We start from the raw sequence: 68,598 nt of genomic DNA, 5'->3' as shown, positions 1-68,598 counted from the left end.
CTCCACTGGGCTTCTGTCTCCCAAAATATACTGTCTGAATCCCGTGAGAACTCAAGGGGAACTCAGGCAGCAGGATACGCCCTATTCCCAGCAGGAATAATCTTAAACCTTAAACCTGGAACCTAAACTGGGAACGCCCTAAACACGATTATGTTGAACCGGGAACACCCTAATCCGCCCTGGTCCTTGAGCAAGGTCAACTACATTCAATGTCACTGCAAAATGTCAGCAACATGGGGTACGCTGGCAAGGAAATTGTCATACCTACTTGGCTAATGGCTCCCAGCACTTGTTCCTGGATGAGCCCACAACTGGTTTAGACTGGAACACAGCATATAAGGTCATTAAACTCCTGAAAAGGTAAATGCTATGGCAACGTTGTTTTTTAATTTATTTACTATCTGTTCACCTGGTATTCTTGGTGCAGAGGATTCAGAATCTAAAAAAGTGCTCCTCTTGGTTAGTGGAATACAGTCAATAAACAAGAAGTGGTTCAAGAAAGATGAAACAAGAGCAAAGGGAAGGAAGTTCATGTAAAGTTGGGAAGCTTTTAAAATAGCAGAAAGGTCAGGTAAGACCACAAGCATGTGACACATGAGCTGAGAGAGAGAGAGAGAGAGAGAGAGAGAGAGAGAGAGAGAGATGTACTGTAAATTCAGAAGAGAGTTCTGGTTGTAAGAAGTAGTGGCCCTGAGGCAGGTCATATCTGGTGTGTGGACATCAGAGAGGCCAGAGGGACAGACCCATGGACTAAAGGTAGTAGAGGTTGGCTGGGGGCTTAACAAAAAAATTTAATTTTCTTATGGCTCTGGAAGTAGAAATTTGAGATCAATGCATCCTCAGGGTTGTTTCTTCCTTAGCCTCTCTCCTTGGCTTGTAGATGGCCATCAACTTCATTGTGTGTCTTTGTCCTAATTTGCTCCTAATTGGAAAGGCAGATGAGGGACTTTTGAAGACCACATTTAACTTTAATAACATCTTCAAAGGTGCTGTGTCCAATGTGGCCACATTTTGTGGCACTAGGGGATATGGCTTCAACACCTGAGTTTGGGGAGGACCCAGTTCAGACCATCACAGGTGGATTAGGATATGAGGTGGAGTTGGGCTCTTGGCAGATTGCATAGATCTCATAGGCCATCTCAGATGTGTGCTTTTCCTGTCCCTAGGGGACATGGGGATGGTTTGAGAGTTTTAGAGCAGCGCAATGACTGTGGAGAATACTGTGCAGTTGGGCAAGGGTGAGGGAGGACCCCATGAAGGAGTTGCTGAAGGAGGATGGAGCTTTGACTACGATAATCATGGTGAGAATTGGGCAGTTTCTGGGTCTGTTTTCAAGGGACTCAACAGGATCAGATCAGGATTAGACTTGGGATGGGAGGATGGAGACAAACTGCTGAGATTTGGGGCTTGAAGATGTGGAAGAATGAGATGAAAGAAATGACTTTCCTCTTACAAGAAAGAAAAATATGAGGGATCACCTGTAAGAAAATTTTCAATAGCTAAGATTTAGACATCATCTTTAAAAATATAGAAAAATATTTCATACTGACAGAAAGGATGCAAATATAATACAGATGAAATCCTGCTTTTCTCACCTGGATTCCTCACTGTCATACTTCACTGCGTCTATAGCCCCTCCTGCTCTCTCTGGTGCTCCCTACATAGTTTTTTTTCTGCCATCATGCCCTTCCACTGAAAATACTACCTACTCCAGATTCCAATGAGGGAGGCCACACCACTGTCTGCACTCCCCAGGCAATAAGCATGGCTTGCCAGGATTCAATCCAGGGCTATTCAGATTTCACCGCTTCTCCATACCGTCTATTTACACTCAGCACTCATTGAATGACATGGCTCCCAAGCAATCCCATTTCCATCTTCCAGACATTTCCCAACTCATTATGGTCTTTAAAGTTGCAGTTTCTAAGTGAAGGGTTCATCATGAGTTTGTTTTGCTCCTCACTTTAGTTATCTTTTTCACCCAACACAACACCAAGACAAGCACACACATAAGCACTGCTTATTGTGTGACACAGAACTGCTTCTGGTACTTTCAGAATAGACCTGTTCACTTTACTCTTTGTTCACCTTGTTCTTTAACCGTGAGTATCTCTTTTCTTAACTCACTCCTGTTAGTGCTTTCAATATTCTACTTATATTATTTTAAGACTGGGTTGTAACCCTCTGTTTGTTTACAAGGAACCATTAGCTACTTCTAATCATCATATTGAAATTACAGATTCCTATCTTGTGTTTCTCATTGAATCAGAACATTCTTGGATACATTGCTAGATGCACAAGGTGCTTATCAAATTTTTAAATTAAAATGATTCTTCTCTTAAAATAATTTAAATAACTGTTTTGAATAGTGACTGTGGCCTTTGTTTCTTCTACCCATAAGTAATAACTTCTATAAAAGATAGTTTAGCAGTGTTCCTAGCTTAGCATTAGTTCAGAGCTCAGATCCCAAACTTGCCCCTTAGTAACTGTGAGTCCCTTTTCAGTTGCTTGACCTTTAAGCCTTATCTGTAAAATGGAGGGAAATGATAATATTAGAACTGCCTTATAACAACATTTTGTAAATGGAAATGAGTTTAACTCTAAAGCATTTAGTGAAGATATTCTGAGTGCTTAGTAATAATATATCATGAGGATAGAAGTGAAAACCAATTCCTAATGAGCCAGAATAGTTAAATGATCAATGAGAATTCGTTATATGATATTCTTTTAATCATTGGTCCATAACTACTCCTCAAAATGAGATTATCTGTGATGCTTATTAATAATACAGATTTCCTATACATAACTCCAGATATTGTAATTCACTGTCTGGGAAGACTATATAGGAACCTGCATTTTCACTAAAATTCTAGCCAATTCTAGACTGTTGATGCATCAAATTTTAAGAATCTTTATCTTCTTTAAAAAAGATTAAATTTAGGTTCCCCGGTTTCCAAGTATGAGATATGGAATATGACAAACCCTAAAATAGTATGGCTTGGACAGAGGATGTAAAAAGAAAATTAGCACATTAAGGGCATTGATCCTTTCCCAGTTCATTCTTCCCAGTGACAGAACAATCCCTAGAAAGGAAGCCAAAGCATTAATCCTTCCCCAAATAAACCCTTTCCCAGTGACAGTACAGTAGGACCCTGAAGGGAAAGAGACAAGCACTGTACGCTGACCCCAGACCCTCCATTCTTCCCCAAGTAAAAATATTTCCCAGTAAAAACAAATTTTCAAATTCTCACAAACCTATTTCCTGAGTGCCCAAACTGACCACTGACCCTAGATCTCTCCCATTTCACCCAGTATGTCATACCCCAAATTCCTAAGTGCCCCAAACTAATAAGATCATTAATTAAGTCACCTCTCAGTATAGCTTATATAAGCCCAGAAGCCTCCTTTGTCCAGGGGCTCAATTTCCACCAGAAGAGTGGGTCCATTCCTGTGAATGTAATCCCCTTCTGGAATAAAAGGCTGAAATGATCCATGAAGTTTGCACCCAGCCTTGTCCTTTTGTGCTAACACCAAGTATATAATATGAATTGAAATGAGAAGTTTGTGGGACGAGATCAAGTTGAACTGAGAGAAAATGCTCTACTGACACGAATAAAGTATTTTTTTGAAGTTTAATAATTCATTATTTTCCCTTTTTCACTTAGCCTTTCAGAGCAGGGACGAACAATCATCTTCTCTATTTATCAGCCTCAGTATTCCATCGTCCAGCTATTTGACAGCCTCACCATATTGGCCTCAGGAAAACTAATGTACCATGGTCCTGCTAAGATGGCTTTGGAGTACTTCAAATCAGCAGGTGTAGTTGACCTTTTCATGCATGATCCTTCATTCATAGACTCCTGGGGAGAGCAGAGGGGGTAGCAACAGTGCTGCTTGGTCTTTGCATAGACCTAACTGGATTTTCACCACCCTAAAGCATTTTTGATCAGTTTGGTGCCAGAGTGTTCCCTCATTTTGCAGCACTTGCTTATTGTTCAGGGCTCTCTCTTTCTCTTCTCCTATGTGAGTATGCATAGTGTGTGTGGGGGGGTGGCGGGGGAATACACGTGTATTTCTCATGGGCAATTCATTGCCTGTTCTATTCCCAGTTGTGGTGACCTTTCCCTTACAGTTAAGTAATTAACATGTTGGATTTACAGCTAGTTATTTTGTCGGTTGAACATTTTTTAAAAGTCCCGAATCATTGCCTTTTGGACCATGTAACAGATTGTTGTTGTCCAGTATTTCCCCTGACACATGATCTTGCTCTGCCTTCCTGAGGGTTCATGAGGTGCTGCTGCATTTTCTAGTAACTCTAGTTTGAAGATGTAGGTCTTAAGTGATGTGGTCTTGCGTGGAATGGCTGGCCCTGAATCTGACATTAATGGACCAAACATTCCAGGCTGCTTGGTTCTATTTCAGATTAAATATTATGATTTCTTTAATGGCTTATCCATCTTCTTCTTTTTAGAAGTTTTTGGGTATTATTATAGATGTTTCTCCATGACCCTAAATCAAATTGTTGATATTATCTTTCTCAATTTGTTTTTATTAAATCTTTGTTGTTTAAAAATAATCAAACACATGTGAATCTGGGGAATCCAGGGAAGATGAACTAAAGAGTCAAGCATAGGTCAAGTTTAGATGATTGTGCCACAGGAAGTTGAGGTGAGAGCTCAGGTGTGCTGTGCTGGTCACATTCTGTTGATAAAGCTTCTATGGGAATTTCTTGTCTATCTAGGATTATGGCAGCTTGAGAGGTGATTTTTTGGATCTCTGGATTTAGTAGGTAGCCAAGCAGTCCTTGCTGATATGCATATTGCTGTTTCAGCATTCTTTACATGAACTAAAAGTTCACAAGAAACAATATTTTTTCTTGGACCTATATTTAGATTTTTGAAGAAGTGCTAATAAGCACTAAGACATATTGAAAGCTACTTGGGGTTCAAAGATTTATGAGAAGTAAGGATTAATATAAGATGGTCTATAGATTTCAAAAATGTTTTGGAATATTTCTTTTTAACTTGGGGACAGAGTGTATGAAATATTGTAGGACTAAATGTATAAGAGGAAAGGATAAATCAGTGAGACGAAAAGAGAGCAAGGAGAAAGAAGTTATTGAGTCAGTCTTCCCTAGCCTTACCTCCATCAGACTTACTGAGTCTGCTCTATTTTCCAAGACCTATGTGGCGTTCTTGCTGGTATCTTTTCTAGGTTACAGCTGTGAGCACTATGCCAATCCTGCTGAAGTCTTCTTTGATGTCATTAATGGTATAATAAAGCAAAAGTCAGAAGGTATGTGAATCTCTAATATTTCCATATTTTTGCCAAATTAAGTTGGTTAAGGATTAGCAATGCAGTAGCTCATTAAAACACAGCCTAGTGAATTTACATATTAATGTGGTGACCAAATAAATTTAGTTGTCAGTGAATACTGTGAGTATTTTTATCTAATTTACAAGTGATTATGTTGGGTTTTTTGTACTCAAGTTTCAGAATTTAGGAGTTATACAAATAAGAGTTCACAGAAAACCTGGTAAAACTGGTAGTAATCTGTTACTAATGAGGTAGTAATCTGAGGCCTGTTATCCATTTTTATTCCAGCCAACAACACTGAAATGCCTTCAACGAATGAAAAGTCAGTCATAGAAGCATTTTATGAAAAATCCCCCATCTGTGGAGAAACAAAATCTGAACTAGAACGACTCTCAAATGATCAGAACAAGAAGAGCTTATTCAGGGAGGAGATCACCTATGTTACCTCTTTTGGTCATCAGCTCATAGGCATCACCTGGCGTTCATTCCAAAACTTGGTGGGTCGTCCCCAGCCCTGGATAAAACAGGTAACTGACAGATTCTTCTAATTATGCTGTGAAATAATCATGTGAGAGCTATTTGGTTCTGATATGAACTGCTCCAGGATTATTTTATCTTCTACCCATCCTCCCATTTATTTGTCATTCCTATTCTATCTGAGATATAGAAAGAGTCAATTGAACCAGTGTAATAGTTTGGAAATGATGTAAGTCTTCCCCCAAAGACTCATGTATTGAAGGCATAGTCCCCATAGAGCAGTATTCAGAGGTGAGGCTCTTGGAAAGTGGTTGGATCATCTGACCTCATCAAAGGATGGAGGGATTCATAGTTTGGTGGCAGTATTGGGAGGTTGGGAAAGTAGGAGGTGAGGCCTAATTGAAATAAGTGGTCTCTGGGGTGGTGGGGGGTTGCCCTGGAAGGGACTATCTTGTCTGTGGTTCCTCCTTTGCTCTCTGCTTCCTGGCTGCCGTGAGGTAAGCAGCTTTTCTTCATCATGCCCTCCTGCCATGATGTTCTGCCTCACCTCAGGCCCAAAACAATCTAGCTAATAGACCATGGACTGAAACCTCTGAAACTGTGAACCAAAATAAATCTTATCTCCTGTCAGTGTCCTTTTTTCTGTGACCAAAATAGCAGAAAACAACTTCCGGAGGAAAAGGTAATTTGAGTCTCATGGTTTCAGAAAGTCTCAGTTCATAGAGGACTGACTCCATTGTTCTGGGCCCAAGGGGAGGTAGCACTTATACAAATAAGTGTAAATGCTCAGAAGCAGAGAGTGAGAGTGAGAAGGGGCCTCAGGAAGAACAATACTTTCTGGGCATGCTCCCCAGTGACCCACCTCCTCCCACCACACCCCATGTGTCTGCAGTTACTACTCAGACATTCCATAGTAATGGATGGACAGGTCAGATTACAGCTGTCACAATTCAACCATTCCACCTCTGAATATTGCTGCATTATCAAATAAGTTTTCAGGGGACACCTCATATGAAAGTTATAATATCTCCTTTAAGTTGATTTTCTTAGGTATTTTTTTCACAATGATAAAAAGCTGAATAACACATCAGGTAAGACACAATTACATTTCTACCTTTGCAATGCTTTTTAAAGTGTTTTCCTGGACTATATAACTCAAAATTTTGATGATGTAGACAAATTTTAATGGAAAATCTTCAACAAAATTTTATTTTTTAAAAAGTGTCAAGAAAAGAAAATATCAACTAAATATAGTATTTTCTAGTAGTTGTCCACAATCATTTATTGATTCATTTGAAAAGTTCAACTCAAGAGTATGTATTCCATTTTGATACTCTACTGGTGAATGAAATGGGTAAAAATTAAAACCTCTACTGGCATAGATTTTATTTTCTTATGAGGACAGAGACATGATATCTGAAAACAGAAAATTCATGGTGTGCCATATGGTAGAAGAGACTATGACGAGGTTTTAAAGAGAAAGAAAATACAAAAGGGGAAGGGAGAAGATAGATGGACTATGGTTGGTTTGCTCTTATATTTATTTATTTTTTTTTAATTTTCGGTGGACATAACATCTTTGTTTGTATGTGGTGCTGAGGATCAAACCTGGGCTGCACACATGCCAGGCAAGCGTGCTACCACTTGAGCCACATCCCCAGCCCCGGTTGGTTTGCTCTTGATATCAGATGTTGAAGGAACCTAGTCTTATTGACTATTCCTGATGGTAGTTTGTTCTGTGCACTGTCTGAGGGAAGAGACTGTAGGCAGAATGCTGTTCCTTATAATTGACCCTCCTCGTTAAGAGATTCTAATCCTGGTAAAGCCATAGATGTCTCAAAGAATGTGCAGTTTATGCACAGGAAATAACCAGACTAAACAAGGCTATTCATGTCTGCTTAACTCCTTTATATAAGACGTGATGGTGTTCTTTTTTTTCCTTTTACTGGCTCTGTAGTAGTTGTTTCACTTCTAAGGTTTTTTTTTTTTTTTCTCCCCACCGCAGTGCTAGGACTGAATTTAGAGCCTCATACATGCTAAACAATTGCTGTATCCCTGAGCTATAAAGCCAGCCAATTTTTTTATTTATTCATGGCCCTATGTCACACAAAAAACTAGTTCTCCTCAGGTAGTTTATAAGAAAATCAATTTAGCTTGTTGTGGTGGGGTATTATTTTTATTATCAATCATTGAGTTTCTGTGGAATATTTAGATGTGGCTTGGTTTTGGCTCCAAATAACTGACTTCCCTGCACAAGCACCATACTTTTCATTTTTAAGTATTATTGATTTGCAAGTGTGCCTGAGAGCCAGCATCTCCTTCTCAATCATGCTTTCCATCCTGCAAACGTTTTTGATCCTGTGCTTTGGCATATCTCTCAGAATACAGGCATTTTAGTGTCTTGTCAACCAAAAGTTACATTTTATTCTTCATAATAGATGTTATTTCATTTGGAAAATTGTCAGGTGAGTTACATCATGGAACCTTAGTTGCCCATTGTTCAGTAGTGAGATGATGTAGTGATTTGATTCTTTAGAGTAATTTATGCATTAGGTCTTTCTTTTTTGCCTCTATAACTGGTATGTCTTGTCCAATACATATATGGTAGTTACGGGCAGGCATTATTAGAACACACCTATCTGTAAAATACCAGGATTGTGCATGATTTGGGTCTAGGCTTCCTTAAGGTGCAGACAACAGGTTGCACATTCAGCCTACTTGCCTCATCAGCAAACTCAGTTCCACAGAAGGAATTCCAACAGTGTTCAGAAAAGATGCAGTCTCTAAAATAAGGGTAGAACCTTGTAGCTCCCTGAGTTTAGCAGGACAACTATTGTTCCCGTTTGTAAATGCTGGAATATTAGCTCAGGAGCAGGCAAATACTCTTTGATAAAGGCCCAGATAGTAAATATTTTGGACTTTGAGAGCTATAGATGGCCTTTGTCTGGAGTAGTCAACCCTGCCGCTTCAGCATCAAAGTAGCCACAGCTAATACATATGCTATTCATGGACACTGAATTTTGAATTCTTTAGATGTTCCATATTGCAGGAAATATTATTCTTGATTTGTTTCTCCCAATTAATGGGAAAAAATCTAACCATTTTTAGCTTATATGCTTAAGAAAAATAGGAGGCTATTGATCTGTGTGTTGTAGTTTACTGACCCTTGCACAGGGTTCTTATTCTCACATTATTTTTATTTCTCTAAGTTTGTAAAAATGGAGTTGTTAAAAAGTTTTATGACTCCTGCTGATAATTCTGTATTTATTGTCTTATTGTTGTACTTTGTTCTGGACTTTTTGACATGATTCAGACTTGACATCTAACCAGATAAAATACTGAGAAGATCTAGGAATGAATAGATTATTGGAAAAAGAAGATTTAATGTTCTTTTAATGTGCCAAGTTTTCTGAACAAATCAACTTGGACGACATTATCACTAATCACCTGGAAGTTCATTGTTTATATTCACATAAAAAACAAACATTTGACTATGGATCCTCCTCATCCTCCTTCTACTTCTTTTTTAAGAGAAAGCTACAAACATCACTCAAAACACACCTTGAGAAATGAAATGTTGTTTAAATACATCTGAACAAAAGCAGAGTAAGATGGTTGGAAAATTTCTTTTTTTTATGTCTTTTGAAAGAGACTAGTGGACAGATGCACAAATCTCATAGATAGTGTCATTTGCTCTGTTGTGAGAGTTTCAGTTTGCTCAAAGGCTTTCTTTTTCTTTATGGCAGAAGAAATACCACATATAAACCTTGTGAAAGCATGGTATGATCCAGGATTCATCATTTTGTCAATATGTTTGAAAACTGAAAATATCTAGGAAACATCCTAATGGTAATATTCAGTCAGTGTAAGATGTCAAGTTTGGATGCAAAAGAAGCAAAGAATGCAGAGCATCTATTTGGAAGTCTTAATATCTTAAAAGTCATACTGTGTAAAAGTATAGATTCTTGTATACATGTGTGTGCTGCATGTCAATAGAACCAACTGCATTTGTTTTGAAAGTTTGAGCTATTGAAATGAAATAGAGCATATCCTGAAGGTATTTGAAAAATGTCAGGGCAAAGGATTTTCCTCCCTAAATTTCTCTTATTAGCAAATGAATTTTAAGAACATCTCATAGGTGAAACATTTAAATAATATTGTTTCCAGCATCTGGTCTTTACAAACTAGTATTTACAGACTATGATTCTGTTTTTGCCTTTTGTTTGACTTCTTGCCATAAGTGTCCTTTACAAATTAGCTCATGGCTTGATGTTACAATAATGTTGAGGTTTCTTTTTATTTTGATGTTTCCAAGATATATGGTAGCATATTTTGTTTTCTTTGCATTACAATTTTCTCTATTATTATATTTAAAGCAAGAATAATTATAAGAGGAATTCCTTACATAGACTATATCACAATGTAACCCTTAACTTTTTGACAATTAAATCACTCTTAAGCCACTTTTTATTCTACAAACAAGTGTTATGTTGGTCCATTCTCTATGGGAGCCACTCATACAGACTGTGTAAGTAAAGATGAATGAGAATGGCAAAGAAAGAATTTGAGGCTCAGGTGTGCCAAGTAAATGTAGACCTCACTGGCTGGGATTGGAAGATAAGCAATGTCATTGGAGATGGTCATGGAACCTTTGGGTGTCCTCAACTGGCTGAGTGCTTTGGTGACAGTGACAATGTACTTTCCAGTGCAGGTGGGGATATCCCACAAGTTGGAAAGGTGTCTATTACTACTGCATTATCATTCACAATCCCATTGTTAGAATTTGTATGAGTGTGTGTATATATGTTATTATATTCTTGTTTATCTCTTTATTTGGAAGTGGTGAGGGTCAAAACCTAGGATGTGGCATGTGCTATGACAACATTCTATTGGTAAGCTACCTCCTCAGCCTTGAAATTTCATTCATTTCCAATGATCAGAGTAAAGACATCCTGTTTTTACTTGATCTTCTTGAAGTATAAAGCTGCATGTTCACTGGCATGATAGTTGAGAGTTCAGTTCCAGTTAATGACTGATTTAGAAAGTAGTGGGAATCTGGCCAAGTCATTTAAAGTGTGTATTTTAGTGGAGAAATTTGATTAGGTAGTATGATATAAATAAAATGTAGTATATACATATGATATCCTATCATATGTATATACTACATTTTATTTGTCCACTCATCCATTGCTAAAATATATATATATATATATTTTAATAATAAAATTTTTACATGCAATTGAAACTCTTTTCTTTCTGTTTTCATTTTTTTTCTTTTTGAAAAGATAATTTCCACATTCATTCTGGGAATTATTGTAGGCGCTACTTTCCTTTGGCTAAAAAATGATTGTACTGAAATACAAAATAGGTAAGTAAAATTAGCTCTTGATTTTGAGAAAATTCTGTCACTTTGCTCAAGCTCAGGGGCATCTATTAAGAATTTGAACTTATTGTATCAAAATAGATTCTACTGCTATGTATAACAATTAAAAATAATTTGAATTTATGACAATAGAGGGTAAACATTGGTGTTTTATTATGGGGTAGGGACAGTAAATGTATTGAAAACTGAATAGAAGAGTTAATTTTTTTCACATATATGTATACTTGTGTGGTGGTAAGTTACACACATCTCATACACATCTTAACCATTTCTAAGTGCACAGTTCCGGGACATCAAATATATTCACATTGTCAACTATCACCACCATCCAACTCCAGAGCGTTTCTTCATCTTCCCAGGGGGAATCTTCAACCCACCTAAAAGAAACCACCCACAGCCACCTCTGCCACCTCTGCAACCATCTGCAATTTTCTGTTTCTGCATTTGGCTATTCTAGGAAGCTCATGAATGTGCAGGCATACTATACTCATCTTTTTATGACTGCCTTATTTACCTTAGCATAATGTCCTTAAGGTTCTTCTAAATTAAGGTATTCTATTTTTTTCTGTTTTAAGGTTGAAAAATATTCTATTATATGTATATACTACATTTTATTTGTCCACTCATCCATTGCTAAAAAATAGGGATTGCCTACACATCTTGGTTATTTGTGTGATGCTGCTATGGGTATACACATAGCTATTTGAATTCTGTTTTCAATAGGGCTTTGGAGAAGATACCAGAAGTAGAACTTCTGTATCATTTGGAAATTCTGTTGATTTTTTTAACTAATGCCATACTCTCTTCTACTTCATTTTACCTTCTTAGCAGCAGAACATAGAGTTCCAATCTCTCCACATTCTCATCAAAATTGATTATTTTTTCTTTTTTGAAATAACAGCGTTCCATTAGATTTTTGAAGATATGTCTGTTTTAAGTCCTTTGCCAGTTTTAAAATAGGATTTTTTTGCTCTTAGCAGGATTTTTTGTTATTGTTGCTGCTAATGTACAGTCCTTTATATTTATGAGTTATTAATCCCTCTTCAGATACATGATGTATGCATATTTTATCCTATTCTGTGGATTTATTTCTCTCTGTTGATAGTACCATTTTTGCACAGATTTTTTAATTTTGATATAGTCCTATTGATCATTTTTCTTTGGAGGTTTGTGAGCCAATTTTCCTAATGCTTTTTATTTGGGAGTATAGGACACATGCATGGAATGGTGTTTATCCTCTCATTTGGAAAGCACTTGTCAGTGTTATGATCCTTTCTAGTTTCAGTCATAAAATGTATCCCCCAAACTTGCATACCAGGATGTCATTTTACACAGTTGCATCATAATCTGAACCTAGATTCTCAACATCACAGTCCACAGGGCTCTCATCATAATTCATATAAGGAGAACCACTCCTTGCTAGGCATTGAGCTCCATTATTGACAGCTGTGGCTCATGTTACCTACCAATGGCCAGAGAAGTGGATGGTCTCATCCTCATTTTAATATTGATAACCTTTGAGGAATTTGATGTTGAATCTATTTTGATGTCTAGAAAAGGCTTGATTCCAAAAGCTCAGTCCTTGTCCCAGATGTCAGTGCAAATCATGAAAACAGGGTTTTGCAAAACACACAAAAATAAATTTTATTGATTTCCTCTAGTATATGAAAAAGAAAGAGCAGATTAACATTTCCAGAGTTATTGTCCTCTCTACAAGGGGGAACAAAGTGTTATTAAAGGGAAATTCTGGAACCAGACTCCAAGTATACTTTTTAAAAGGTATATGTAATGTCCACATGGTGCCCTGAAGAAGCCATTGGTCAGATCTGTTGGTACCAGTTTCTATGTTTGCACATCTTACTAATACCAATTTCCTTATTCTTGTTAATGATCTGAACATGTTAACAACCTGGACATGATAGCCCAGACTAGGACACAAAAAAAATGTGAATCTTACTTCCACACACACAGGGAGGGGAAGAAGGAAAATAGGAAGAAAAGAGAATAAAACACATCAGTTTTAAAATAAGCCTCCTGTGTTTGAGCAGGAAAGTTCATACTCAATGCCTGAAATGGATCCCTGTTACAGGCTGGTTGCTTTTAATGGAAGAATAACCATAAAAATTAATTCTTTACTCAAGTACAGTGAATTTTCCTCTCTATTGAATCAGGTTGTGTTTCCCTGTGAAGAGAGGATTATTACAGCCGTTTTCCAGAGTTAAGTCTACTTTTTAGCTTCTAAAGGCAGAGATCTCTGGAATTTTTTACAACTCTGCCAATACTTGGTTTATGCCCTGTGTAGATACTATTTCTTAACCAAGCTCAGCATAATCACAGGTTCTCAAAGTTGTGTACCGTTTATATCATGTAGCAGGAAGCATTTGGAAAAATATTAAGGAATCTGTCATCAGCTGCAATTTTAAAGTAGTGAAATGCTAACCATTAAATGTTTTAATAGAAAAAAACCAAAGAAATAAATAGGAACTTTAGCAGTTTCTTCAGATGTTTTCTGGAAAAAATGAACACTAACCTCATTTTAATTTGTATTTTTGACTTACATTGCTACAACTTTTTATAAGTTTGGGCATTGTAAAAGTGGCCAGTGTGTGTTGGCTCATCAAATCCATCTTCATGTAATTGATTCTTCAGTTTATGAAAAAAAAATTCAGCCTTATCTCTGAAACCAGATTGTTAGACCTTTCTTCAGGGCTTAGTATCAGTGCCTCATCATTTGAAGAGGCCAACAGTTTAGTTCTTTGGGGGGACCAAGCAATGTCTTTGCACTCTCTCTTACCCTGTGTAACCAAGGAACTGGGTTAGAATCCTGTGTAGAGTGTGAGCTTATTTGAATAGCCTTAAGAGTTGTGATGATTGCTAAACATATTTGAAAAAAGGTGTTTAAAAAATATTTGGATCCAGTAACCCCACTTCTGTGTATTTATACAAAATATTTGAAGTCAGTTTGTTGAAGAGGGATCTGCACTCCCATGTTCATTGCAGCACTGTGCACAATAGTCGATTCAGAAATCAGTCTAAGTGTCCATCAGCTGACTAACGGATAAGGAAAGTGTGTGTATACACAAGGGAACGCTGTTCAGCCTCAGGAAAAGAAATCTTGCCATTTGTGACAACATGGATAGAATTGGAGAACATTATGCTAAGTAAAATAATCCAGACAGAGAAAGACAAAAGTCACATGTTCTCATATGTAAATTCTGACACTATTGGACTCTATAAAACAGAGAGTAGAATGGGGGTTGCTAAAGGCTAACATATGGGGAAATGAGGTGATGAAGGTTGAAAGTACAAATCTCAGTAAAGCAGGAAGTATAGTTTTTTTTCTTTTGAACAACTCCTCCTCCTCCTCCTCCTCCTCCTCCTCCTCCTCCTCTTCCTCCTCCTTCTTCTTCTTCTTTTTTGAGGTACACTGCACAGGATGGTGAATCCATAAAAGAATAATGTACAATTCATAATTTCTAAGAATAAATTTCAAATATTCTCATAAAAAATGATGAATACTTGAATTGATGGGTACCACCATAATTTTTTTCATTTTGTTATTCTTTCACACATTATATTTTTGAAGCATAACATTACTTTTTGCCCCAGAAATATACTATTACAATTTGTCAATTTATGAATAAAAATAAATCAGATCTATATGAAGGTTACCCCTTGAAAAGCACTGAATATTTTAATATTAAATTTTTTTAATAATAAAACTGTTTAATGTAAAATAAATCATCTTATGTATTAGAAGGAATTATGCTGTGTTTTCTTAGAATCATGAATATTTTAATAGAAAAAGCCAAAGAAATAAAGAAGAACTTTAGCAGTTTCTTCAGATGTTTTCTGGAAAAAATGAACACTAACCTCATTTTAATTTGTATTTTTGACTTACAATTATTAAATGTATTTGTATTATTAAATGTGAGAGAACAAATTAAAGTGAATTTTTGCCCTGTCCCATGTTTCTAAAATTGCCTTTCAACTTGATATTATGTTTATTCCATTAGCAAAAGTTATATAGTAGTTTTTCTCTTGGGCTTGGCTATTTTCCATTCACTTTGATTATTATGTGAACTTTCAAACTAAAAACAGTTTGCACCCCTTAGTTCTTCATTCTTTAGGTGAAAAAAAATTGCCTATGGGCTCTTCTTTTTCTTTTCTTTTCTTTTTTTTTTTGAAGTAGTTGGAATTATTTACTTGGGTTTACATGCATAAAAATGTTCTCTTCTTTTTAAGTCATTTAAATGATACACACATCATCTCACTTTCTGGTTTTCACTGTCAGTTCAGTTGTTTGGTTTGGAAGGGAAGCTTTTCTTTGTTTCAGGGATGGTGGCATGCTTTCATGAAATCCTTATTTCTATTGGAGTATAAATTAACTGAACACTTTTCTTTCTAAACCTCAATTATTTTAACCAAGAAATAAGTATTAAAGCTTCATACACACGATCAAATTACTTTTTATATTATAAATAAGCATCAGATTGATTTTTGTTTTGAGCATCCTAGAAAATCCTGTAGGAAAGTGGCTGTCCCACATCAAGGGTAACTGTCAAGGCTATTGATGGCCCTGTCCTGGGTGACTACAGCAAGGAGCTGACCAGGGGTTTCCTCCCCTATTTCATTTCTTTCCATATGTCTTACTTTCTTATTACTTCACTTTAAAACAAAACTGGATAATTAAATATTTTAACCCTTGGGAGATTTATTTAGGTTCATTTAGGTTAATGTTTCTCTTTTCGTACATTAGGAATGACATACAGCATTTTTGTGAGTTAATTTGAAGATGAGGGAGTATTTTTATGTTAGCTCAGGCTATCATAGGAAAATCCCATGTACTTGGTGGCTGAAACAACAGAATGTTATTTTCTCTCAATAATGGAGTCTGGAAGTCTGGGGTTAGAATTCCCTTCCAGCAGGTCAGGGTTCTATGAGGGTCCCTCCCTGGCTTGTAGATGGGGCCTTCACTGGACATCCTCTCATGGCAGAGAACAGCTGGTATTTCTTCCTCTCCACCAATTCACTAATCCCATCATTGGGCTCTACTCTCATGACCTCATGTAAACCTTATTACTTCCTTAAGCCTACCTCCTGGTACTATCACATTGGGGGTTATCTCTTCAACAAGTGAATTTTAGGGAAAACAAGTCAGTGCACAACAACCGCAAACAAGAATTTCAATTTTTGCTGTAGTGTGGAGTGACAGGGGTACCAATGAGGAGACACAGAGTTGGGAGAGCCACTAGAGGGGGCTAGGCTTTCCTATCTGTTTAAACTTAAAGAGCTCTACTTTTCTTTTTAAGATGTATTTGATGTTACATTATTTCTGGAAGGAGTTTTATGGGAAGAAACCAACCTAAGAGTGCTGAGTTAACTGAGGTGCTTTTGTTCCCATTCTGTCCTGACAGAGCAGCAGTGCTGTTCTTCCTGATGGCTCACCAGTGTTTCAGCAGCATGTCAGCCGTGAAACTCTTTGTGGTCCAGAAGCAGCTATTTCTGTGAGTTGGTCTCTATTCTGGTAAGGGACATTGCTGGCTGGGGGAAAATGGTTAAATGCAGAATTAGACCAAAAATATGATTCTGGGGATTACTGGTATTTATTTTTCTTTTCTTTTCCCTTGTGTTCTTTATGTTTTCAAATTGACATTTAAATTATACATATTTATCATGTAAAACACAAAGTATATATAAGGATTACCAATATTAAGTGAGAAAAAGCAGTCCCAATTGGGATAGAAGGTCAAGAGTGTGTGGGGCCTGCTACAAAGAAAAAAGAAATTTCAAGGTTAGGGTATGGTCATCAAATCCCAATTCTGCCGAGAAAGAAAGGAATAAAGGGGTTAAGGAGTATCTTTAGTTTTTAGAAAAAAAAATAGGTCATAGTGACCCTCCCACGGAAATTTTTTAGAGGCTTTGGTAGAGATTAAGTGGAAGTGTAAGCAGCAAATTATAAATGGGATATGAAGTTAACAAAGTATGTGGCCAAGCACAGCTCTGAGTGGATCAAAGAAAAAGTGAAGAGACCCAGAGGGCAACCTTACAGGAAAGAGCAAGATGGTTTTGCCCTTGTATTTTTCAAGGATGGAGGAAATTTACCCAGGCTTTAATGCCCAGGACAGGAATCACCCACCAGAGAGGAAAGGAATGAAGACAGTGGTGAAAGAGTTTGGAATTTAGGGAAGAAAGGTGTCAGCAAGAGGGGAGATGAAGATTTGATTGCTGACAGTGCTGCACCTTGGAGGCAGGATTACTGGAGGAAGAAGTCTTTTTCTTTTTTTTAACAAAAGAGAAGTAAACAAATTTAGTGATCTGAATCTGCTTGAGGGCCGTGGAAATTAACAATGTTACTTTCACGCTCAGAAGTGGAGAGAAGAAAAGCCTCCATTACCACTGAAGTTAGCCCTGAAGTGCTGCTCATCAGGCAGAGCCAGCCTGACAGCAGAAGCAGAGTCTCTGAGGAGAGTGAGGACATGCAGACTCTGTCCCTGGAGGGGTGATATGGGCCAGAGTGGGTGGCAGCAGGAGGAGTGCTGTCATGAGAGGGTCACAGCAAGAGCCTCATGGGACTGATGCCCCAGGGAGGCTGCATCTGAGGTGGAGATGGATGGGGGTGGGGGTCAGCCTGGAGCCTGTGAGCAGCTGCAGTGTCAGACCTGGTGGCAGCAGGAGTCTGCACAGCAGCATCTCATCTGGGCTGTGCCTTCTGGGACTAATCTGGGGTGTGTGGTGTGTGTTTTTGTTCTGTAGACACGAGCACATCAGTGGATACTACAGGGTGTCGTCTTATTTCCTTGGAAATATTTTATCTGACTTACTAGCCAGGAGGTTCTTGCCAAGTTTTATATTTACTTTTATAGTATACTTCATGGTGGGTAAGTAACAAGACAAAGGGGATGTGTCTCTAGCCTTGAATATGTTGAGATGTTAACTTCTCATTGCAAACACGCTTTTGGTTCCCAAAACTATAAAACAAGCTATAAGGAATCATGTATTGATGGTATATTCTCTAAATTATCTGGTTAATGTGGACACTTTTTCTAGACTTTTTCCCAACTGAACTTTAAAATGTATTTACGGAACTATATTTTTCTGAAGGATGCCATGTGTCATACTCAAACATGGAAAGAATTTGTTGAATTATTTGAGACTGTGCTAGAGAAGCTGGATATTTATTGCTTATCTGTATTTTTTTTCTCTATATCTTACTACATGTATCTCTATGTGGAGAAAAAATATATACAGGCAGGTAATATCTATGATATGCAGAGATATGTAGAAAGAGACTGAAAAAAACAATGTATGCATATCTTTTCTTCCTGTCTCCTACTCTAACGAGAGGAAGACGGTGACTTTGGGATCTATTGATTTAATAAAATTACTTGTTTGATGATGTAGAACAGAATCAGTTGTGCATTATGCTCTGGCTTCACACCAGGATCACTGAATTATCATTTCTATAAGTTTCTCTGATATGTGTGTGTGTGCACACACATGCACACACACACACGCACACAAATTTTCTTTGACAACTCACCACAGGATTATAACCACTAATAGAGCTGGAAACTTCAGTTTTATAAATAATAAGTGTGCTGAGAATTAGGCATGGAATCTTAGAGCTGTAGACTTCTTATCAGTATTCTTACAGATATTCCAAAATCTTCAGACCATTCTAATACAGAGCATCAGTTCATGATAATTATAAAGTAATTTAAGAAGCTTGGCAGCCCAATCACAGAGCCACGTGGTGGTGATTATACTAGGGGGATTTACGTTATAAAGATGGCTACCCTTCGTTCGCATGAAGAGAAACAATGAAATTAGTGACACAATTAGTGATACATTGATTGTGATTTGGAAGTTTTCGTGTAGAATTTTAAAAGCCAGTCGTAAAATTTTATTGCATGTGAGTGATGTTTTTTGTTGTTCTGATCTTACTTTCTCAGGATATTGTAGTGTTATTGGCACTATAAACAGTTCCAGATACACAGGGAGCTACACAGCTAAACTGATCCTTTGTTTTCTTTAAGGATCAAAACCAGCAGTGGAGGCTTTCTTCATCATGATCTTTACCCTCATGATGATGGCTTTTTCATCCATTTCCATGTCACTGGCCATAGGAATAAGTCATAGTGATGTAACTATAACAAGACAGGTCATGAACATCTATTTTACTTTTATGTTGGTGAGTGTGAATTGGGCTTCTCTGGGGACAGAATTTTTCCCCCTGTTTCTCTGACACCTTCCTGTCATGAAAAAGTCTGTTTTGAGGATTCTGGATGTGGGAATCTGATGGTTTCAGGAAGCCATAGACTGAACTATAGTTTATATTAAAGAATGTACCACTTTCTTCCTTCCTCCTATATAGGCTTTTCTGCTAGTGTTCTCATGTAGTTACTTATCTTAGCTATGTCCTTATTAATGAGCTTTTAAAAAAGACTTTTTGGTGATTATGAACGTTTATTAGGACTTCAAAAACAAGAATAATGATTGATTCCCTTGCAAAAACCACAGGCTGTCTACCTGCCTTTCATGCTGGTGTTAGAGAACTGCCAGCTGTGTAAGCAGCAGAGCTTGTTTGGTTGGATTCATTATTCCCCAAGGTGAAAGTGAAGCTCCATGAGAAGTGTTACAGGGGTCTAGCTTGGATGCCTCTTGCATTTGAAAATGTTTTAAAATTACTGGAAATTTCTAAAGTCCATAGTATTAGGTCATCAGTTGTCTGGCTTCCTGAGAATCGCTAATATCAATATGTTTCTGTTTCATCTTTTTAGAAAATGATTACAAAATCATAATCTTTCATGGTCCTAAAATTTGCACTCACATAGATGAATCAACAGATAAACAGAGCCTATTACCACACACCCCACACAATATCGGCTAAACAGCATCCTTTCTGGTACAATAGAAAGAGATGCCCTTGAATGGCACATATACAACACTTAAAAAAGTTCTTTTTATTAATGTGGTATAGTTATCTATAATTTGGGGTTCATTTTGAGGCAACCATAAAAGCATGGCTTATACATACTCTTGTCAAAGTTTAGTTCAATTTCTGAATTTGTCAACTGCCAATATATACCATCAACAATGTGATGTCTAATTTGTATTTAATCTACTATAAAAAGAAGTCCTTCAGTAAATAGAGATGTTTTGTTTGATTTATTTGATACATTGATTGTGATTTGGAAGTTTTCGTGTAGAATTTTAAAAGCCAGTCGTAAAATTTTATTTCACTCAGAGATGTCATGTTATACACCAGTCACTTCTGGTAGGTCAAGTCTGATATACGCAGGCACACCACAGCACTGCCACCATTGTGCAAATCCCAGCTCACCTCACCCCAGTTGGGGCCAGTGTTATGTGGGCCTCTCGTTCATCTCCAGCGCTCCTTCCTGAATCTGCATTGCAATATCACTTTTTCATAGCTTTAAACAGAGGGATTGTCCATGTTTTCTGCTGTACTACACCACGCTATACAGTGTATAAGTTCTAGGCATTGGGAAACCTGAAGCCTACAATTCTGAACCCCAAATTATTATTAATGTCATGGATGCAAAAAGCAAATCCTTGTAAATAACAAATCTTACAGTTGTATGGAAATAGAGAGGTATATGTGAAGCTCAGGAACATTCTTGTATATGTTCCTAGATTTTCAGGATCATTAGGGGCAACACACCTTGGTGTTATACTTAGGATAGTCAGTAGTCAGCTCTTTGTGTCAGTGAGTTCTGCATTAGAAACTTCAAACAACCACAGATGAAAAACATACAGAACAAGAATTAGGTATGTACTGAATATGTACATTTTCTTTTTTAGTTATTATTGCCTAAACTACATAGTTTATATGGTCATAGGTATATAGTATAAACTACATATACAACATTTATACTATAGTAGGTAAAAGAAATATGAAGATGATTTAAAATGCAAAGGACACGTATATTTAAAGTATAAAGCATTTGCTTGGGATTACATGCAAATACTATGCTCTTTTAAAATAATGGAATTTGAGATCTGCAGATTTGAGTATCTATGTATGTGAGTACTAGAGCTGGTCTCCCTTGGATACCAAGAGATGAATATATTTCTTAATCTTCCATTGTTTGCAAGTACAGAAAAACATGAAAATATAGTATTAACAATTAAGGATCTTCCAAATAAATGAAATCTATGATATAGACTAGAGTATATTTTCATTAATTAAAACCCTAAACAGTCTTAGCCATGTGAGGTTTACACATGCAAAGGAAGATTAATATTTAGAGCAAGGTCAAAGAATTTCAAGAGTTGTTCCTACCAGAAATGTTCAGAAGGTTATAGCATTCTTGAAGATGCTTTTCTCTAGAATTCCTCATGAAATTCCTGGACCAGTTCTAATTCATGATTTTTGCTTTTTGTAGATTTTTTTGGGTCTGACATTGTATTTTGGAAGCATGGCTCCTCAGATCTTGTGGCTTCAGTACTTCAGCATTCCTTATTATGGCTTTACAGTAAGTTGTCCTTGACTGTCATTGTGAATAGGTGCCCAAGGTGGGAACAGTGAAAATAAAGCCTATACGTCTCACTTCCCCTGCCATGACCTGTGGACACCTCCCCCCGCAGGAATTTCCTTCCAGGAGCAATGGAGGAGTACTTCCTATTATCCTTTAGCACAAGGTCAGGGAGTTATCTGGGGTTTTCCTCAGTCACCCTGTTGTTTCAGATGAGAAAGGTGAGGAGAATAAATCTTATAGTAAAGTGGAAAGAATGACAGATGAAAAACATTGTGTTTCCATTCAATAAGGAAATAAATGAGAGGATGGGAGACTGGGATACTTAGCTTATAATTAAAGAGAAATTATGAGAAACAAAGAGGCTAAACAACACTCCTGGCCCTATGGCTCTAGTAAAGGAATCAACTCCAAAGAAAACCGTGTCTTAATACAGTGTAACCAAGATTTTAACTCCTACAAGTGATTTTGATGAAAACAAGAAAATATCATTACCACAAGTCAGCAATATTCATTGAGCAATACTACATCATTTTAGTTATAAAGATTATAGGGTTACACAGTTAAAGAGAAAAGAAAGAAGGGGCTATGGGGTGATCTACCAAGAGATTTCCCTTCTTGGCCAATTGGAAGGAATATCCCAACCTTAGGCCTCTTAATTTCCAGGGAAATTAGTTAATTTGTGATATATTGTGAATATGCAACTTTGTATATATTTGGAAATAACAATAAAGATTGAACTTGAAGATTTAATTGTTATGATTCTTTGGAAATGTTTTGAAATTTAAAACCACCTTGCATTGTCCTTTGTGTCACACAGGCTTTGCAGCATAATGAATTTTTGGGACGATACTTCTGTCAAGCCCTCAATATAACACATGACAATAACTGTCCAAACTACATAATGTAAGTTTGTGTCCAATGTCTTAAGAGGCTTTATTATTACTATGATGAGATATAGAGAGTCCCCTGGGATTAGAGCTGGAACAAGAATTTTCAGGGTCAACAAACCTTTCTGAGCCTACATTTTCTCCCTCATAAAGTGAGTCATTGTGCACTAATGCATGTGAACATGTTGTACTTGTATTATGCTACAGTCCAAATTGTTTTTGTATAGAAATGTTCACTGGGGGCCTGTTGAAAAATTAATGTTTCAGTTTTTGAGTGATTTTTAGTTTTTAGAGCATTTGAATTTGAAACAGGCTGTTTGATAGTTTAGCAAAGCTTATAGTCTCTGGATGTATGGATTCTGTGCTGTCAGCCCAGCCCATGGACCACAGTAGGCACTAACAGGGCTGCAGTAACATAAAGGGGGTAACATTAAGATCTGGATCTAGTCCTTTCCTCTGCTCACATTATGTGTGTGTGTGAGAGTGTGTGTATGTGTGTGTGTTTGTGTGTGTGTGTGTGACAGAGAGAGAGAAAGAGAGAGAGAGAGAGAGACCGACTTGGAATTCTCCCTATCAATGGTTATGTCCTTTAATGAATAAACACATATTTCAACAAGTCAAGAAGGAATTCTCATTTTTGCATCAAGTTCTTAAAATAGAAATGCTGGTTTTAGTGAAATGAGAAGATCTTGTTTTGTACTTTTTATATTTTACTTTTCTATTACTGTTTTTAATCATTTGATATTAATACAAAATTAATGAAAGAAAAGAGAATACTGGTATTTTAAATCCCTTTTGGATGTTCAAATAACTTAGAAATAATTCTTAGTAATAAAACAATTTTGTATTTTGAATTACTAGTGGGAAAAACCTCTAGGAAAAGAGATTTTCTATTTTTGCCCGCTCTCCTTGGTTTGATTTGGGTGTGGCGTCTTTGTAACATAGAGTCACCACCAGGCTTCAAGGGAGGATGCAGTGGTTGGAAATGTGGGACCAGATAGGAGGAGCCACCACAGGCTTCACACTTACATAGGGCTCATCTTCACAAGAGGAAGGAAGAAGCTCCTCTTAGCAGAGGGAGGTCATGGCTATTTTAGGAACTTCTAAATGCCAAGATGCACAAGACAACAGGCCATAACTGTGGCTGCACAGTTGATACTGTCTTAGTATCAGGTGCTTTTCTACCTGTGGCAGGAATGCTCCATTCTGCTCTGTTCCAGCTGGTACTTCAGGTCTGAGTCTGTTTTCTGGGCCTGCAGGTAATATCCTGTACCCTAGCATCTGTGATGCTCATCATAATATTGGAGTGACAGCTGACAAACATAACTCTGGCTGGAAGCCCTTGCTCTTCTCTGGTCCTGATTTTAGAATTCTTAGCCTATGTTTTTAGGAAGGTTGTCTTGAGGATAAGCAGAACTGCAAACAACTTTGATCATCTTAGGAAGGGGCATAGGTGTCATAACTTAGGCCACAGTTTTCCCCATCAGGAGTAAGTGATAGGTTACTTGATAATCATTTCTGCCCTTTGAAGAGGGCAGCATTATAGACTTAAAAACATATGAATTTGATCAAGCTAGAAATTTGGTTCTTAATGTGACTGTAAACTTGGCCAAGTTCATTAAACCTACTTCCCTTCCTCTTTTAAATATGTAGGATATGTATACCCCTTTGATTTATTTAATGATTCATAGGTATTATATATGAAGGGATAATTATTGAAGATTTTGTGTGCATAGAGATGTCTTTAAGGAAAAGCAACTGTATTGACTAAAATTTCATAGATTCTAGGAATGAAGTTACATTCTTTCTGTTTTTAATTTCAGATGTTCTGGTGAAGAATTCTTGTAACTGCAGAACATTGATCTCTCACCTTGGGGTTTGTGGAAGAATCATGTGACTTTGGCTATTTTGATGAATATCTTTCTCATAATTGCCTGCCTAAGAATATTATCTCTTACAAATATTCTTAAATTCTGCCTTAATTTTCTACGAATTACCCTCCCATTAAAAAATATCTAATGAAAATTTTTTGTTGTCTTCTGTTCAGTTTCATTACACCATAGGTAAGCAATAATTATTTTTAATAAAAAATTACAGAAATAACTGAATTNATGGAAATGGAAGGAGACCCTCAGGGTTATACAAAATTACATACAAGAGGAAGTGAGGGGAAAGGGAAAAAAATTACAAGGGGGAGAAATGAATTACAGTAGAGGGGGTAGAGAGAGAAGAGGGGAGGGGAGGGGAGGGGAGGGGAGGATAGTAGAGGATAGGAAAGGCAGCAGAATACAACAGACACTAGTATGGCAATATATAAATCAGTGGATGTGTAACTGATGTGATTCTGCAATCTGTATACGGGATAAAAATGAGAGTTCATAACCCACTTGAATCAAAGTGTGAAATATGATATGTCAAGAACTATGTAATGTTTTGAACAACCAACAATAAAAATTAAAAAAAAAAAAAGAGGGGCTGGGGTTGTGGCTCAGCAGTAAAATGCCTTCCTAGAACAACAACAAAAAAAGAAACAGTTTTCTTTGGAGTTAATTCCTTTGATAAAGCCCTAGGACTAGGAGTGTTATTTAACCTTTGCTTCTCTCATATTTTCCCTTTAATCATAAGCTAAGTATCCCAGTCTCCCATCCTCTCATTTATTTTCTCATTGAACTGAAACACAATGTTTTCATCAATCTTTCTGCTTTACTATGAGACTGAATCTCTGGGTTCTTCCTTGCCCTCAAACAACAGGGTGACTAAGGAAACTACAAATGACTTCCTGACCTTGTGCTAAAGAAGGCTATTAGTAAATCCTCATCCATTGCTGCTAAGAGGAAATTATATATGTGAGGTGTTCATAGGTCATGGCAGGGGAAATGGATGTGTATAGACTTTATTTTCATTGTTCCCACCTTGAAGATCCACTCACAATGACAGTCAAGGAGAGCTTACTGTTAGTCCATAATAAGGAATGCTGAAGTATTGAAGCCAATGAAATTGAGGTGCCATACTTCCAAAATAAAATGTCAGACCCCATAAAATCTACAAAAGCAAAAAACATGAGTTAGAACTGGTGCAGGAATTTCATGAGAAATTCTAGAGAAGATGTACTCCAAGAACCCTACAACCTTCTAAACATTTCCTCTAGGAACAATTCTTTAAATCCTTTGCACTTGCCTTAAACATTAGTCTTCCTTTGCATATGTAAACCTCTGCATGGATAAACCTGTTTATGATTTTAAGTTAAGAAAAGTAGACTATAATGTATATTATATATTCCACTTCCTTGGAAGATCCTTAATTGGCAATACTCTGTCAACAATGTTCTCTGTACTTGTGCACAATAAAAGATTAAGAAATACACTTGTCTCTTGGTGTCCAAGGGAGACCAGCTCCAGGTTCCACACATAGATACCAAATAATGCAGATGATCAAATCCCTTTATTTTAAAATAATATCATATTTTGAAAATTTGTAAATCCAAGTATATCCTTTATGTTTTATGAATGCAGCATGACCAATTGAGTACCATCCCAGAAATACAAAGTTGGTTCATCATTTTAAAATTAATAATATGAAAAGAAGAACTAAATCATCATCTCAATAGATGCAGAAAAAGACATTTGGCAAAATCTAAAATTCAATTATGAGGAAAAAAGAAAATCCTTAGCAAACTTGGAATAGAAGGAAATCTCCTCAACATTATAAAATGCATGCATGAAAATCATGCTTTTTTAAAACTTTAAATTTTTTTTTCTAATTAGTTATACACGACAGCAGAATGCATTTTGTTTTATTGTACACAAATGGAGCACAACATTTCATTTCTTGGGTTGTACACGCTGTAGATACAGACACATTTCTTTCTTTCTTTCTTTTTTTTTTTTGTATGTTTTTCATCTATGGTTGGTTGAATCTTCCAATGCAGAACTCACAGACACAAAGAGCTGACTCCTGACTCTGTTAATTATACCACTAACACGTTTTCCCCCTTAAAAATCCTAAAAAAAAAAACAACAATAACAACAACAAAAAAAAAACTAGGAATAGATACAAGAACATTCCTGAGCATTACATTCTTCCAAAGAGCAACAAAATTCATTGTTTTCAAGGGCTTGCATTTTGTATCCATGACATTAAAAATAATTTGGGGCATATATGACCCAGCTATTCCTCTTTTTTGGACTATACCCAAAAGACCTAAAACAGCATACTACAGGGACACAGCCACATCAATGTTTATAGCAGCACGATTCACAATAGCTAGACTGTGGAACCAACCTAGATGTCCTTCAGTGGATGAATGGATTTTAAAAACATGAGGCTTATAAACACAATGGAATTATACTCAGCAATAAAAGAGAATAAAATCATGGCATTTGCAGGGAAATGGATGGCATTAGAGATGGTATTAGATTATGCTAAGTGAAGTCAGCCAATCCCCAAAAAACAAATACTGAATGTTTTCTCTGATATAAGGGGGGTGACTCAAAGTGGGGCAGGGAGGGAGAGCATGGGAGAAAGATTACCTCTAGATAGGGAATAGGGGTGGGAGGGAAAGGGAGGGAGAAAGGGAATAGCAAGGATGGTGGAAGGAGATGGTCATCATTATACAAAATACATATATGAAGATGTGAATTTGGTGTCAACATACTTTATATACAAACAGAGATATGATAAATTGTGGTATAAAGGTGTATTAAGAATTGTAATGCAAAAAAAATAAGAGAGCTTATGTATAATGGCATAATTTGGCGTGAACATACTTTATATACAGAGTTACGAAAAATTGTACTCTGAATGGACAATTATGAATGTAATGCATTCCACTATTGTCATGTATGTAAGAAATAAATAAATAATTTGGGGTTCAGAATGTGACTTTCCAAAGCCTACAACTGTACTACATGATGCCATGCCATGTAGTACAGCAGAAAATGTAGTAACTCCCTCCATTTAAAGCTATGAGTAAGTGGTATTGCAATGCTGATGCAGGAAGGAATGTTGGAGATGAATGAGAGGCAGCTAAGGGGCCCCACACAGCATTTGTCCCAACCTTGAAGGTGAGCTGGAATATGCACAACAGGGATGGTGCTGTGGTTTGCCTGCATGTACCAGAACTGACCTTTCAAGTGCTTGGTATATAACACGCCATCTGAGTGAAATGCAAGCTTTGACTGGCTTTTAAAACTCTACATAGAAACATTTAAATAACAATCAGTGTATCAAATGAATCAAACAAAACATCTTTATTTATTGAAGGAAATTTTCTTTACAGTAAATGAAATATCACTTTCTCAGTGGTATATACGGGTAGATTCCAAATTTAGAAAGAAAAGAACTAAACTTTGGCAAGAGTATGTGTAAGCCATGCTTATATGATCATGTTAAAATGAATCCCAATATTATGGATAACTATAACACACCAATAAAAAAATTTAAAGGGCTATATATGTGCTATATATGTGTCACTGAAAGACATCTCTTCCTATCAAGCTGAGCATGTCTGTTTGACTGATGTTGTAGTGGGGAAATGTGGTAATGGGTTCTGTTCATCTGTTGATTCATCTATGTGAGTACAAATTTCAGGAGCATGAAAAATTAAGACATAGTAACCATTATTTTAAAAAGATGAAATGGAAATATACTAACATAAGAGATTCTTAGGAACCCAGACAACAGGTGAGCTAATATTATGGACTTTAGAATTTTCCAGTAATTTTAAAACATTTTTAAAAGCAAGAGATGTTCAGCTAGAACTGCTGTTATAAAAGGTGTCCAAGCCAGACACCCTGTTACACTTCTCATGGAGCTGACTTTAACCTTGGGGAGCAGTGAATTTAACCAAACCACCTCTGCTGCTTAAACAGCTGTCAGTTCTCTAACACCAGCAGGAGGAGAACCTGTGGGTTTTGTGAGGGAATCAGCCAATTATTCTGTTTTTTTTTTAATTACTAATTTATCAAGATTTTATATGTCACCAAGAAGTCTCTTTTAAAAGCTCATTATTAATGACATGGAGCCTAAGTTAAATAACTATATTAGAAACTAGCAAAAAAAAAAAAAAAAAAAAACTNGTGGCTTTTTCATCCATTCCCATGCCATAGGAGCAGGTTATACTCACGTATATATAGGAATAGGTGCCATGGACGCTTATTTTACATTTATGATGGTGAGTGTGTTCTGTGCTTCTCTGTGACAGAATTTTCTCCCTTGTTTGTCCTTATACCTTCCTGTCATGTAAAACCAACTTTGAGGATTTTGTGACTAGGACTCTGATGCTTTCAGGAGGCCCTAGACTGAATAAGAGCAGAGAGGAAAGTGGTTAAGTTGTATATTGTAAAGTATATTTCAGTCTAGGGCCTCCTGAAAGCATCAGAGTCCTAGTCACAAAATCCTCAAAGTTGGTTTTACATGACAGGAAGGTATAAGGACAAACAAGGGAGAAAATTCTGTCACAGAGAAGCACAGAACACACTCACCATCATAAATGTAAAATAAGCGTCCATGGCACCTATTCCTATATATACGTGAGTATAACCTGCTCCTATGGCATGGGAATGGATGAAAAAGCCACCATCATGAGGGTAAAGACCATAATGAAGAAAGCCTCCACTGCTGGTTTTGATCCTTAGAAAGAAAGAAAGAGATCAGTTCAACTATGTAGCTCACTGTGTATTTGGAACTATTTGTGTGTGTGTGTGTGTGTGTGTGTGTGTGTGTGTGTGCCAATAGCACTCAGTAAACTGAGAAGAGAACAAAAATCTCCCCCACTATGCAATTACCCTGGGTCACAAATTTCAGTTTCCCTTCATTGAGTGGAGGTTTTTCCCAAACCAAAGTCCCCCTAGAATAATTGCCACATGGCTCTGTGATTGAGAATGGGGCTGTTAAGTTTCTTAAACTGCTTTATAAATATCATGAGCTAATGCTCTGTGTGATATGGTCTAAAGATTTTCAAACAGCTGCAAGAACACTGATCAGGAATCTATGACTTTAAATTCCAAGTCTAATTCTTACAACATACCTCTGATTTGTAAAATGAAAAATTCAAGCTGCATCACTTGTTCTTCTCTTGCAATGTGTTTTCTAAAAAGAAAATTCTGAGGTGTGTGTTGTGCATGTGCATGTCAGTGAAACATATAGAAATGGTAATTCAGGGACCCTAGGTAAAGCCAGAGCATAATGCAGAAATGTTCTGTCTACTTCATCAAACAAGTAATTTTATTTAATCAGGGAGAGAACATATGTGTATACTGTTTTTTATGTGTCTCTACATATCTCTACATACATTGGAGATATTACCCTCCTATGTATATTTTATCTCTTTATAGAGATACATGTAGTAAGAAGAGAAAAAAATAGAGATAGGCAATAAATATCCCAGCTTTTCTGGAGCATTCTCAAATTTTTGTTCTACAAATGCTTTCCATGTTTGAGTTCTACAAATGCTTTCCATGTTTGAGTTCTACAAATGCTTTCTATGTTTGAGTATGACACATAGCATCTCTCAGAAAAATATAGTTTTGTGAATACATTTTAAAGTTTAGTTGGGAAAAAGTCTATCTTCTTCCCTTATAGCTTGTTTTATAGTTTGGGGAACCAAAAAACATGTTTGCAAAGAGAACTTAAATTTTTCACATGTCCAAGACCAGAGACATCTAGTAAGTCTTGTTACTTACCCACCATGAAGTAAAGTGTACAAGTAAATATGAAACTTGGCAAGAACCTCCTGGATAGTAAATCAGATAAAATATTTCCAAAGAAATAAGATGACACTCTGTAGTATCCACTGTTAGACTCTTGTCTACAGAAAAAGAAAGAAAGAAAGAAAAACACATACCACACATCCCAGATTAATCCAAGAAGGCACAGCCAAGATGAGATGCTGCTGTGCAGTCTCCTGCTGCCACCAGGTCTGACACTGCAGATGCCCTTGGGTTTTAGCCTGACTCCCCACACCCTTCTCCACCTCAGGTGCAGCCTCCCTGGGACATCATCCCCACAGGGTTCTTGCTGTGACCTTCTCTCATGACAGCTCCCCTCCTGCTGCTGCCCAGTCTCACCCCACATCACCCGTCCAGGGACAGAGTCTCCTCACTCTCCTCAGAGACCCTGCTTCTCCTCTGAGGCTGGCTCTGCCTGAAGAGAACACTTCAGGGGCTAATCTTGATGGTAACAGGCTTTTTTTTCTCCCCACTTCTGAGTGTGAAAGTAACACTGCTACTTTCCAAGGCCCACAAACAGATTCAGATGGCTAAGTTTGTTTACTTCTCTCGTGTTAAAAAAAGAAAAAGACTTCTTCCTCCAGTGACCCTGCCTCCATGGTTTGGGACTGTCAGCAATCAAACCCTCATCTCCCCTCTTCCTGACACCTTTCTCCCCAAATTCCAGACTCTTCCAACAGTGTCTTTATTCCTTCCCTTTCTGGAGATTCCTGTCCTGGGCATGAAGGCCTGGGTAAATTTCCTCCATCCTTGAAAAATACAAGGGACAAAACCATCCTGCTTTTTCCTGTAAGGCTGCCCTCTGGCTCTGTGCAGGCCACATACTTTGTCAACTTCATTTACCATTTTCAATTTGCTGCTTAATCCACCACTTAATCTCTACCAAAGTCCTTGAAAATTTCCTTGAGAGGGTCATTATGACCTATTATTTTCTAAAAGGAAAAGATACTTCTCAGCCCCTTTATTTCTCTCTGCAGAATTGGTATTTGCTGACCACACCCTTACCTTAAAATTTCTGTTTTCTTTGTAGCAGCCCCACACACTCTTGATTTTCCACCTCAATCAATACTGCTTTTTCTCAATTAATATTGATTGTCCTTATCCTAGTTCAAAAGTTTGTGTTGTGTCAGGTGTGGTAGCACACACCTGTAATCCCAGCAGCTCCAGAGGCTGAGGCAGGAGAATTGTGAGTTCAAAGCCAGCCTCAGCAACTTAGCAAGGCCCTAAGCAATTTAGAGATCCTGTCTCTAAATAATAAAAAAGAAGAAGAAGAAGAAGAAGAAGAAGAAGGAGGAGGAGGAGGAGGAGGAGGAGGAAGAAAGAAAGAAAGAAAGAAAGAAAGAAAGAAAGAAAGAAAGAACGAACGGACGGACTAGGGATGTGGCTCAATGGTTAAATGGCCCTGGGTTTAATCCCTGGTACCACCTCCCGCCAAAAAAAAAAAGCTTGTATTATACCTGTTAAATAAGTACAACTTATATATGCCAATTTAAAACATAAAGAACACAAGGGAAAAGAAAAGAAAAATTTCAGTAATCCCCAGAACCACATTTCTGGTCCAATTCTGAATGGAAACACTTTTTCCCCAGTCAGCAATGCCCCACTGAGACCAACTCACATAAAGAGCTGCTTCTGGACTCTAAAGAGCTTCACAGCAAACACGCTGTTGAGACACTGGTGGACCATCAGGACGAACAGCACTGCTGCTCTGTCAGGACAGAATGGGAACAAAAGCACCTCAGTCAACTCAACACTCTTAGGTTGGTTTCTTCCCACAGAACTCCTTCCAGAAATAATGTAACATCAAATATATTTTAAAAAGAAAAGTAGAGCTCTTTAAATTTAAACAGATAGGGAAGGTATGACCCTCTCTAGTTGCTCCCCCAGCTCAGTGGTGCCCCTGTGACTCCACACTATGGCACATATTGAAATACCAGTTTGGGGTTGCTGTGCACTGACTTGTATCCTCTAAAATTCATATGTTGAAGAGATAGTCCCCAATGTGACAGTCCTGGGAGGTAGGTCCTTAGGGAAGTAATAAGGTTTAGATGAGGTCATGAGAGTGGAGCCCCCATGATGGAATCAGTGAATTGGTGAAGAGGAAGAACACCAGCTGCTCTCTGCCATGAGAGGATGCCCAGTGAAGGCCCCATTTAAGAGCCAGAGAGGCACCTTCATGGGAGCCTGACCTGCTGGAAGTGAGCACTGACCCCCAGACTTCCAGATTCTAGTACTGAGAGAAAATAAATTTCTGTTGTTTAAGCCACACACACACAAAACAAACAAACAAACAGACAACAACAAAAAAAAAACAACATGGGATTTTGCTATGACAACCTGAGGTAACAACAACAACAACAACAAACTACAACAACAAAAGAACCCCTCTTCATCTTCAGTTTAATTCACAAAAACGCTGAGTATCATTCCTAACATATGAAAAGTGAAACATTAACCTAAATAAAACTCCCAAGGATTAAAATATTTAATTATCAATTGAGGTGACTTTAAAGTGAAGTAATAAGAAAATAAGACATGTGGAAGAAAATGAGATGGTGAAAGAAACCTGCTTTCGGCTCTTTACTGCGGTCACCCAGGACAGGACCATCAGTAGCCTTGACAGTTATCCTAGATATGGGACAGCCACTTTCCTACAGGATTTCCAAAGTGCTCAAAACAGAAATCAATCTCATGCTTATTCATAATAAAAAAGTAACTTGATCATATGTATGAAGACTATTAATGCTTATTTCTTCATAAATAATTTAGGTTTAGAAAGAAAAGCGCTCGCCTAATTTACACTTCAACAGAAATAAGGATTTCCTAAGGGAGGGGCTTCCCTTCCTAACCAAACAACTGAACTGACAGTGAAAACCAGCCTAGAGAGAAGTGGTTCTCTAAACATGCATTATGATGGGAGATCTCTGACATTGTTGAGAATCTAACTCAGAATATGATGAAGCTGTTTAAAATGACATCCTGGAATGAAAACTTCTAGGGCACATTATGACTGAAACTAGAAAGGATCATAACATTGACAAGTACTTTCCAAATGAGAGTTAGGAAGAACTCAGTCCCATCCACGTGTCCTATACTCCGAAGTCATTCCAATAGAAACCTTAAAGGAAATTGGCTCACAAACTCCAACAGATCAACTGGATTATATCAAAATTAAAAACAGCTGTGCATAAAACACACTATCAACAGAGATAAGAACCCCATGAAATGGGATAAAATATGTGTAAGTCATGTATCTGAAAAGGTATTAATAATTCATAAGTATAAAGGATTCCAACTCTGCAGCAACAACAACAAAACCCCCAAAACTAAATAATTCTATTTTAAACTTGGCAAAGAACTTAAAACAGACATATCTCTAAAGATCCTATAACCTCTGTTATTTCAAAAAAGAAAAAAAAGAATCAGTTTTGATGAGAAGGTGGAGAAATTGAAACTCTGTACGCTTCTGGTTTTACCCAATGTAAAATGAAGTAGAAGTGTATGGCAATAGTTCTGAAAATCAACAGAATTTCCACATGATTCAGAAATTCTACTTCTGGGTATCTGTTTGAACAAAGAATTCAAACATGTATGTATATGCCCATAGCAGGATCACACAAATAGCCAAAACATGTAAACAACAGATTTTCAGCAATGGATAATTGGAAAAATAAAATGTAGAATACACATATGATAGAATATTCCTCAGCCTTAAAACTGAAAAGAAATTATAATACCTGCTACAATTTAGACCCTTGAGGACATTATGCTAAAGAAAATAAGGAAGTCATGAAAAGATGAGTACTATATGATTTCACATTTGTGAGGTTCCTGTAATAGCCAAGTTCAAAAAAATTTGATAGGAAGTTAAAGATGGTTACAGAGGTGGGAGAGGTGTGTATGGGTGCTTATTCATTAGGTGGGTTGAAGATTCTACCTTGGAAGATGAAGTTGCTCTGGATTGGATGACAGTTTATGTGAATGTACTTGATGCCTCCCAAATATGCACTTAAAAATGGTTAAGTATACAAGATGTGTGTAATTTACCACCACACACATTCATACCTGAGCAAAACCAAAACTTAGCTGTTCCATTGATTTGTAATACACTAACTGATGCTACCCCATAATAAAACAGCAACATTTACCCTGTATTGTCATAAAAATTCTTAATGGGTATCTTTGAGCCTGAACAAAATGTCAGAATTTTCTCAAAATCAAGATCCAAATTTACTTACCTAAGTTGGATTTCAATAGAATGATCCATCAGCAAAAGGAAAGTGGTACCTATCACGAGTCCCAGAATGAATGTGGCAATTATCTTTTCAAAGAGAAAAAATGAAAATAAGAAGGAAAGAGTTTCAATTGCATGTAAAAATTTCATTATTATAAAATATATGGCTACCCAATCAAATCTCTCCACTAAGATGCACACTTTAAATTATGTGGCCACAGTATCACTGCTTTCTAAGTCATATTGAAAATGTGAAGATTCTGTTGTTTGGGCACTGACAGGACGAGAGGACTAGACAAGGTAAGATTGTCCAGGCATAGTGAGCTGCAGCAGAGTGATGCAGGTGTGGGGAAAGTAATTTCAGAAACAAATTCAGAGTTTTGATGGAACAAGCTCTCAACTTTTATGCCAGTGAACTTCAGCTTTATGCTTGAAGAGGTTCAAGTCAAAACAGGAAGCTTCACTCTGATCAGTAGAAATACATAAAATTTCAATAAAAGAATGCTGGCCTAGCATGTGACACACATAGACTTTGATCCCCATCTCTTCAAAATGAACAGATAAATAAAAACTTAATACCCCGCCCCCCCCACACACACACACCTAACAAAGGAATTTTGAATGATATGGAAGTAGCAACATGCACCTATTCAACCTGTGCAGAGTCTCCACTTGCCCTGGAAAGCGCATTGTCACTGTCACCAAAGCTTTCAGCCAGCTGAGTATACTCAAAGGTTCCATTACCATCTCCTCTGACATTGCTGGTCTTTCAACCCCAGCCAGTGAGGTCTACAGTATACTTGGCACACCCAAGCCTCCAATTCTTTGCCATTCTCACCCATCTTCACCTATTTAGTCTGTGTAAATGGGTCCCAGAGAGAATGCACCACCATCACACTTGTTAATAGAATAAAAAGTGACTTAAAAATGCTTTAATTGGCAAAAGGTTAAGGATTACATTGTGATATAGTCAATTGAGGAATTCTACTTATAATTAGTCTTGAATTAAATACAATAACAGAGAAAATTTTGACATAAAGAAAACAAAATATCCTGCCATATATCTTGAAAATGTCAGAGGTAAAGAAAATCTCAGTGTTACCACAATATCCAGCCATGAACTAAATTGTAAAGCACACTATGGCAAGAAGTTAAACAAAATGCAAAAACAGAATCATGATCTGTAAAGGCTAGTTTGTAAAAACTGCACTCTGGAAACAATGTTAATTAAATGTTTCACCCATGACCTGTCCTTAAAATCCCTCTGCTAATAAGAGAAATTTAGGAGGGGACTCATTACCCTACCATTTCCAACACCCTCAGAATATGCTTTGCTTCATTTCAACATATCAGACTTTCAAAATAAATACAGATGGTTCTATGGACATGCAGCATGCTCATGTATACAAGAATCTGTTTTTGTTGTTGTTATTGTTGTTGTTTTTTACACAGTAGGGCTTCTAAGATATTCAGACTTCCCAATAGATGTTCTGCTTTCTTCATTTTTTTGCATTCAAATTTGACATTTAAATTAATATCATTAGATATTAATATCATTAGAATTTTTTCTAGTTATTTTCAAACATATTGTAAAATGATGAATCCTGGGATCATGCCACATTTTCACAAGGTTCACATGTGTTGTTCCTTCTTCCCTGAAGAAAAAGAAAATCATTGAGCAAAATGAACATTTCACCATAGATTAAATGACGCTATCTATGAGCTTTGTGTGTCTGTCCTCTAATCTGTTCAAAACAGATTTAAAAAAGAAATTCTCCAACCACCTTATTCTTCATTTGTTCAAACATACTTAAACAACATTTCTCAAAGTGTGTTCTGAGGGATTGAGGGATGTTTGTAGCTTGCACTAAAAAAAAAAAAAAAAAAAAATCCAAAGTAAAATGTTTAATATGCAAATATGCAAATACACACAATGACTCTCCCAGTGATTAATGATAATGTTGTCTAAGTTGATTTGATAAGAAAACTTGGCACATTAAATAAAAACTAAACCTTTTTCAAATAATCCATTTATACCTACATCTTCCCCATACACCAGCTGGTTAGATGTCAAGTCTGAATCATGTCAATAAATAACTAGACCAGAACAAATTAGAACAGTGAGACAATAAATACAGGATTATCATCAAGAAGCCATAATTCACTTTAGCAACTCTATTTTCAAAAACTTAGAGGAATAAAAATAATAAAAGAATAAAAACCCTTTGCCAAGGGTCAGTAAACTGTGGCCCACAGGCCAAACAGGGCTAGGCTTGTATTTTTCTTAAGCCCATGAACAAAGAATGGTTTTCCATTTTTTTTTTTTTTTTCAATAATTGGGAGGAACTGTAGTGGCATTCTCTCCTCCACAGAAAATCTTTTTTTTTTATTTAAATTTTAATATTTATTTATTTATTTTTAGTTTTCGGCAGACAAAACATCTTTTGTTTATATGTGGTGCTGAGGATGGAACCAGGGCCGCACACATGCCAGGCAAGCATGCTACTGCTTGAGCCACATCCCCAGCCCCACACAGAAAATCTTAATCAAGCTTCTCCAGAGACCCTCACCATAATTGTTCTTAGAGGAGCAGCAAGAATTTCTGCAAAAGAAAATGTGGTTAGGCTTCTGATTTCCTTTTGCTTTATCTTGCAACAACTAAAGGTGTTCCAGGGCCTGGAGGAGATCAGCACTCCAGATTCCGAGCACCACTTACTAGTTTTTGTCAACATTTATAGGCTATCTAGTGTCATAAATTTTCTAGTCTAAAACAATCTATGATTGTTAGTAAGAGTTTTTAGGAGGGAAGCGTGTTTACAAGAGAGTGCCCCAGAGAGACTGGCTCCTCTCAGAAGGCCTCAAACCTTGAGCCTGGAGCCTGCACAGGGGCATTTGCACTTCAAAGGAACGTAATTAGATGCTAGGGAAAGTCCTTTACAATCCAGGGAATGGTGGTAATTAGGTTCCAAAACCAGCTGTGGAGCACAGGGAAGAGGAATCCTCCCTTTCTCCAGCACTAATTTCAGAGAGAGTGTCCTTGGTTTATTTTTGTACTCAGGCCACTACAGTAAAAAACCTACTTTTATGTAGACTTCTGCAAATTGTGAGTCTCTGAGCCCATCCCCCTTCCCATACACTGGGTATGAATTTCTAAAAATTTCTGGACTAGGGGTTCAGAGGGACGGATTGATTTAGGTGAAAGCCCCTCTGGACAGGCTGCAGCCAATAAACCTGCTTTCTGCTGATTCCTCATGTCCAGCCTTGTCTGTCCTACATCAGACGAGGTCAAGAATAATATTTTGTGCAATACTGAACATCTATACAATTCCAAATTCAGTGTCCATGAATAAAGCTTTATTTGAACGCTGCCATGTTCATCAGGTATGTATTAGCTGTGGCTGCTTTTATAAAGAAAAGCAGGGTTGACTACCCAAGACAAATGCCATATGTGGCCCTCAAAGTGCAAAATATTTACCTCTGGGCCTTTACCAAAAAGTGTTTGCCTTCTCCTGAGCAAATATTCCAGAATTTACAAAGCTAAACAAGAATTGTCCTGCTAAGCTCAATTCACAATAGCTAAACTGTGGAACCAACCTAGGTTCCCTTCAACAGATGAATGGATTAAAAAGAATGTGTTATCTCTCTCTCTCTCTCTCTCTCTCTCTCTCTCTCTGTGTGTGTGTGTGTGTGTGTGTGTGTGTGTGTGTGTAGAGCTCAGAATGGAATATTACTCATTCTTAAAGAAGAATTAAATTATAGCATTTGCCTGTAAATGGATGGAGTTGGAGAATATCATGCTAAGCAAAATAAGCCAATACTAAAAAGCCAAAGGCCAAATGTTTTCTCTGATATGCAGCTAATTCACAAGGGTGGGGGAGGGACTCTAGGGAAGAATAGAGTTACTGTAGATTAGGTGAAGGGGAACAAAAGGAGAAGAGGGGGTATTATGGGAGTAGAAAGGATAGTAGAATGAATCAGACCTTATTATCCTATGTACATATATAACTATATGACCAGTGGGATTCTACATCATGTATAACCAGAAGAATGAGAAATCATACTTCATTATATATGATGTATCAAAATGTAGTCTACTGTCATATATAACTAATTAAAACAAATTTTCTAAAAAAGAATTTTCCTGCTAAATTCAGGTAGCTTACAAAGTTCTACCCTTAATCTAGAGGCTGCTTCTTCTTTGAACATTGCTGGAATTCCTTTTGTGGAATTGAGTTCACTGATGAGGCAAGTAGGCTGAACATGCAACCTGGAGCCTCTTGGCCTGGTGTCTGCACCTTAAGGAAGGTTAGACGCAAACCACACACAGTCCCAATGTATTACAAGTAGCTGTGTGGTAATCATGCCCTACCCATAACTGTCTTAGACACTTACATACCCACTGTAGAGGCAAGAAAAAAAACCCTAATACATAAATCACTCTAAAGTATCAATTCACTATATTATTTCTCTTGGTTCATGGATCTAACTCACCTGATGATTTTCCAAATGACATCAGTTCTATTATGAAAGAATACAATGTTACCTTTGGTTGATAGGTTTTACCTTTAGATGTGGTGTCCCCTGAAAGTTCACTTGTGAGGCAACAGAAGAAGGTTTGGAGGAGAAATGATTGGTTTATAGAGTTAGCCTAATCAGTGAATTAATCCCTGATGGGATTTACTGACCTGGTAACTGGAGACAGGTGGGGTGTGGCTGGAGGAGATGGGAATCGGAGTGTGGCTTTGAGGTATATATTTATATTTGGTGAGTGGCTTGTCTCTCTCTCTGCTTCCTGACTACCGTGATGTGAACGGCTTCACTCTGTCACACTCTCCAGCCATGATGTCCTGTCTCACCTTGAGCCAGCCTTCTCTGGACCAAGACCTCTGAAACTGTGAGCCTCAAATAAACTTTTCCTCCCCTAAGGTTGTGCTGGTCGGATCCTTTAGTCACAGCAGCAAAAAAGCTGACCGAACTGTAGGGCACAAAAATGCCTATGCTCTGGGAGAAACGCCAAAGCACAAGGATCAAAAATATTTGCAGAAAAAAAAAAATGTTTCCAGGATGGACAGCATGACTGAAAAGGGGATGCTGGCTCCCAGGGGCACTCGGAAAGCAACAGTACTGAAGTATAAAAAGTGATGTGCTCACACAGGAAAGTCAACAATATGACACATCTGTATACTCCACAGAATGTCAATGACTGATAATAAAATAATAACCCCCAAATAGCCAGCTAAATTAATTTTCTTATAAACAATGGGCCAATGAACTGGGAGAACTAGTTTTGTGTGACATAAGGGCTAAGAATAACTAAAACAATGGCTGGCTCTCTAGCTCAGGGGCAGAGCCATTGCTCAGCATGTGTGAGGCCCTGGGTTCAGTCCCCAGCACTGGGGAGAAACAAAAAGCCCTGAGGAGTGATAATCAATAACTATCACAGAACCAGTAAAAGAATAAGAAAAAAAAATTATCACATATTATTAAGGGAGTTATGTGGACAGTGAATAGTCTTGTTCAGTGTGGTTACTTCCTGTGCATAAATTGCACATTCTTTGAGACATCTTTTGCTTTACCAACATCAGAATCTCTCCATGAAGAGGGTCAATTACAAGGAACAGCATTCTACCTACAGGCTCTACACTCAGACAGTGCACGGAACAAACTACCTTCAGGTGTAGTCAAGTGAAGGAACACTAGGTTCCTTCAACACCTGATATCAAGGGCAAACCAACCCTCATCAATCTACCTTCAGGCCTCTCCCTCCCCTTTGTCTACCTCTCTCTCCTTAAACCTTCCTCATAATCCCCTCTACCAACTGGCATGCTATGTATTTTCTTTGTTCAACTATCATCTCTATCCTCTTAAGAAAATAAGATCTATTCCAGCAGACGGTTTTATTTTTACCCATTTCATTCACTATTGTAGTAGAGTATCTAAATGGAGCATGAGCACTTGGGTTGAATTTTTGGAATGAATCAATAAATGACAGCTTCAAGAAAATGTCATATTTACTTGATATTTTCTTTGCTTCATATTTCTAAAAAAAATAAAAATTGATGAAGATTCCCCATTAGAGTTTGCCTATATCATCAAAAGTTTTGAGTTATGTAGTCCAGGAAAGCACATAAAAGGCATTGCATGAGTAAAAATTTAATTGCCTTTTACCTGTTGTGTTACTCAGCTTTTTGTCATTGGGACAAAACAGCTCTGAAAATCAACTTAAAGGGGATGTTTTGACTTGGATATGAAGTATCCTCCCAAAACCCTCTGTGATGATGCAGGAATATTCAGAGGTAAAATGAACTGTGAAGGCTGTAACCTAATCAGTCCATCCTAGTTGGAATGGAATGTCTGAGTAGTAACTGTGGTCATATGGGATGTGGTGGAAACAGATGGGTCACTGGGGAGCATGCCCTGTGGGGTTGATCTTCCTGGGGCCCCTGCTTCCTGACCACTCCACGTGCTGCCTCACGTTGGGCCCAGAACAATAAAGTCAGTCCTCTATGAAATGAGACTTCTGAAGCTGTGAGCCCCAAATAAACTATTCCTCCTGGAAGTTATTTTGTCTGAGATTTTTGTCACAGAAACACAGACACTGACTAAAACAGTAGATAAGATTTATTTTGGCTCATAGATTCAGAGGTTTCAGTCCATGGTCTCCTGGCTATGTTGTTTGGGGCCTAAAGTGATGTGGCACATCATGGCAGGAGGGCATGATAGCAGAGCTGCTCATCTTACTTCATGTAGCCAGGAAGCAGAGAGGGCAAGGAAGCAGCCAGAGAGAAGATGAACTGTTGCATGGCACCCCTTACCCCAGTGACTTACTTCTTCCAACTAGGCCTCACCTCCTACAGTTTCTCCATCTCCCATTACCCCCATCAAACTATGAATCTCTCAATCAATAAACCAATAAATGAGGTCAGATGATCCAGCCACTTTCCAAGAGCCCCATCTCTGAACACTGCTGCTTATGGGGCTAGGCCTTCAACACATGAGTCTTTGGGGGACATTTCATATCCAAACCATAACACTGGTTCAGTTGACTCTCTATATCTCAAATAGAATGGGAAATGACAAATAAATGGAAGGATTGGTAAAAGATAAAATAATCCTGTTGGAGTCCATATCAGAACCAGATTGCTCTCGTAAAATAATTTTACAGCATAATTAGAAGAATCTGTTAGTTACCTGAGCTATCCAGGTCTGGGGATGATCCACCAAACTTTGGAATGAACGCCAGGTGATGACTGTAAACTGATGACCGAATGGAGTAACATAGGAGATCTCCTTCCTGAATAAGCTCCTCTTGTTCTGATCCTTTGAGAATCTATCCAGTTCAGATTTAGTTTCTTCGTATAGAGAGGATTTGGCATAAAAACCAGCTAATGCTTCTATTATTGACTCTTTTCTACTCAAAGGCACTTCAGTCTTGTTGGCTTTGGAATAAAAGTGGATAACACGTCACAAATTACTGCCTCATTATTAACAGATTACTACTGGTTTCACCAGTTTTTCTTTTTCCTCGTACTTTGTATAACTCTTAACTTGAGTACAAAAAAATTAGCATGCTCATTCATAAATTAAATAAAAATACCCACAGCACTCACTGACAACAAAATCTATATGTTCAGCACACTGTTGGGTAAGTTCACAAGGACATGTTTTAATGAGCTACTGCATTGCCAAACCTCAACCAACTCAGTTGGGCAAAAATATGGATATGTAAGAGATGCACATACCTTCCTGGTCTTCTGACTCTCTCTTTATTGTACCAGTAATGACACCCATGAAGAATTCTGCAGGGCTGATATAGCTATCACAGAAGTAACCTAGAAAAGAAGACACCCCAGAATTTCCACACTACCAAAAGTGCTATACAGTTTTAATGCAATTCCTATTAAAATTCTAATGACATTCTTCATAGAAATAGGAAAAATGATTATGAAATTCATTTGGAAAAATAAAAGGCCCAGAATAACCAAAGCAAACCTTAATGAGAAAAGTGAAGCAGGATGCATCACAATACCAAACCTTAAATTATGCTAGAGAGCTATAGTAACAAAAATGGTATGCTATTGGCACCAAAACAGACATGAAGACCAATGGAACAGAATAGGAGACTTAAGAGACAAGCCCACATAAATACAGTTATCTCATACTAGACAAAGGTGCCATAAAAACATATCAAAAAAAGACAGCCTCTTCAACAAAAATTGTTGGGAAAATTGGAAATCTATATTCAGCAGAATGAAATTGAACCTCTATCTCACTCTGCAAAAGAATTAACACAAAGTGGATCAAGAACCTAGGGATTAGACCAGAGACCTTGAACCTACTAGAAGAAAATGGAGGCCTCTCTCCATCATGTTGGCTTAGAAGCCAACTTCCTCAAAAAGACTCCTAAAGCACAAGAAGTAAAATAAAAAATCAATAAATGGGATGGTATCAATCTGAAAAACTTATTCACAGTAAAAGTAACAACATTGTGAAAAAAGAGCCTACAGAATGGGAGAAATCTTTGCCACCTGTACCTCAGATAGAGCACTAATCTTCAGGATATATAAAGAACTCAGAAAACTTAACACCAAAAAACCAAATAACCCAATCAATAAATGGGCAAAGAATCTAAACAGGCACTTCACAGAAGAAGAAATATAAACGGTCAACAAATACATGAAAATTGTTTAACATCTTCAGCAATTAGAGAAATGCATATTAAAACTACACTGAGATTTTGTATGCCTGTCAAAAGGGAAATTATCAAGAATATAAGTAACAAGCTAGGAGAGGTGGTGCACGCCTGTAATCCTAGTGGCTGGGGAGGCTGAGGTAGGAGTATTGCAAGTTCAAAGCCAGCCTCAGCAAAAGCAATGCACTAAGCAAGTCAGTGAGACCCTGTCTCTAAATAAAATAAAAAATAGTGCTTGGGATGTGACTCAGTGGTCTAGTTCCTCTGAGTTCAATCCCTGGTACCCACCCCCCCAAAAAAGCAGAATATAAGTAATAATATATATTGGCAGGGATGAGGGGCAAGAGGTACACTCATACATTGCTGGTGGGACTGCAAATTAGTGCAACCACTATGGAAAACAGTATGGAGATTCCTCAGAAAACTTGGAATGGAACCACCATTTGACCAACCTATCCCACTCCTTGGTTTATTCCCAAGGACTGAAAGTCAGCATACTATAGTGACATGGTAACATCAATGTTTATAGCAGCTCAATTCACAGAAGCTAAGCTCTGGAACCAACCTGGATGTCCTTCAACAGATGAATGGATAAAGAAAATGGGCTATATATACACCATGGAATATTACTCAGCCATAAAAAAGAATAACATTATGCCTTTTGCTAATAAATGGGTGGAACTGGAGACTATTATGCTAATTGAAATAAACTAATCCTCAAAACCAAAATGTTTATGTTATGTTATCTCTGTTATGCAGATGCTAAACAATAAGAGGTGGGGGAGGAAAGAATAGAAGTTTATTGGATTAGACAAAGGGGAATAAAGGGAAGGGCAGAAGTTGGAAATAAGAAAGACAGTAGAATGAGTTGAAAATAACTTTCTTATACTCATGTCTGAATACACCACCAGTGAAATTCCACATTATTACAACTGCAAGAATCCTAATTAGAATAATTTATACTCAAAGTATGTATGATATTGTCAAAATGTACTCTACCGTCATGTCTATCTAAAACAACAATCTTTAAAAAGTTAATACAGAAAGAAAGGAAGATAAAAAGAAACCCCCCCAAACTTACCCTATGTCTTAGAAAATAGAGAGGACTCACTAAGCCTGACAGAGGTGAGATACTGACTCAATAATTTCTTCCTTATCTTCTTGTTCTCTTTTTCCATCACTAATATATCCTGTGCTTTTATTTATTCAGTCACACAATATTTCAACAAATCTGTTTCCAGTAAATAAAAAAGCATATTTCAAAACATTCTTGAATTCTTTAGAACATCTTACATTAGTCCTTACTTCTCATAATTCTTTAAATCCCAAGTGGCTATCAGTATGCTCTGGTGCTTCTCAGTACTTCCTCAAAAATCTAAATATAGATCCAAGAAAAAAATACTGAGTCTGTGTGTATTGTGCAGCCTGAATTCATCTAGAGAATGTTGGGATAGCAGTATAATTTTTATCAACAGAGATTGCTTCACAACCTACTAAAATCAGAGATTGAAATGATCATCTCTCAAGCTGCTATAATTCCAAAGAGACAACAAATTTACAGAGCAGCATTATCAAGAGAACATGACCAGCACAGCACACCTGAGCTCTCACCTCAACTTCCTGTGGCACAATCATCTAAACTGGCTTGAGCTCTAACTCTTTAGTTCATTTTCCCTGGGTTACCCAGACTTACCTGTGTTTGGTTATTTTTTTAAATGACAGAGATTTAATTAAAATAAATTTTAAAAAAGAGAATGATTAATTACAACTTTATTTTGAGTCATGCAGAAACATCTATAATCATATCCAAAACCTCTAAAATGAAGCAGATAGATAAGCCATTAAAGAAATCAACAATATTTCAATCTGAAATATAAAGAACCAGGCAGCCTGGAAATGTTGGCCTGTTAATGTCAGATTCAGAAAGAGCCATTCTTTTTACTAATAGTCAGTCAAAAGTATTACAATCTACATCTTCAATCTAATGTTACTAGAAAATGCAGCAGTATCTCCATGAACCTCCAGGAAGGCAGAGCACATCACCTGTCGGGGGAAGCCCTGGGAAACCACAATCTGTTACATGGTCAAAAAAGCAATGATTGGGGCTGGGGATATGGCTCAAGTGGTATCGTACTCGCCTAGCATGCATGAGGCACTGGGTTCGATTCCCAGCACCACATAGAAACAAAATAAAGATATTGTGTTCACCTAAAACTAAAATAAATAAATAAATAAATAAAAGCAATGATTTGGGACTTTTAAAATGTTCAACTGACAAAATAACTAGCTGTGAGTCAATTACTAAACTGTCATGGAAAGGTCACCATAACTGGGAAGAGAACAGATAAAATTCCTTGAGAAACACTTATACACACACACACACACACACACACCATGCATACTCAAATAGGAGGAGAGAGATCTAAACAACAAGCAAGTGCTGCAAAATGAAGAAAATTCTGGCACCAAACTGATCAAAAATATTTCAGATTGGTGAAAATCCAGTTAGGTCTATGCAAGGTCTAAAGCACTCTTGCTGACCCCTCGGGTCTCCCCAGGAGTCTATGAAGGAAGGATCTAGTACATGAAAAGGTCAGCGACACCTGCTGATTCGAAGTACTCCAAAGTCTTCTCTGCAGGACCGTGATACATTAATCTTCCTGAGGCCAATAAGGTGAGGCTGTCAAACAGCTGGAAGATGGAATATGAAGGCTGATGAATGATGAAGATGATTATTCATCCCTGCTTTGAAATGCTAAGTGAAAAAGGGAAAATAATGTGTCATTAAACATATGAACTTGAAACTTCTTGGGAAATTATTTTATTCTTGCTAGTAGAGCATTGTCCTCTCAGTTCAACTTGATTTTCTCTTACAAACTTCTCATTTCAACTTATATAGTTGGTAAGTGGTAACCTAAATTCAATGCTTTTATTAAAAAGACTAAAGATTCTTAAAATTGTGTGCACCAAAAATCTAGAATTGGCTAGAATTTTAGTGAAAATGCAGACTCCTAAATAGTCTTCCCAGACAGTGAATTATAATAACAAGAGGTGTGTATAGGGAGTCTGTATTATTAATAAGCATCACAGATTATCTCTAAGTACACTCATTTTGAGGACTAGTTATTGACTAAGGATTAAAAGAATATCATATAACTAATTCTCATTGATCCTTGAAATATTCTGGCTCATTAGGAATTGATTTTTCTTCTGTCCTGTAAATATATTATTACTGAGCACTCAAGACTGTCTTTGCTAAATGCTTTAGAGTTAGACCCATTTCCACTTACACATGTTGTTATAAGGCAGTTCTATTATTATTATTATTATTATTATTTTATTATTATTATTTCCCTCTTTTTACAGGTAAGGCTTAAAAGTCAAGCAACTGACCCAGGATTCACAGTTACTAATGGGGCAAGTTTGAGATCTGAACTCTGATCTAATGCTAAGCTAGGAACACTGCTAAACTATCCTTTATAGAAGTTATTACTTATGGGTAGAAGACACAAAGGCCACAATCACTATTCAAAACATTTATTTAAAATATTTTAAGGAAAAAAAAAAAACAAAAAACAAAAAATAAAATAAAATATTTTAAGAGAAGAATCACTTTAATTTAAAAATTTTATAAGCACCTTATGCATCTAGGAATGTATCCAAGGATGTTCTGACTCAAAGAGAAACACGAGATAGGAATCTCTGATTTCAATATGATGTGGATTAGAAATAACTAATGGCTCCTTGTAAACAAAAAAGAGAGTTACAACCCTATCTGAAAAAGATAAAAGTAGAATATTGAAAGTCCCAATAGGAGTGAAATAAGAAGAGATACTCACAGTGAAACAACAAGGTGAACAAAGTGTGAGGTGGACAGGTCTACTCTTGAGACTATAAGAAGCAGTTCAGCATGACACAACAAGCAGTGTTTATGTGAGTGCTTTTGTTGGTGTTGGTGCTGTACTGGGTGAAGAAGATAACTAAAGTGGGCAACAAAAGCCCATGAAGAACCCTTCACTTAGAAACTGGAACTTTAGTTTAAAGGACATAATGAGTTGGGAAAGGACTGGAGGATGGAAATGGGATTGCCTCGGATCCATACCACTCAAAGTGTGCTCTGAGGACTGGCTGCATCACTGTCAGTACTTACTCTTCAAAACTCCTGAATTTTGAACCCTTCCAGAGACTGACAGACACAGGATCAGCATTTCAACCAGATCCCAGGTGATGAATGTGCACAGCAGTGTTTGGGAGGTCAGAGATCATGCAGAGATCAGAGCTCTCTGCATGAGGAAGGATGTCTGTGTGCTAAGCAGAACAAACCACAAAGAAAATGTCTATGAATTAAAATATCCTACATGTGTTCTGTAATGGAGCCTGAACTCTGGACCCATAACTGGGTATCTTCACTTTTATGTGCAAATGACATTTTAAACTTCAGATGTTTAAACCCATAGATATCTTTCCTTCTGCTGTTTCCTCTCTTCTAGCATAAAGACTTGGTTATAAGGTTATGGGCATCCGAGGAGCAAGATCGTGGCAAAGAAGGGAAGCCATGAAGATGGAGTGTCTGGCAGCTGACAAAAAATCGGCCAGAGAGATTCCAGGGGTGATGGACAAAAGGGAGTGACCAGAACTACCTGGCGACTGGTTCCAGTAAACAATTAAAGTATTCACTGAGCAAGTAAGTAAACACTTTGAGATAATGGGAGCCAAATCTCTCCCTGTCCGAAATCACTTATAAACATAAAAATGGCAAAGACTAAAAATAAGACAGAGGTGTTAGATTGAAATCAGAAATAGTATTATGAATTCATGGGCTTTTCAATATACACACACTAACAGAAACAACTAGAGTTATAGATCTATGTTCGTGCATGTATTTTTATAGAAAAAAAAAATAGATAGGGACTGGGGATGTAGTTCATCAATACAGTGGATAATTAACATACACAGGGCTTTGAGTGATATCCCCAGCACTGGAAACACAAATAAGTAATATATATATATATAACATATAAAGGCCCACATGACATGTTGGTAATCAATATATTTCTAAATAAAATGTGAAAGTATATTTATATTATATATGTGTGTGTGTACATATACAACAAACACATTATACATGTACTTCCCAGTTTACTAAGGACCTAGAAGCAATGCCACTGTGGGATCAGTGAGCACACTGAGCAACCAGATATTGATCTCTAAATATTAACTACTCCAGAATGAACCAGGGCACCGGGAAGAAACTGTTTACTTAGGAAATGTACAAGAGAAGCCTAAAGCAGCATAGTGACCACGAGGTAAATTATTGTAAAAGAATCATTCTGAACATGTGAAAATATCAAAGCCACATTGAAGAATTTTCCACTTGTCAAATCAAGGCATAAGAGCTAGTTGTATTCCCTCAGAAAATGCTAATCATTTCTCAGGGTAAAAATAGTAATTTCAGAGCAGAGATGCCCAGCAGACACCACCACCATCAGATGATGGAGGCTGCTTCCACCTTCAGGGGGCGCATTCCCAGGTGTGTTGCACTGAGAACTCAGCATCCTTTCATGCCTGAGTCAGCTCATGCAACACTCACTGGATGCTCCGAGCAGAGAGTCATACCATGAACTGTTTCAGATTGGAAGAAGAAAGGAAAAGTGTGTTTCTGGAGAGGATCTTGAGGCAGAATGTAAACTGAGACAGTAGGGAGAATTGGTGAAATTTGAGGAGCCCTGGATTAGAACCTGGCAAAGCCATGCTTATTGACTGGGGAGTGCAGACACGATAGTGTGTCCTACCTGATTGGAGTCTGCAGTAAGGAGTATTTGGGGTAAAAGGGCACGAGAGGGAAGGAGAGGCTGCAGATACAGTGAACTGTGACAGTGGGGAATCCAGGTGAGAGGAGTAGGATTTCAGTTGTATTGTTCTTGGAGACTTTCTATCAGTTGGAAATATGTTTCTTTATTTTTAAAGATGAGATATCTAAGTTTCAACTATTGAAAAATTTCCTATAAATGTTCCTTCACACTTTTTTTTTTTCTTGAAGGAAATGTCATTTCTTTAATTTCATTCTTCCACACTTTCCTGCTCCAAATCTCAGCAGTTTGTCTCAATCCTCCCATCTCAACTCAATCCTGAGCTGATCCTGTTGGTTCCCTTGAAAACAGACCCAGAAAGCATCCACTTCTCACCATGACCCTCTTAGTCAAAGCCCAATCATCCTCCAGCAGATCCTTCATGGGGTCCTCCCTCACTCTTGCTCTACTGCACAGTCTTCTCCACAGCCTTTGCTCTGCTCTAAAACTCTCAAAACTTCCTGTGTGCCCCAGGGACAGGAAAAGCCATACTTCTTACATGGTCTACGAGGTCTATGCAATCTGCCACCTGCCCAACTCCACCTCACATCCTAATCTACCTGTGATGGGCTGAACTGCGTACTCCCCAAACTCAGGTGTTGAAACCCTATCCCCCAGTGCTTCTGAATGTGGCCATATTGGACACAGCGTCTTCAAAGAGGTTATTAAGGTTAAATGTGGTCTTTGAAAGTTGTCATCTGTCTTTCCAATTAGGAGCAAATTAGGACAGAGACACACAAGGGAGCTGACATCCATCTACAAGCCAAGGAGAGAGGCCAGGGAAGAAACAATCCTGAGGATGCATCCATCTCAAATTTCTGCCTCTAGAGCCATAAGTAAATTAATTTTTGTTGTTAAGCTCCCAGCCAACCTCTGCTACCCTTAGTTTCTGGGTCTGTCCCTCTGGCCTCTCTCATGTTCCACACACATCAGACATGCTCTGCCTCAGGGCCACTGCCTGCTTCTTTCAACCAGAAGTCTTTCTGAATTTACAGCACATCTGACTCTCTCCCAGCTCATATGTCACATGCTTGTGGTCTTCCCTGACCCTCCTGCTATTTTAAAAAGTTGCCCATTCTCACCATGACCTTCTTTCCCTATGCTAATGTTTCATATTTCTTGAACCATTTCTTGTTTATTCATTGTATCTCACTAACCAAGAAGGAACTTTCTTTTTTTTAGCTTCTGAACTCCTGCACCAAGAATACCAGGTACATAGAAGTGATCAGAGAATAAATAAATGGAAAAACAAAAACAAAAACAAAGCAATGTTGTCATAGCATTTACCTTTTCAGGAGTGTAACAATATCATTTGCTGTGTTCCAGTCTAAACCAGTTGTGGGCTCATCCAGGAACAAGATAGAAGGATCAAGGACCAGCTCCATTCCTATAATAGTCACTTTTCTTAATTCTTTAGATTCCACCTAAAATACAAATTATTATCATCATCCACACAAATGAACATGGTCACTGTCATTTGGCAAATTAACCTGTACCATTCCTCATAGAAACATGTTATCTTATTATGCTGTATATCAAGTAAATGACACCTGGGAGAAGGAGGAGATTTCTCAGTTTACCATATGAATAAGCTGAGGCCCAGTGCAGAGTTGTCAAGTGACTGCACCTGAAATGAAGCTCAGGCTTTTAATAGTCTTGTATATTCCTTACCGAGTCAAGTATTTAGTTTTAAGATAATAAGGTACAACACTAAAGAATATGACTCTGACATAAGGAAATACCTATAAAGATAGGAGAGGAAAAGGAAACTACTCATATTGATCTAACCACCTCCCATTGACACACCACCTCCATAAAATGATCCCAAGTAGATTGATAAGAAGAGAGTCAACTTGGAGCCAGGAGTGTATGCTTTATATTATGCCATTTTAGCATATTTTCAATTTCATAATTTTTTCCCCAAAATGATGCTTTCTACACTTTAACTTACCTTAGAATTCCTGATTCATCTTTTCAGAAAAATCCAGAAAAGTGGATATTCCACTGGGCAAATGGCCCAATCTTTATAACAGTAAATGAGGGGGGAGAGGAGAAAGAAATTTTGGGGGACTTAGGAAGTAGGAAACAGATCTGGGATTTGGAGTCTCCAAACAGATCATAATCAAATGCTACTCATGGCCCTGGATTAGGTACTTTTAACAAATGAAGTATAGAAGATAATTGGGTAGATATATCAAAGTGTCATATACATTTATAAACATCCACAATGAAATCTATTATAATAGATTATATAATTATTGTATAATTATTATAAACTAATAAAAAAATTCTTGAATATAAATATGAACTTGATGCTTAAAAATTTTAAAGTGCTACACAAATACATGATATTACCACTACTATCACTCTAGTTAATTTTACATAGCTCCCTAAATAGATTAAAAAAATAGAAAACCTTCAAAAATATACTAAAAATGTAATTGCTGGGCATGTAGGAAACCTTTGCCTACAGGAGACTTTTCTTGTAGTTTTCTTCTACTTTAAGTAGCAAATTATGACCAAGGACATGAAGTCTTATGATAGTCAGCTTTTGAGAAGCTAGTCAGTACTGAACAGAGATTAATTTGCAAATGAAAAAGTCAACAAGATATTGAATATCAAATGTCTTTCCTATTTTTTCATCTTCCCTTTACATCCATGTTTATTTACAACCTTTAAAACAAAAAATAATTTTTAAGGTTAAGAAAAGCATAAGAATTGTGAAATTAAAAAATCATTTTTATTAAATCTTCATTAATCATTAATCTAAAGCAATTGTCTATTGTATCTTTAATAATACAAATGATTGTGAAAAAGAGATGGACTTCAAACAGTTGATGATACAGAAACATTTTTCAGTTTGTTCATTGATAATTGTTTTGGTAAGGTAAGGAAATGTGCTTATTTCTTTTTGTAGTTATGTAACAAAAGGTAAACAAATGAAAAATCCGAAGGAATGGTATTATTAATTATATAGTGACAGTAATTATTAGGTAATCAATCATATCATTTGAATAATCTGGCTATATTTCTACATTTATGTCATGCTTAAATACCATCAAAAGCTAAAAAAAATTATTTGAATCAATTTATTTATAAGATTCTAAGAAGCCAACAGCTGACTTTAGATGAGTATCAGTCCCCTAAATGAATCACTGGGGACTGATTTAGAACAGCCATATTCCATGCTTTTCTAATTATGTCAAAAGTAATCAGAGTGTTATCTATAACTAAAAGAACACATGAAAAAAGAATCCTTAGATTCTTGTCACTTATCAAATCCAGAAGTGTATTTCAAAAAACCATGCAAAAATGTCCCCCAGAAGATGAAAGGGAAGAGGAAAGAGATAAACAAAAAGAAGAAAAGTCAGTGCAAACACATCAAATGATCTGTTTCTTTCTTTTTTTCTTTTTAAAGAGAGAGAGAGTGAGAGAGAATTTTTTAATATTTATTTATTTTTTTGTAGTAACTGGTGGACACAACATCTTTGTTTGTATGTGGTGCTGTTTCTTGACAATGAGGGTGGGAGGACCATGGGAAAGGCCATTTAAGGCTCTCTCCACATAGCCCACTCTCCATCCCCAGGATTACACCATGGTTGAGATTGTTTCTTCACTTAATTTACTGCTTCAAAATAGGAATCTGGTCATTTTTCTCATCACTACAAAAAACTGCCAGTTTTGACCACACACACCTTAGGAAACTACTTGGGGCTGAGGACTTAGCTCAAGTGCTTGCCTCACATGCCCAAGGCCATGGGTTCAATCCCCAGCACCACACACAAAAAAAAAAAAAAAAAAAAATCTAAACTTTAGGAAACTTATGATTAAGGTCACATTGCCCACATAGGGAAGTCCTCTTTACTGGTTTTGATTTTCACATTACCTTTGAATATGCCACTTCACTCATATTTAACTCTGTAATGACTTTGTAGATCCTTATTTTTTTATGCAGGATAGTCATAGTTGTTGGAAGCCAAAGAGAAGCTGAGAACCACAAGTTTTCTACCACTGTCAAGGTGGCCAACATGATGTCATCCTGAAGGCAAACGCCATTTCAATAAAAAAACACTGATTTTTTTTTGTCAGATCATTACTCCAGTGAATGTAAGTTAATGCACAAAAATAACAAACCCAAGAAAAATTTCTAGGTAATGGTGAACTTTCAACTCTAAACATCTCAGTGACTCCACACAGAGCTTCAGAGCCCAGGAAATAATTTTCCTTCCCTATCTGCACACCCAGATGGAATACAGGTGATTGTGGTGACTTCTAAAAACTTCCAGAATGCTTTGTATGAGGATTTCATGGGGGCTTCTTTTAGGAGAAAAAGAAAGGTGAAGGAAGGGCAAAAAGGACAATAGTAGACCCTTTTGGAAATCTAGAATTGCTACCACTGCCTACAGGTTCATATTCCAGGTTTTTTCTGCCTCTACTTTTAACTCCTCCCTCGGTCTTAAAGGAGATTATGTAAAGGTGGTGTAAAGAAAGTTGGTTCTGAGCATGTTCAATTGGAAGCATGCTAAACTATAAGCCAAGGCTCTTCCTAAACAGAAACAGGGGAAATCTAAAAGGAAAACCCACTAATACTTACCTGTACCACATATCTTGAATTACATTGGAAATTGGCCTCCTCATGTACTCCGTGTACCCAGACATCTCCAGATAAACCCCTTGGATCTTTCCTTGCAGCTAAGACATCTAGCAACCTATAATAGGACATATTTGTTGTGAGTTTTCCTTCCTACAAAGGCCACATCTCTCACCTATTCTGAATTCAAATTCTGTTCATGTTAGAAAATGAACCAGTTAAAAAGTTCTGTGCTTTAATGTGTGTGTGTACATGCACACACACAAATTCTTTATTTCCTTTTCATCATGTGCTATAAGAAAGCCCCAAAACAGTAAAGCAAGACATTACTGGCTTATCTAGTATAACCCTTTCAAATGATCCTCACCTCAATGGACCCAATCCAGGCAGTAGGCACATTTATCTCTGATGTATGCCTTCACTGAGACCTTCAGCTCCTTTTCTACCCTTTTAATAGTATTTCCTTATCTTTCTTCCTCATTACCTCATAACATGGCCAACTGCTATTTGCTAATGATCTTATTATGCTCTGTTTGTAACACCAAATTTAATAAGACTATCTGATATTAGATTAAAGCTAGTCCAAATACAAGTTATCCTCAAGACCCAAGACAGGACATGAACAGAAAATGCATATGATTTGTAAAAGCACACAGAAACAGGACCAAAAAGACTTATTTACACTTTCTTTTGTACTCACAAAGATTTGCTTCCACTTGAGGGTCCCATGATGGCATTAAGGCCAGGTTTCATGACTCCACTGTAAACACAAAAACATATTGATGTATTATTTCACTTTTTAAAGAGTTCTATTGTTGTGGGGACAAACAAGGCAAGGCACCGAAGATAGCAGAAAACAGTTTTATTTGGCTGCAGCCAGGTTCAGAGGGCATAGCTTTTGCTGTAATCAATTAATCCCCTGAACCCTGAGTTCAGGGAGTTTCAGAGTTTTATACCTAGTGTGTAAGGGGAGGGGCTCAGAAGTTCACATAAAAGCAGCTTTTTCTTTCACTGTTCTGGGCAAATTAACTCTTCAAGGACAACACCTGAGAAGGGGAGAGCTTCTTCTCCCCTTTCTTTCCTCCCCCTGCCAGCTGTTACCCATGGAGCCCATTTGTAACTTATCTTAAAAATGTAGACATCTCCATGAAGCCCAGCTCAAGGCCAGAGGCCTTGTTTGAACATTTCTTCAAAATATTATACTGGAAATGTTTGTGAAAAACAAGTAAGGGAGTGTCCAGCACCTGGAGTGCTGGTATCTTCTCAGCCAATGGCCAAGTAAACAGGGCAACACAAAAATAGGAAGTTAATCTACATTGGACTCTTTCTCAGAGACTCTTTTGCTGATAGTCCTAAAATCAGCCGTGGGTAAGAGTGCTTTTCTGTGGAGAAAGGGGGTGCCACTTCACTATGGTTTAAGGTCTGCATTGAATATATTCATTGAAGGCTGATGAAATTGCAGAAAGATAACAAGCATCACAGCTCAAAGAAAAACATCATTAATTAAAAGTTTAGCATACATAGGATATCAATCACTAGTCAGGAACTATAAGAAAAATACCTTAGAGCTCTGAAAATTCTTTTCACTTATTCTTGAAACCACTAATCCCTTTTGGGAAATGACACACTCCATGTCCACAGTCCATGAAATAATTAGCTAATTCTCATGGATAATCTCCATGACTCTTACTCTTCTTAAAATAGTTTCTGAATAATGTTTGATGCTTAGCCTCTTCAAATCCTGCTTCCCAGTCAAGTTACACACAATTAATGAACCAATTATTTGTAGACTCTCAGCAATAGTGTCCTCACTTTTAAAATGTATTCAGAACAAAATCAACACATCGTAAGTATCATCTGTGATAATAAAAACAAATGTGACTCCATTTTGTTTTGTGACTCCATTCTGTAAAACAACCATGCTGAGTACAAGGGTCATGACTGGGGCAAGATGTTCTTTTCCTTTTGCTATAGAAACCTTTAAGAACAGGGAACTACCTAATGGGGCATTGTTTCTATAACTAGGGTAACGGGGGCTCTGTTTCTGTAACTGGGGTGATTAGGCTAGCTGTGATTGGTTAGGCTTCCTGCCGCTTGACTGCACTGTCCTGCTTCTGTAACCTGGCTTGCTTGCATTGGCTAGACCCCCCGAACATCCCTTTTGCGGCGTTCAGGCTTATAAGGAGTGCCCTTGCAATTGTTCGGGGTGATCAGGGGAACAGCTTTATGTTCTGGTCAGCTGCCACCAATGTGCTTCAATAAAGGCTTGATTCAATTATATGTGAGTGGTCTGGAAGTCAATTTATGAAACCCTGGGATGAAGCTTTAACTATAACAATCAAAGACTGTAACAAAGCACTCCAGAGTATAAGAAGCTATCACCTGTTCTTTACATTTGAGAAAAATATCTTACCAATTAACAAAGCAAAACACACACCATGATAGATGATTTACTGCTTTGTTCAGTTTCTGATAAATGGACTGGAAATTGCTCTGCATCCTTCTAGCATGGATGTCCTTTAGGGATGCACAGGAACAGAACACATACAAGTATGTTTCAATTAAATTAAGTGTGTGCATGAGGGTAGGGAACACTCAGAGTAGAAGGAGGTGTAGCAGTATAGACTGTGTTAAGACCCAAGATAAAGTCAGAGTAGCAGTATAGACTGTGTTAGGTCCCAAGATAAAGTCAAATGAGCTGAATTTAGTCCTAAATAAAAGAGGTAAAATTACCAAGAGGAACCAAATGGAGGGAGAGACCTAAAGGCAGGAACACTGCAGGTGCACAGAAATGATGAAACAGTGGTCTGACTTCACCCATTCATAGTTCTGGTGTCTATGCCAGTCTCTCTTCAGAATTGCTGTGTACATCAAGATGTCTTGTTTTACAGTGGAATCAGTCTTTAATCTAAGCACAAGATCAAAGCCAACAGCTGTGCTTCCTCATATACTGATTCCCAGGGATGTGTTCCAGCACATCTGCCCCACAGCACTCATATCCATTAGGATTTTGGTATTCATGGCCTGGGACACCTGATCTGTCTCACAATGATACTAGGGCTGCTGGGGACTGGGGTGAAATGTGATTTTCACTTTGCTCATTGACTGAGGAGGATCTCATTCAATCACTGGACTACCATAATGAGAATGTGGTAAACCAGGAACAGGCTGTGACACAGAAAAATCTTACTCTTGTGGTAACCTTCCTCTGCTAGTGTAAAGACATGCTAGTGACTGGGTATGTCTGGGGGTATAGGTCAGTGTTAGAATATAGGTCAGTGTTAGAGTGGGTAATTAGCATGCAGGAAGTCTCAGGTTCAATAATTAGCAACCCTCCAAATTCAAAATGCTTGGGTAAACACTCAAAATGCATTTTTCTACAGTTACATTTTTTATTAATTTTTTAAATTAACCTAGCAACTGCTTCTAAAATAAGCAGAAACAAAACTTATTATTTTCTATTGCCTAGAAAACTCCCCAGGTTTTTAAGAAATGAACTCAAGGAAGGAACAAGACATCCTGAATGACTCAGCCAGAAACTGAATATGAATGCGTTAAGACAAAACATTTCACAGGTACTGTTTTGTTTGGCTTTCTCTAACACTTAAACCCCACTGTTATAGCAAACAGCGGTAGGGGTAGAATCCTAAATGCCACAGTTCCAATGTGGAACAGTGGCTAATTCCACATCCATTCAGGCAACACAATCATGACCTGCCTATTCTGTATGGACAAGATACTCGTCTAGGACATGGGCTAGTGGTGAGAATAAATCAAGCAGATCAAACAAAGTCCCAGACCCAGACCCCTGAAGTACACATTCTAGTCCAGAGATAAGCACCCTACAGCTTGTCACTTATTTTCTATTTTCACAAACACTGTGTGTCCCAACTGGCAGGACACATCAACGTGGGCCTCGAACCTAGGTGGGGAGGAATGAAGGGACAAGAGACACAGAAGGATGACAGCAAGACAGGAGTTCTGATCAAGCTGCAAACTTTTATTGTTCACACAGGGGTATTTATATGCTGGGGATGGGGAAGCTCTCTTATCGGCAGTTGCTGGATGTCTGCACAAGGTGAGATAACCGCAGGATGTTTCAGGAAGATAGGTGGCCGCAGGATGTCTCAGGGAGATAGATGGCTGCAGGGTGTCTCCCAGGCAGGATGTCTCCCAGGGGGCTGTTTCTTGTAAATGTCAGGCTATTCTTTGAAGGAGAACTTCCTTCTAGCCCCTGACAACTGTGATTGGATAGAGCCATGCTCATTGGTTTAAATACAGTCTAGAGCTGCTTTCATGCTACAATGACAGTTAAGTCCATCAACTATGCTCCACCATTCTTGGTCTCCCCATCCTCTCTCCACCTTTCTCTAGCCCCTTACAAGCCATTCCCCCCTTATTTTCTCCTTTACAGCTTGTGCCTGGAGAGCTCTTCCCTCATACTGTAAACCCACACCAACTAGACTGTGTCTTATTGTTACCACTTTTCTCTCCTGCCCTCCACCATTACACACAGCACACTGAATCCCAAATACTGAGTACATGACATAAAAGGCACCTAAATAACACCTGTTAGATCTATTACATTTTACTGGATAAAGGTCCACTCTTTGGTATTGTTTTGTTAATGGTCAGAAGAGGTAAATGTCATTCCTGGGGCATAGTCAACCTACACACACACACACACACACACACACACACACACACACAATTTTTATTTTCTCAGTCTCCATGCACCTGGCTCTCCAAAGAAAGGTGAGGGGCTTCTGCTCTGTGTCTGAATATTTCTATCAATCATAGCAAACAATGCAGGGAAACTGCTCTAGTTTTCTGAATCTCACTAGACTACAAGGTTTCCAAGAACAGAGGGCATATCTCTGTCCACTAGCATCTTGTACAGCACCAGGCATCTACTAGGCAAAGTCTAAAATGTATAAAAGAGGCAGAACACCCTCACTCCTTGAGAAACCAGGATACAGGCTATGCTCCCTTCTCCCCGCCAGGAGAGGTCTGAGTTACTATTTTTTAAATAAAACATGCTTTATGTTTGCCTCGGTGTGCTTCTCTAATGTTATACTTCAACATTTGAGGAAGTGGAACTCATCATTGATAGCTCGTGGTATCACAACCTAAAATGTGTCTGTCTCAGAAAGCACATTGGAGTAGTGAAATAAAAACATGTTCTATTTCATTGTTTGGAAAAATTAGGGTTACAATTATATCCCGACAATCAAAAAGCAATAAACTATACCACCAGGCCTTTTTCCAACAAAATACAAGGCTTATCTATGAAAAACCAAATGGCATATTAATTGTTCAGTTTCTCAAAGAAAGATTGATGCCCAGGGTATAACCACTTTTAGGAATGTTTTTTCATTTCAGTTCCTTTCAAAGCTAAACACATACTTAACAAGTAATCCAATCATTTCAGTCCTAGTTTAGCCCCAAAGAAATGAAAGCATTTATCAATATATCTGTATAATCTAAATCTTAAAAATAAATATTCATAGCAATTTATTGGTAATAGCCAAAACCTGGAAGTTCACTATAGTTCAATAAAGTGGTCCTTTAAAAAGTTCATGCCCATACTTGAGATCTGATAGTTTCTGTTTCTCAGTTGTTTTCTGATTAAACAGAAAGCCTCTCTTCTCTTTTACATAATAACAGATGTTGTGAAAATTTAACATAGGCCCTTTCTGGTCACTGGTGGTCATCCCAGGTTGGTCATCAGAGTTTCTTTGCGACATGTGGATTAAAACCAGGTCATTGTTGGAAGACATCTGGAGAGTTCTGTATTTCTGTAGTAAAAAAAAGCAATAGTAAGTTGATAGTCCAGGTAAATGAGATTTTAAACATCAGATAACAACACACAAACACTGTATGTGTTCTTAGTCACTGGTGTGGTCGATGGTCACTCCACTACCTCAATCACAGGGGGTAGAGACATGGAGTCAACACACTGACAATGGGAGCTGGTGAGAGCTGGCAGGTGACAACTTCAGTCGACCTCCAGGCAAGCTCGTTTATTTTTGGAATGCATACAGCTGTTATAGGGTTCAGGTAGAGCCTGCCTGCCAATCACACATAAGCAACTTAATATCTACAAACCAATCATCTTATGCCTAATGTAACCGCACTATGAGAAAGCACTAAATATCTCTGTCGTGATGAAAGGCGGTGTGGAAGAGTCTTTGTCCCTAAGGGAGGGGAACTTTGTGAGTTGGGGGATTTCAAGCCCTGAAGCATCTGACTCTCCGTTTCCTGACCTGGTAGTCTGGTAGCTTGGCATCGCTGACCACAAGTGCTGAGGATGTGGTTTCACAGATGGAACGGAAAGTTATACCAACAGAACACTTTTAATCCAAGCTTGTTTTAAACTGGTCTTTACAATGAACAGACTACAGTAATGTGATAAGAACAAACTTAGAATCTGTAAGGGGAGGCAGATAAAAATTGGAATACCTGCATTCCAGTTAAAGGTCAAATTCCCAAATTATGAGATCTTAATGAGTAAAGAATATGTAAATTATTCAAAACCCATTAAAAAGGAAAAAGGCACCTGAGAGTTAGTCTTGTCTGGCTTAAAAATCATACTATGATACAACTTTAGTTTAGGGACAGCCTATATAATCATTATGCAGCTCCTGTATTTTTTTAATGTTGGAGTTTATAATATTGTTACTATCAAAAGGAGCTTAGCCTCTCAGGCAGGGACAGGAGAGATTTCTTTGAATAAATAGTTCAAAATTGTACAACCCTTATTGTTGTGCACTTTCAATCAGCTAAAAAGGTAAACACCAACATTTATCGTTTTGCACTGACATTATTATATTTCTTTAATGGACAAACATATAAAAATGATGAATTATATTTAACCAATAGTCAAGCAGAATAAGGGTATAAAACAAAATTGAATATTAATGAGTGATGTTATTAAAAACAGGTAGTTAGTGTAGATAGGTAATCGGTCAGATAGACAAAAGGAGTCTGGTTAGTGTTGTGGAAGTTGGAGACCACCCCTGGGAAATTGAAATATTAATGCTTCCAGAGCCTTTAGATTACCTGGCTTACCTGCCTATACTGCCCCTCCCAGAAGATTGTTAAAGAAGCACTTCCTGAGCAGGCAGGAAGCTGCTAATTAATGCTCCTTGGGCTGCCACTCCCTACCTTCCCCAGCACTCCACTTTGGCCCTTTCTCCTGCCCATCTGATTCTCACCTTTTGACCTTCCCAGGAGCATCTACTGGGCCTAGTCACTGGGAGGAGAGAGATAAAGGGGAAGAGGGCAGGAGAACAAAGGAAACTTTAAAAAAGTGGCAGGACACTCTCATCTCTTGGGATACCAAGACACCAGCTATTGCACACACACACACACACACACACACACACCCGCCCCCCCAACTCCCATCTCTCTCCCCGGAGTTTGTGTTACAATTTTTTAAATAAAACCTGCTTTCTACACTTGCCTTGGCCACTTCTCTAATGTTCAAACTTTAACATTTGAGGGAGCAGAACTCATCAATAATAACCAGCAGTATCAAAGTTATAAAAGATCCCTTAAAAGGACTTAGAGTCAGACCTGGAGCTGAACTGAGCTTGTGAAGTAGGTTTGAAATTCTAAATGCAATAATTCTACTTTTCATTTTTTAATGTCAAAGTCATTTATGAAGTACTTTCTCTCTGCCTATGGTGGACTGGCTGCTCCAAACTAATAATCCTCCTGAGAACAGCCAAAGAAGCAGACATAACATGAGGAGTGTGTGAAGAGTTCCCTGATGAGAGCAGCAAAGCCACAGAGACTGGAGGAACCTAAATCCCAGCAAGGAGGGAACAGCACTGGGCAATTCCAGCACCCTTTGCCTTCTCCTCTCTAGGGTTTGCCAGTGCAAACTTCACTCTGGAGCCAGGTACTAAGAAACTGCTAGAAGAATCATCCAGAAGCCCCTAATATGTCTGAGAAAATATCTCAGCAGTCTTTCAGCCTTGAAAGATTGTGGCTAGCAAAGGTAAGGATTCTGGAAACCCAAGCTATTAAGACCCCAGAAACATTGTGGCCTGGGAATATGGGAAAACCCAAAAGAGACAATACTCTGCTTGACCAAGGTAATATGCTCAGACTTTGCTAGAAGAAAGTTAAATCCACTTTCAAAAAAAGATATCAACAGCCATCCATGGTGGCACATGCCTGCAATCCCAGTGACTCCGAGGCTGAGGCAGGAGTATTGAAGCAAGAATTAAAGACAGGAAGTTAGTGTAGATGGATGATCAGGTCTGATTGGGAAGATAGAAGCTGGTTTGGGTCAGAGAAGTTGGAGTCTGCCTCTGGGGATTGATATGCTAATGCATCTTGAGCCCTTCCTCCACCTTTGCCAAGATAACCTGGCCCAGGAATTATTCCTCCAGGTAGGAGCTGTGAATTAATGCCTCCTGCCTGCTACCTGCCTGGATCACTCCACACTTGGCCATTTGATTCCCAACTTTTGGCTTACCCCAGCCTAGTCACCTACACAGGATGGGGAGAGAAAAGAGGAGAAAGAGGGCAGGAGAACAAAGAAAATATAAAATATATAAAAAGGGCATGACACTCCCACTTCTTGGGATACCAGGACACCAGCTATGACCCCTTCTTCCTGGAGGAGAAGTCTGTGTTACTATTATTTAAATAAAACTTGCATTCTATGCTTGCCTCAGTGTTTCTCTGGGGTTTAATCTTCACATCTGAGAAGTAGAACTCCTGTCACAGATAACCAGCAGTATCAGAATCACAAGTTTAAATCCAGCCTCAGCAACCTAAAAAACCAGGATGTGAATATGGCTTACTTGTTAGGGACCTCAGATTCAATCCCTGTTAACAAAACAAAATAAGATATCATCATCCAAATTTTTTCCACTTATATATTTATTATTATTTTTTTAAATTCAAGACAATAGTGGAATCCATTACAATTCTTATTATACATATAGAGCACAATTTTTCAAGTACATGTATGAAGACTTGAACTGGGTGTCAACATACCTTATATACAAACAGAGATAAGAAAAATTGTGGTATATATGTGTATTAAAATTGTAATGCAAAAAAAGTACATGTATAATGGCATAAATTGGCATGAACATACTTCATCATCCAAATTTTTAATCTAAAATTTAAAATGACAAGGCATGCCAGAATATAGTAGCTAAAGTTCTAAAAATCAGAACATAAAATAAGACTCAGAGGTAATGCAGACTAGAGTTATAAAACATAGACATTAGAACCACTGATTAATGTGTTCAGGAAAACATACATTATCACCAAGTAAGTAGTTCTTTAAAAAAATAGTTAAAAATTCAAATTAGACATAGTGTTGCAAATCACTATACCCAGCTACAGAGGAGACTGAGGTGGGATGGGGGGGTCAGAAAAGGGCTCTCCAATGAGGCTGTTGAGCAGTCACTGAGGGTGACCATCTGGATGAGCAGTGCAAGTCTATGTAAGATAAAGAGAATGACAAACCCCAAAATAGTGTGGCCTGGGAAGAGGGAGTGAGGAAGAAGGCATGTACTGGGAAAGTATCATTGATAACATTAATCCTTTCCCAGTACATTCTTTCCCGGTGAAGGGAAAATCCCTAGCAAGGAAGTAATCATTCAGTGACAAAACAATCCCTGGGAAGGAGATATCCATCAAGACTAGAATGGTGGTCTCTGGGAGAAAGCCAAATCATTGATCCTTCCCCAAATAAATCCTTTCCCAGTACAATGGGACCCTAAAGGGAAAGAGATAAGTACTGAACACTGACCCCAGACTTTCCATCTTCCCCAAGTAAAAATATTGCCCAGTAAAAACAAATTTCAAATTCTCACAAACCTGTTTTCTGTGTGCTCAAACTGACACAATCTGTCAATGATTAAGTCATTCTCATTGTAGCATATATAAGCACAGACTCACCCTTTGGCCAGTGGATCATTTTCCATCAGGAAAGTGGGTCCACCAGAGGCATGATTAAAGGTTGTGATTAAAGGTTGTGCTGATCCATGATCCACTATTAGCACAAAATTACTGATCCTTCAGTAAATTTGTGCTAACAGTGTAAGCACTAGTCTAAGGAACCAGTAAAGAGGCCAGAGTGTCTGAAGTCTGAGAGAGGGCAAGAAGACAGGGCATAAGGTCAAAGGAAGGACACCTCAGGCAAATCCTACCACAGACCACAATAAGGAATTTGTTGTGGACTGGGAATGAGACTGAAAGGTACCAGAAAGTTCGGAGTGAAGAAATGACATGATTTAACTGTATTTACAAGAACCACCCTGACTTTTATCAGGGGTGGAGATGGAGCAAGGAGATCACATTAGAGGCTAATGTAACAATCCAAGAGTCAGCATGGGTACACTCTTCTGAACTCTCCTTTGTTGGAAAATCTTGGAAGACTTCTTTATCTCTGTATGTGCTGCCCCTGTGTAACACCGCTCAGGTACTCCAAGAACAGAAACAGCACCAGGTTTATCAGACACAACACACCAAGAGCACATCACCTGTAGCACTCTCTCCTGTTCTGCAAGAAAATGGGGGTGCAGGTGGGAAAGGCATAGAACTTTAAGAGGAGGAAAACTTCATTTCCTCAGCAAGGACATAACCAACAGAGGATTTGTGAGGGTTTTTTATGATCTTAACTTGATCCAAACCATCCCAGTACCCTGCCTCACCCAGCCCATGATCAATTTGGGGAATAAAAAGAGTACAATACATAATAATGTTTAACTTTTGGTCCCATGGAATCTAGAGAAAAACTCATGTATTCACTCCTGTGAATCCAAACAAGAGAAATAGGTATCAAGACTTGGGGGAGTGTGTGTACGAGGGGTAGTCAGGAGGACATCCTGGGAAGTCCTCACCCTTTGTCTCCTCTCATCACCAAGCTGACCCCACCCTACTGGCGCCCTGTTTAGACCTTCTGTGAGAGGGTAAATAAAGTTGGCACCTCTCAGTCATTTCCTCCTCTTTCTTTGTAAGTCTCTTACCTCCCATGGCTTCAATGGGAGATCATAAGACATGTTCCTTTCTAGAATCTACTTTTCCTTGCCAGCGTACCCCATGTTGCTTAGTGGAAGGACTCGTGGAAATAGGACATTTTGCAGTGACATTGCATGTAGGTGACCTTGCTCAAGGACCAGGGCGGATCCGGGTTTAGGGCGTTCCCGGTTTAGGTTCCAGGTTTAAGGTTTAAGGTTATTCCTGCTGAGAATAGGGCGTATCCTGCTGCCTGAGTTCCCCTTGAGTTCTCACGGGATTCAGACAGTATTTTTTGGGAGACAGAAGCCCAGTGGAGGTGGATTTGGGCAGAGAACGTGGATTTCCCCAGAACGTGATTGTAGACGGCTGGTGTGAGTTCGGGAATAAAGAGTTGCTGTTTAAATCTACAAGCTGTGTGGTGGCTCGTGATTTTGTGCCCAGCCAGACTGTGGCACTGTCACCACTAAAACTCTGATATACAACATACATGTAATAATGTTATTATTGATTACAAAGAGTAGTTTTCCATTTATTTTTAAAGAAATTTAAAGATGTGACCTACTGCTTTTTCTAGTTCTCTTACATTTTTTGTTCTCATAAAATCACAAACCTTTCCTTACTATTTGGCTGTTTTAGTTTGTTTTTTGTTTGTTTGTTTTATTAGTTGCTCAAGACAATACAATGATCTTGACATATCATACATTTGAGTCAAATAGGGTATGAATTCTCATTTTTCCACGTGTACAGATTGCAAACTGTCTTTATGAAACACAAGTCTGTGGTTTTTATGTTCAGTTCACACAGGTGTAATGCTGAGTTGAACTAGGTTGTGCTGATTTTATGCCAGTAGATCTATCCATTTGTAACAAAGGAGTATTAAAGTCTTCCACCATGGATTCATCTTTTTCTCCATGCATTTCTACTAATTTTTGCCGTACATAGTTTGATAATCTGTTGTTAGATATATTTATGTAAAGGGATGTTTCATCTTCTTGAAAACTGACCATTTGTCTTTATGTAATACTCTTTTTGTCCTGATAACTTTACATTGAAGTATGCTCTGTCTATGTTAAATATAGCTATTTCTTCTTTGGTATTATTAGTGTAGGCATATTTTTTTCTGTATGTATTGTAAGGGTAAAAGAAATTGAAGTTAAAGTGTAAAAGTTAAAGGGTAAAAGACCTACTTGGCTAATGGCTCCCAGCATGACAGTTTTGATAAAATTGTAGGTGAGAATAATTTTCCATTGGTTTAGGGACTTAAATACTTTTGATGTAATAAAAAATCCTTTGAAATAGATTAAATAATTAATGTTAAATATAAAAAATTGGACTATTGGAGAAAACCCCCATAGTTTTATGTGATCAAAATCAGTGGAATAAATCCATATGAAAAATTAAAAAAAATAATAAAGACAGTTTGGTCAAATGGACTGCATCTATGATTATCCCAAAAGATTATAAGTAGCTGGAAAATCCCTGTTGCCCAATGACATGGAAGCTGTTATCTTGTTCTGTCAAATGCACTACTCATATGTTTGGGGTGATATTAGTATAAACAACCTATATTGCTGCTAGTCAAAAAAGTATAGCATATGAAGTTCTGTATAGTACATAACACTCGATAGCAATGGTAAATGATGATGTTCTTGGTTAGATATTTACTATACTATAGCTTTTATTATTACAGTGTCTACTCCTACTTAAAAAATAAAGCAAACAATAAAATATTTTTTTAAAAATAAAGAGAGACAGATAGAAAGAAAGAAACAGGAGGCCCACCAATCGCTCTATAAAATCTAGGTTTATCTCCAAATAAGGCCCAGCCATTAAACAGTACCATATGTGACCAGAGTCTTAGCATCCAAGTGTGTGCTGTTACACTTAGGGTAAGGACAGTTACAACTGCAACAAGCTATCTCGCAAAGTGCACTTAGAACATGTACTACTGCATGTGTCATGGATAGCACTGAGGGTGTTCTCCATTGCCATTCCCCAGTCCCCTCTGCACCCCCATGTGACACACACACACACAAAACACTTCCCTAAAAAATAATTGCCATAAAAACAGGCAAGTGGAACAATGGTAGAAATAGAAGACACATAGACAAACCCATTCAGATACAGTAACCTGATCCTTTTGGAAAAAAAACATTCCTGGGAGAAAAGACAGGCTTTAAAACAAACAATGCTGGGGAAACAAGGTTATCTGCATATAGAAGAATGCAACTAGACCCCTTTCTCTCACCCCATATGGAAATCAACTCAACATGGATCAAAGATCTAGGAATTAGATCAGAAACCATTCAACTCCTAGAAAAAAATGTAGGTGAACACTCTAGCAATATAAACATAATTACTTTCTCAATAGGACTCTTAAAGCTCAGGAAATAATGCCAAGTGTTAATAAATAGGATGTCATCATTTAAAGATTTTCTGTACAGCAAAGGAAACAAGTATGTGAAGATAGAACCTAGAAAATGGAAGATATTCTTTGCTAGCTATGCTTCTGACAGAGGAATAATATCCATAATATGTAAAGAACTTCATAAGCTTAACACCAACAAAAAGAACAAAAGCAAATAACCCAATCAATAAATGAGCAAATGAACTAAACAGATGCTTCGAGAAAGAAGTCATAGAAATAGACAACAAATATATGAAAAACTGTTCAACATTATTAGCAATTAGCAAAATGAAAATTCAACCTACTCTGAGATTTCATCTGATCCCAGTCAGAATGGTAGTTATTTAGGATACAAACAATAATAAATGTTGAAAAAGAGGATGTAGAGAAAACAGAGCACTTTTACACTATTGGAAGGATTGTACAAAAGTACCACCACTATGGAGGTTGGTGAAAAAATTAGAAGTGGAACCCTCATATTTCTAAGCTGAACAACTCCTTAGTATTTATCTTATAGAATTAAAGTCAACATAATACAGTGAAACACACAAAACATGTTTTTAGCAGCCCAGTTCACAATAGCCAAGCTAGAGAACCAGGCTAGGTATCCATCAACAGATGAATGAATAAAGAAAACATGGTATATATACAAAATAGAGTTTTATTCAACAATAAAATAAAACTCTTTTTTTTCTGCCATGTGCAGAAAAAAGGATGAAATTTGGAGCTATTATATTAAACAAAATAGGACAAACTCAGAGGGTGACATGTTTTATCTCATCTGTGGAAAGTAGAGAGGAAAATGAAAAAGAAAGGTGGTGGGTAGGGTAGTCTTCTGAAAATGGATGGGAGATCAGTAGAGCAGAGGAAAGAGACCAATGGGAGGGAGGAGGGGAGGGAAAAGGGATATACTAGACAATTATTTTGACCAAATTATATTGTTATATTGTATACGTGTATGAACATATAACAGTGAATCCCATCATTATGTCTGAATATAATACACCAAAAATATAGAAAAAAATTTAAATTAGAAAAAAAGTAAATACCAGGTAAAGCTTCTTTAAAGTGTCAGCCTCAGAGGAAATGAATGATCATTCCCTTTCTATTATGTCCTCCAAGATGCAACTTTTTTAAGTGCTGGGGGCCTTTCAGTTCACCTGTATCCATTCCAATGTTCAGGGTTAGGACAATGTTCCACTGAGTGGTGTTTTATTTTCCATTTACCTTTCTTATGCTCACTTCAAATGTTTCATGGATGCCTAATGACAATAAATGTAGGAACAGGTTTTGCATATGTGTGTGTGTGTGTGTGTGTGTGTTTTGATACACCTTATGGGGAAAAAAAAGTGTTCCCTAAAGGAACCCCCTGAATAATGCCCAGGGCCCTGGAACACATACACTCAATTAACATTTGTTGCTATGAAACTCTGTTTATTGAAAAAGGAGTGAGCATTTTTTGAAAAAGGAGTGAACATTCACAATTCTAATATGATATATATATATATATATATATATATATATATATATATATATAT

At 37.7% G+C, this 68,598-nt stretch overlaps 2 protein-coding genes across 2 annotated transcripts in view; one reads left to right on the top strand and one right to left on the bottom strand.

The window, feature by feature from the left end:
* Positions 1-24,416, top strand: part of LOC107153638 (broad substrate specificity ATP-binding cassette transporter ABCG2-like) — a 40,180-nt gene extending 15,764 nt beyond the window's left edge. Inside the window, exons 7-17 of the mRNA XM_015499173.1 lie at positions 289-360; positions 3,666-3,817; positions 5,215-5,295; positions 5,605-5,843; positions 11,079-11,161; positions 16,594-16,683; positions 17,933-18,057; positions 19,216-19,370; positions 21,589-21,678; positions 22,499-22,584; positions 24,392-24,416. Of these exons, the coding sequence (XP_015354659.1) occupies positions 289-360; positions 3,666-3,817; positions 5,215-5,295; positions 5,605-5,843; positions 11,079-11,161; positions 16,594-16,683; positions 17,933-18,057; positions 19,216-19,370; positions 21,589-21,678; positions 22,499-22,584; positions 24,392-24,416 (1,198 nt within the window). The remainder of the gene's footprint in view (positions 1-288; positions 361-3,665; positions 3,818-5,214; positions 5,296-5,604; positions 5,844-11,078; positions 11,162-16,593; positions 16,684-17,932; positions 18,058-19,215; positions 19,371-21,588; positions 21,679-22,498; positions 22,585-24,391) is intronic.
* A 7,518-nt stretch (positions 24,417-31,934) lies between these two features.
* On the bottom strand, positions 31,935-59,441 carry LOC107153637 (broad substrate specificity ATP-binding cassette transporter ABCG2-like). Its single transcript, XM_048784714.1, is given in 11 exon segments — positions 31,935-32,003; positions 33,772-33,859; positions 34,534-34,616; positions 41,721-41,968; positions 42,272-42,361; positions 45,825-45,976; positions 50,358-50,494; positions 52,957-53,109; positions 53,665-53,779; positions 54,362-54,421; positions 59,251-59,441. Coding segments are annotated over 11 exon segments (1,386 nt in total).
* Between the last annotated feature and the right edge of the window lie 9,157 nt (positions 59,442-68,598).

This window comes from Marmota marmota, unplaced genomic scaffold (genome assembly GCF_001458135.2).
Source record: "Marmota marmota marmota unplaced genomic scaffold, marMar, whole genome shotgun sequence".
NCBI lineage: Eukaryota > Metazoa > Chordata > Mammalia > Rodentia > Sciuridae > Marmota > Marmota marmota.
Note: the sequence above shows the minus strand (reverse complement) of the source record. Positions and strands in the feature narration are given on the sequence as shown.